At 44.3% G+C, this 72,089-nt stretch overlaps 2 protein-coding genes across 2 annotated transcripts in view; both read right to left on the bottom strand.

Moving 5' to 3' along the window:
* Nucleotides 1-16,132: 16,132 nt before the first annotated feature.
* CKAP2L (cytoskeleton associated protein 2 like) lies at nt 16,133-44,082 on the bottom strand. Its single transcript, XM_056127288.1, has 9 exons — nt 44,028-44,082; nt 40,496-40,562; nt 37,007-37,058; nt 33,271-34,484; nt 31,199-31,406; nt 22,338-22,493; nt 20,847-20,910; nt 18,469-18,658; nt 16,133-16,358 (listed from the first exon to the last, which is right to left on the bottom strand). The coding sequence occupies exons 1-9, from the start codon at nt 44,056-44,058 to the stop codon at nt 16,133-16,135; spliced, it is 2,208 nt and encodes a 735-aa protein (XP_055983263.1). The 5' UTR covers nt 44,059-44,082.
* A 19,139-nt stretch (nt 44,083-63,221) lies between these two features.
* Nucleotides 63,222-72,089, bottom strand: part of IL1A (interleukin 1 alpha) — a 13,291-nt gene continuing 4,423 nt past the window's right edge. Inside the window, exons 5-7 of the mRNA XM_056127300.1 lie at nt 68,108-68,269; nt 66,185-66,306; nt 63,222-63,432 (exon numbers count right to left, since the gene is read on the bottom strand). Coding sequence (XP_055983275.1) covers nt 63,241-63,432; nt 66,185-66,306; nt 68,108-68,269 — 476 coding nt within the window. The 3' untranslated portion in view covers nt 63,222-63,240. The remainder of the gene's footprint in view (nt 63,433-66,184; nt 66,307-68,107; nt 68,270-72,089) is intronic.

The following is a 72,089-nucleotide window of genomic DNA, read 5'->3' on the forward strand; positions in this document are numbered from 1 at the left end:
AAGTTTCCTTCTCCCATCCCCTCACAGAGCTGTTGACCTCTAACACCTTTGCTGTTGCCTCACTGTGCCCTTGGCTCACGGCTCCTCCAGACCTCCGCTTGGCTTGGGCTCCGAAACCTGTGTCCTCTAGAAACCTTGAAGAACCGGCCAGGATTTCTGTCTTTCTCTGGGTGAGTCGGCCTCCTCTCTCCTCTGACTGCAGTCCCTGTTTCCACAGCTGCTCACCCCATCCTTTGCATCCAGATGAGAAAAGCCAGACCTTGTGAGATTTATAAATGGACAGCTGAGAGCAGACATTGGGATGTGAGGAGGTCAGAAGAAGCATCTTGACAGCCACGACCACAGCAGGCAGCAGGCAGCCTGCAGCCTATGTTCAGAGCCCTGTCTGGACCACAATAAGCTTTTTTTTTTTTTTTTTTAAATTTTAGGTTACACCCAGCGATGCTCAGGGTTACTTCTGGCTCTGCACTAAGGAATTACTCCTGATGGTGCTCAGGGGTACCATATGGTATGTCAGGGATTGAGCCCCAGTCTTCCGCATGCAAGGCAAAAACCCTACCCGCTGTAGTATGGTTCCGGCCCCATCGTAAACTTGCCCCTGTGGATTCTCTTCCCCCCAACTCATGGAAATGCCGCCTGCTTTGCACTGCACCTTGCTAGAAAAGACTTATCTGCAGCTCAGGACGGAGCTGGCTCTGCACAGCCACCTCTGGTCACCTGGCTTGTTGCAGTGTGAATTTTTCTCTTTTGGGTTTTAGGCCACATCCAGCTGTGTTCTGGGCTTATCCCTGGCAGACCCCAGGTACCATATGGCAGGCATGGACCCCACTGAGCCCTCAGTCCTGGAGGTTGTGCGGCTGCACCCCAGGCAGTGGGGAGAGGGAGCACATTCCTCCCACAGCATCCCCACTTGTCCCACTGAGGGTAGAGAATCCTTCAGAAAGGCGTAGAAAATACCTGGGAATAAGAATCCATCACCACTGTGAATCCTGGGAAATGCTGGCCATCTCTTCTGGGACCAAGCTGAGCTCAGGCATATCTGGGGTGATCTCTGTGCACAGAGTTAGGAGTAAGCTCTGAGCTTTGCTAGAAGTGCTCTCACCTGCCCCTCCCCCAAATAATCAAGTAGTTGAGGGCTAGAGAGATAGGACAGTTGGAAAGGTGCTTGCCTTGTATGCGGCTTACTCTGGTTTGATCCCGAGCACCACACCTAATCCAATGAGCACCATGAAGGGCCACACCTGAGTACAGAATCAGAATAGCACCTGAGCACTGTTGAATGTGATCAGTCCCAGCTCTCCCACCCTCCCACCCCCCCCCCACCCCACCCCAACTACTCACCCCAGTAATCCAGCAGCCGAGTATATAAAATGCTAGAAGATATGTGTGCTTTAATACTGAGTGAAATAACAAGATACAGGAGAATAGTCCTATGACCATCCTAACTTGCAGAGTACGTTTGGGGACCACGGCGTTGGTAATTTTGCATCTTTTTAAAAAAAACTTTATATGACTAAGCATTTGCCTAACGCCCCTGCTCTGGTCTGGAGTCAAACGTATAAAAAAGGATGGTGAAGAAATAAGCCAACATTGTGATAAAAACAGGGTAGATTTTTCTTTTTTGTTCTTTCTGTGTTTTCCCCAAATCTTATTTTGGTGGGGGCCACACTCAGCAATACTTGGGTGACCCTGGAGTGCCAGGGATCAAACCTGGACCTTCCGCAGGCTGAGCCTGAGTGCCTACCCCTCTGCTCACTCTCTGGATCTTTTCCAAACATCCAAGGATGATGGTGATTTTATTTTGCAGTGGGGGGTGGAGGTGGGTGCTGTGATGCTGGGGGCACCCAGGGTAGCACCCAGTATTCTCTGGTGGTGGGGACTGAACCCAGGGCTCTGTGTGTGCAGGTTCACCTCAGCCCTTGCAGATGTCTGACTGGTCTGAATATTAGCACTTGTATAATCAGAGGTAAGGAACTGCTATTTAAAAACTCGGAATGATGCCGGTCACCTCTAGGCTGTGCTTGTGTTCTGCGGCAGCCCAGAGGCCCTAATTGGGAGTCTAAGAATAAGCTTGTGTGTTTAATTAGGACACTTGGCGAGCCGACCTAGAATCTCTGCATGGAGCTGGGCTTGTGCCGCCCAGAATCCAGAAGAGACGCAGCCTGAGCCCCTCACACAGGAGGCTCCCTGGCATCTAGCGTAAGTCTGGACTGGAAACACTTGAGCCTTCACCCGAGAGGGCTGTGCCTTCCTTCCTGCCCTCTCTAGCATATTCTTGACGATTAATGTCGACAGGACTGCTTGCTTGAAGGGAACATGAAGACTCACAAAGTAAATGTTCTAGCTCTGTGAGCTTGATCATAAGTTGAAGTGATCTGAGTGGCTCTGGCAGTTCTGAACAAGAAACCCTTGTATCTCCTGGGGGCCTGGGTCTCACAGAGCCTGGGGAGCCCGGGGGGCAGGGGCAGGGAGGGCAGACACTCATTTGCAGAATCTCCTAGGAGGGAACTCATAGGTGGCACCCGCAAGGTCATGCCATGCCTGCAGTTTGCTAACACGTTCCCCAGATCTGCCCAGGGGAAGGTTGGTGGTGGGTGGGCATGAGTGGTAGGGGGTGGATTGGTCTGGCTGTCCCCTGCCTGTCCCCTTTGCAGAACTCTCTTCTCCATGCCTGTGTGACTGTTGCCCGGCTCTGCCATCGGCTCTCCCAGTCTCTCTCTCTCTCTCTCTCTCTCTCTCTCTCTCTGTGGGGTCCGAAGCTCCTGACTCATCACGTGCACTGCCTCAGTAACAGAACTGAATCTCAGTCTCAGAACTGAAAGCATTTCCCGTTCTGCTTGGTGGCATGCCTTGATCAGGCATCTCCCAAGCAGTTATTTATGGTTCTCTGGGGCCCACATCATGGGAATGAATATTCATGAGTTGGCTGCAGGAATGTCAGCCTGCCTGTTCCCCCAGGCCCTACCAAGGCTGTGCATGGGTCACCGCCTAAACGCAGAAAATAACGAACCATGTCTAGTCCCCCCGAGGACTTTAGGTTGGGGACTGTTGATCGGGAACTGTCCAGATCATGCCTTCCCAGCAGCCCTTTTTCTTTCTTGAATCTTGGGAGCTCGGGGTTGATGGTCCCTTACCGGTGGACTCTCCTAGGACAGACCCCAGGGTCCGATAATCACAGTGACCTGGCCTGCTCCCCCCTCCACTGCCCATTATTCCAGCTGCTCTGAGCGCCCGGTTGGTATGTTGCAGTAACACCCCCTCCCCAAACTTGCTACCTGCTCCAGTCCTCTGTACCTATACACCCATCTTAGGCACAGGGGGGTCACATCTCCCTGCTGGCCTGTGACCTCCAGGGGCACAGTTGACTCTCCAGTGGGATGCAGGAGCCTTTCCCCATGAGCACCTGCTTCCCTCCCTTTGGGACCCCGTCCCCCTCCCCCCCCCCCCCCCCCCCCCCGCCACACACACACCGCCAGCTGTGGGGTTATGACCTCCTTCTCCCCTTGCCAGCTGCAGTTGTTCTCCAGGCTGCTGCCCCGGTCACCTCCTGTTTACTTTTTGAGAGAGGCTGGTGGGTGGCGCCTTCTCCTGGAGTTGCTCTTGCCCCAGTGTGAGGAGTTCCCCTCTTTGGCCCTCCTGGACACGACCTGTTGTCCAGGCCTGGTTGCTTCTCACTCCCCGAAGGTTGCTGAGCCCAGGGGATGCAGCTATGTGGAGCGAGACGGGGCACAAGGGGGCCAGGCCAGGGATGGCTTGCTGTGAATTCATTTTTCCAACGCTGTCCCTGACCACAGGAGTCGGCAGCTCCCCAGGCCCTCCCCTCCTTGCTCACGAGTATCTGACCCCTGCAGCCCTGGTGGCCTCTGCCTGCTCTTTCTTGCCTGTACCTCCAAAGTTCCCCTTCCTTCTTCTTTTTTTTTTTTTTTTTGGTTCACACCTGGTGATGCACAGGGGTTACTCCTGGCTCATGCACTCAAGAATTACGCCTGGCGGTGCTCAGGGGACCATATGGGATGCTGGGAATCGAACTCAGGTCGGACGAGTGCAAGGCAAACGCCCTACCTGCTGTGCTATCGCTCTAGCCCCAGTTCCCCTTCCTTCTGCCTCCACCCCACCCCCACCCCAAGACTATTGGGCTCCCCCACATCCTCTCCTCACCTGTCTCGTGTGGCTGTGCTATTTATCCTAGACAGATTTGCAGCCTCTCCCTGCCTAGCAGCTGTCCCTGCATGGCCTCCCTGCTGAATATGCACCCCCCCCAGCACCTCATCCCACGGGCCTTTCTATCCTTTACCCCAGCCTGGGAGACCACATGGTGGTCACAGGACCAGATGGCTCCCCACTTCGGCACTGGGCCAAGTCCCTCCTGTGGCCGTGGGTGCATGTCCCTTCAGCCAGGTTGTCTGTGTAGGATGGAGAGCGTCAGCTGAGCCTCGTTCCGGACTGAGTTACACAGACCCTAGTTAGTGCATGAGGCTGGGAGTCCTGATGCAGCAATGGCCCGAGGATGGGATGACTGGGCTGGGGACCACGGTGGCCAGCTCAGAGGGGGGTGGGGCTGTCAGGTGCAGCCTGTGATGCTTGGGAGATCAGGGGGGTCCTGGGCATATTAGATCAGTGCTAATAAATAGAGAGCTGTGCTATCTGCTGTTCTCCCAGACTCACCCAGTAAGACTTCCTTCCGCAGGAGACCTTCCTTATCTGCCCCGGGTTTCTGGGTTTCTTTTTCACTATTTCCTACTGATATATTTGTTCTCTCTCCTTTGTGGGACTGTGAGCAACCTAAAGGCAGGTTCCAGCACTTTCTCTGGAGTTTTGGGTCCAGCCTCTGCCCAGGCTTGGTATGAACAGAGTCTTAATGAATCTGGTGCCTGACCCACCCACTGGCATCCAGGGTCACTGAGCTGCCCATGGTTGCCCCGGCCGTGGCTCTCAGGCAGCCCTGGCCAGACTGCACAGGATGCTGACAGGGCTGCTGGCCTCAGATGCCTTGTCCCCTGCCCCAGACCTTGCCCGGGGCCTCCTGCAGTCATGGGCTTTCTGCCAGCTGGGGCACCTGACCCGTCCTCAAGGACTGGGCTGTGCTCAGGTCTTGCTCCTGGCTTATCCAAGGCTCAGGGCTCCCCTGGGTCCTCCAGCTCTCACCTCCTGCCTAGTGGAAGCTGCAGTCTGGGCGAGACTCTGGGCCCAGAGGAACTGAGTTGTGCAGTGGAGTCCCTATTGGTGCTCCTGTGCCTGCTGTGGCTCTGCCCTGGTCCTGCCATGGCCTTGCCCTGGTCCTGCCATGGTCCTGCCGTGGGGCACTAGAACCCAGCTACATGTGGAGGGTGAGAGGGGAGGTGACAGGTGCAGACCTCTCTGGGGTATGGTTAGGCAGCAGAACTTTGATTTACTGGCCTTTTCAAAGGAGATGCTTTTCTTTTGGGAAGGGAGTGGGGGCGCATCCCAAATGGTGTTCCAGGTCCCTGGGGAAATCATCCCAGAGGTTCTCAGCCAGCATGTACAGTGGAGGAGGCCAGGCAGCTCAGGGCACATGTAAAGTTGGGTTTTAACCCCTGCCCTCTCTCTAACCCTAAGGCACCCCTAATTTTTATTTATTTATTTATTTATTTATTTGGGGCTGGAGCGATAGCACAGTGGGTAGGGCGTTTTCCTTGCACACAGCCAACCTGGTCAAGCCAGGTTCGATTCCTCCGCCCCTCTCGGAGACCCTGGCTAGCTACCGAGAGTATCTCGTCCGCACGGCAAAGCATGGTAAGCCACCCGTGATGTATTCAATATGCCAAATACAGTAACAAGTCTCAAAATGAAGACGTTACTGGGCCTGCTCGAGCAAATCAATGAACAAGGGGAGGACAGTGACAGTGACAGTGATTTATTTATTTATTTATTTATGTGTTTGGCCCACCCACCCCTGTGGTGGTCAGGGGTTAATCTGGGTTCTGGGGGTCCTACATGAGGCGGGAGATCAACTCTGGGTTGGCTGCATTTAAGGCCAAAGCACTCCTTCCTGGCTGTCCATACCTGAGACACACCTCCAAGTGTGAGACTCTGGGGCTGGGGTGATGGGGACGGGTTGGCCAGGCTGTGAGCCCACCAAAGGAGGAGCACAGAGTGCCAGGGCCACATGGGACCTTCCGGCACAGACTGTCTAGGAAACTTCTACAATTTGTCTACAATTTGAAAATAATGTTGAGTTTATGAAAAGATATAAGTAAAAGATGATTTGCTTATTAAGCCCATGTTTGTTCTCTCTCTCTCTCTCTCTCTCTCTCTCTCTCTCTCTCTATTTAAGGGGGGCACACCCAACAGTATTTGGGGCTTACTATTGGCTCCTTGCCCAGGTATCACTCCTGGGGATCACATGGGTTGTGAAAGGCAAGCGCCCTATCCGATGTACTATCTTTCTGGCCTCCGTGTTCTCTCTTGAACATTTTCTCTCTGTCTTTCCCCTCAGAAATTCTACGTTTTATTCAATAAAAATGATCTTGCTTCACTAAAGACATTTATAAGAAACACTCTATAAAATATGACCTATGATCAGGGCTGGACCGATAGCACAGCGGGGAGGGCGTTTGCCTTGCACGCGACCAACCCGGGTTCAATTCCCAGATCCCCTGTGGTCCCCCTGAGCACCGCCAGGAGTAATTCTGAGATTCTGAGTGCAGAACCAGGAATAATCCTTGAGCATTGCTAGGTGTGACCCAAAAAAGCAAAAAAAAAAAAAAAAAAAAAAAAAAAAAAGACCTATGATCTCTCCCGATCTCCCAAGCCCTGCCAGGAGTGATCCTAGAGCAGAGTAAGCCCTGAGCACAGTTGAGTGTGGCCTTAAAGGCCTAATCTACCCCAGCTTTTTACGGGAAAAAAAAATCCTTCCACTCTATCAAGATTCACATGAACATTTTACTCCGCCTGCTTTATTGTTTGTCCATCCCTTCCATCCCTGCCGTGTCCACGAGTGCAGACACACACACATGTTCTTTGTGGTCACAGGAAGTGTCTGACTGCTGTAGCTCATATTTGTGATGCTTTGGGAGCACCAGGCCGGGCTTCTCCAAAGACCATAGAGAAGCCCTGTTGCATCCCTGGAGGCTTCAGAGAGAGTTGCTGGGACCACACTTGGCGAATGTGGGCAGCACGAGGACCACCTTTTCTGTCCCTCGGAATCCTTCTGTGCTCCTTGACTCTTGTCCTTCTGCTCCCAGGACTCAGGCAGGCTCTGTGTGGGCACTTATGTGGGACCGCACCAAAGTTGCACTGTCCCCGCGGGGAGGAAGACCCTCCCCTGCCACCACCCGTGAACCCCCTGAGTCTACCCCCCGTGGCCTGACAGGCTCCTCTGACATGGTGTGTGAGCTGCTTGAGGTCTGGGGGAAGGACGTCCTGTACATTGGGGACCCCATCTTTGGAGACATCCTGAAATTCAAGAAGCAGCAGGGCTGGCTGGCTTGCCTGGTGGTCTCTGAGCTGTCCTGGGGTTGGACATCTGGGCCCAGGAGAAGGGTGGATCACTGGGGTGGGCAGGGGTGTGGGGGACTGGTCCCTGGGCATCTTTCGGGCTTTGCTGAGGGGTGGGGTGAAGGGGGTATTTTTTTTTTAGATGGTTAAAATTAAATTTTTTTTTTTAGAACTTACAAATTTTTGTGCTTGGGTTTCAGTTATACAATGATCAAATACCCATCCCTCCACCAGTGCCCATTCTCCACCACCACCAGTCCCAGTATCCCTCCCACCCCCCTTCCCCCCATCCCACCCTACCACTGTGGCAGGGTTTTCTGAAGGGGGTATTTAGCAGTGAATATGTGACCATCCAAAGCCTGTCTGCTCTGTGGTTTCTGAGCGTGGATCTATTTTATTTTTATTTTTATTCATTTATTTATGTATTTTTTTGCTTTTGGGGTCACACCTGGTGGTGCTCAGGGGTTATTCCTGGCTCAGCACTCAGGAGTTACTCCTGGCGGTGCTCAGGGGACCACATAGGATGCCGGGAATCGAACCCACGTCGGCCACGTGCAAGACAAATGCCCTACCCACTGTACTATCGCTCTAGCCCCTGTGGATCTATTTTATCTGGGAGCAAACAGACCCAGAGAGGTTAAGCAGCTTGGAACAGGTCACACAGCAGTGGGGGCACCGCTGAGCATCAGATCTCTGACTGCGGACTTCTACATTGTCCTGAGTTTCCTTTCACCCAGATCCCACCCTCCCAGTTGCTCTGAGGACTTGTAGAGAATGTGGGGCACCCCCCACACACACACACATATCTAGGGGTAACTCAGTGTTCCTCTAGGATCAGGGCTTGCCCAGAGCCTGAACCTAATCTTTGAGGACATTCTAAGGGCAGGGACTGAATCATTGACCTGTGCCTGGATGGGCATGGACTGAATCATTGACCTGTGCCTGGATGGGCACGGACTATCTCACCTGGCGTAGGGGGGTTCTGCACATTCCCTGCTTTGCTCTGGGCCAGACAAGGATGGGCAACCAACAAACCTGAGTGTGTGGGGTCCTGGTGGCCTCGTCCCCTCCATCACGGGTGAGAGGACGTGGACAGGGTCACCCTCACACACTGTCCCTGCGTCAGAGAGGATGGAGAGGCTGAAAGGCTGGACGTGCACCTGGCTGACCTGTACCAGTGAGAGACATGGCATCCCTGGCAGGGGGGTGACGGTGAGGGCTGGAGGTGGGAATCAAATTTCAGGCTGGACTCCCGAGACTCCTGGGATCCCCTGGGAACCACTGTCCCTCTGGGCCCTTCCTCCCAGCCCAGCCCTTCTGCTCCTGGAGCGCACCCCAGCCCATGGCCTATCTGAGGCTCATGCCACACTCCTGTGGGCTGCAGGGAGGCCTGGCTCCTCTCCTCCTGGCCCTGCGGTCAGTTCCTGTCTTTTCTTTTACCAGGCATATGGACGGGAGCAGCCATAGGCTGCAAGTCACTAGCTCCACCAAGAGGGAGATTCGGGTAAGAACGGTGCTGGGTGCCAAGTGGACAGGCCCAGTGGTCCCAGATGGGGACCCGCATATCTTCTGCATCCAGTCCCCCACCCCGAGTCTCTCCAGCATTCTCGGAGCTCCACCTGGCCAACCTGCGCCCTCTGCTGGCCTTCATCTTTGCGACAGTGGTGGGCACAGTTTGCCCTGTTGATTTAAAGAGCTCTGCTGGGGGCTGGAGAGATAGCACAGCAGGTAGGGTGTTTGCCTTGCACGCGGCCGACCCAGGTTCGATTCCCAGCATCCCATATGGTCCCCTGAGCACTGCCAGGAGTAACTCCTGAGTGCAGAGCGGAGGAACCCCTGTGCATTGCCAAGTGTGACCCAAAAAGAAAAAAATAGTTCTGCAGCATCTCAATCTCCACTTGTAACTTGAGAGGTCCCTCCTTAGCAGGCTAGGTCCTTCTGTCACCAACTATGACCAACTATGTCGCCAGCAATGACTCCTGTCGGGTAGGCAGGGGCTGGTGATCTCCAGGGGTCTGCGAAAGCAGAAAGAAGGGGAGAGACAGTGCGGTGGGTGACAGCAGGCTGGGGGGGGACCCCATATGCCACATCACGGGGATTCAGACCACTTGGCATTGCCAGCTGGGAGCAAATACCAAGAATATGTGCAGGGTCTAGAGGCCACATGGATGGCCAGATAGGTACACAGCCCTGCCTGGTTGGCGATGTAACTTCCTTCCTTCCTTCCTTCCTTCCTTCCTTCCTTCCTTCCTTCCTTCCTTTTCTTTCTTTCTTTTTATAAATTTTAAATTTTATTTTCATAAAGTTGTGCACAATAGTTGATTCCATTCAATATTTCAACACCAATCCCACAACCATTACACCTTCCCATCACCATTATTACTTTGCATTGCTTGTTATGAATGGTACGAGATGTCTGTGCGAGATGTAAGATAGACAAGGGTCTATCTTACAGTGATTCAGCAAAAAAGTAAAAAAAAATAGTATATTCCTGAAATTCTAAAATTTTATTTATTTATTTATTTATGCTTTTTTTTGGATCACACGCAGCAACGATCAGGGGTTACTCATGGCTCTGCACTCAGGAATTACTCCTGGCGGTGCTTGGGGGACCATATGGGATGCTGGGAATCCAACCCGGGTCAGACGCGTGCAAGGCAAATGCCCTACCCACTGTGCTATTGTTCCAGCTCCTGGAATTCTAAAATTTTAAATAACTGGGGTCTGGAGACATCTCTTCAGCAAGCTGCTCTGTTCTGAGATTCATTTGTGAGTCTCTGGGTCATTAATGCGCTTAAATGGTCACTGCTAAATTTTTACTGAAAGCCTGTGAAGTCGGCTTTATAATTTTTAAAAAATTTTTTTCTTTGCGGGGTGGGAGGGGGGCACACACAGCAGTGCTCAGGGTTTCCTTCTGGCTCTATGCTTGGGGATCACTCCTGCCCTATTTTGTTTTCCTGGTTAATTTACCCTGTCACAGTGGGGGTGCAGAGATGCTCATTTGCTGTCACATGGACAGGGGACCGCATCCGCTACTCAGCTGCAGAGGGCACACCCCATCTTCTGCAAGACCACAGGCTGGGGCGGGGATGAACCCAGCCCCCACTCTGGCTTCCAGAGAAGCAGCACTGGAAGGTTCCTAGGCAGCCAGGGCTGGGGGGCTGTGACAGTATTGCTAAGGCAGAGAGATGGGGCAGGGGTGCCCCTGACAGCAATGGAGATCCTGGATGGAGGAAACCTCACCTTTCCCCGAGGCGCCGTCCTGAGGTTTGGGAGGAAATGACATCCATCCTCCATCTCCAGAGGGGTGCCTTCTGTGGCAGGTACTGGGGAGGGCACAGCGGGGGTCTCTGCACCCTGCCTTTGTGTGTTCTCTCAGATGCTCCACGAGTTGGTTGTGGAGCAAGCATAGGCCAATGTGGACTCCCTCTCCTCTCCTGCAGCCCCATGGGGAGTCCCAGAGGATGTGGGCAGCTCTTCCCTTAGGGCCCAGAGAAGCCTGGCTCTGCCCCAGAGCTCAGGACCTGGAGGTGTCCCAGTGGTGTGTGTGTGTGTGTGTGTGTGTGTGTGTGTGTGTGTGTGCACACGTGTGTATGTTCATGCATATACTTGCACGTGTAATCTGTCCTGAAAGCCTGTTGGAGTTTGGTGGAAGCCTTTTTTGTCTTCAAGTAAAATCAATCCTGAATACATATATTGAAATACTGATCTTATATTATCATTTAAATTTTGGTTTTGGTTTTGGGGCCACACCTGGCAGAATTCAGGTCTTACTTCTGACTCTGAGCTCAGGGGTCACTCCGGTAGGGCTCAGGGAATCCTCTGGGGTGCCATGATGGAACTATTGCCTGCAGGGCAAGTGCCTTACCTGCTGCACTCTCTCCAGCCCCTTTTGATAATCTTATTCCACTCATGTTCTAGGTGGATATTGATTTTATACAATAACAAGAGAATATTTATATGAGTATGAATTTAAGTTCAGAACAGAAAAGGGTAAGTTAAAATTTTAACTACATTTCGTTGTTTGGGGGTGGGGTGGGGTTTAGATTATACCTGCTGGTGCTCAGGAACTACTTCTGGCTCAGTGCTCAGGACTTGCTGATGCAGTGCTTGATCTGGGTCTCCCTAAAGCATGAACTGTCTCCTCTCTTTATTTCCTTTCTTTCTTTTCCCCCTCCCTCCCTTTCCTTCCCTCCCTCCTTTTCTTTACTTCCTTTTCTTTTTTCTTCTTCCTTCCTTCCTTCCTTCCTTCCTTCCTTCCTTCCTTCCTTCCTTCCTTCCTTCCTTCCTTCCTTCCTTCTTCTCCAGAGGGGTGCCTTCTGTGGCAGGTACTGGGGAGGGCACAGCGGGGTGAGTCTAACTCATAACTTTCTTCCTTTCTTTCTTCTTCCTTCCTTCCTTTCTCTCTTTCCTTTCCTCTCTCCCTCCTTTCCTTTTGCTGTTAATTTTTGGTCACACCCAGTCATGCTCAGGGCTATTCCTGGCTCTGTGCTCAAGAGTGATCCTCGGTGGTCCTTAGGGCCAAACGGGGTATCAGGGATTCAAAATGGGATCAGCCACATGCAAGGAAAGTGCCATAAGCCCTGTGTTCTGGCCTTAAGAAAGTTAAAACATTTGTTTAAAAATGGGAAAGTGTCTATGAGTGGCCACGTTCCTGGGATCTCCTCTTCAGGGTCTTGCACTCCCTCTCCTTTTTTTTTTTTTTTTTTTTAGCTTTTTGGGTCACACCTGGCGATGTACAGGGGTTACTCCTGGATCATGCATTCAGGAATTACTTCTGGCGGTTCTCAGGGGACCATATGGCATGCTGGGAATCAAACTTGGGTCGGACGAGAGCAAGGCAAACGCCCTACCTGCTCTGCTATCATTCCGGCCCCTCCCCACCCCTTTTGGCTGATCCATCCAGGCTCTGGAAGAGGTTGAGAGCCTGCCAGGCCTCCCCTCCAAAGGAGCCTTTGTAAACCATGAGTAAGGGCTCCTGCTTTCACCTGTCACCTGTGACCCCCCCCTGTTGAGTGGAGACTTGAACTTCATGAGTGGTTCTGCATCCCTGGGTCCTGAAGAACATTTCTGTTTCTCCCCTGGTTAGACTCATAGGTAACCAGTAGCTGAGGCCTCAGCAACAGTGCCCCTTCTGTCAACTAGCCTTGGCCAAGGGCATCCAAAAGTAGGAACAGAATTATGAACTACTTGACTTGTCACAGAGAAGCTCAGAATTCAAGCATCATGTCCTCTTTGATGTGTGAGTTGTGACTGTGATTTCATCTCAGCCCAGTCAAGCTCCTCCACAATTCTGGGTTCTCTGGGAAGACCTTGTCACCTTCCCACCTCTACAGGTTGACACATCCTCTGCTACTGGGTGGGAGGTGCTCCATGCTTGGGAAGAAAGTGTCCATAACCAATATATTTTATGTATTTATTTTTTTGCCCTTGTAAGGTGGAGAGCAAAGAGAGAGATAAAGGCCAGGAGGATAGCTTTGAGGCTGACTGAATCATGGACCTGGGCTGAAATCAGTCATCTTTGCTGGGAAATGTTAGCCCAGCTGCCAGGAAACTTCTGGAAAAGGGGCGAAACAGCTGGACTCCCGATTTGGGAGTAAATTTGGGAATCCAGGACACTTTCTTCAGAGAGGAAGAGTTGCCCTATCCCTTGAAACCATAATGCCCTGTGAGGCCTCTGAAAAATGTGTATTGAGTGTAATGATTTCATCCATGCCCCCTGAATCATGTCGTGTTTCATATCCAATTTTCTTTACTTTTTAATATTTTTCTGATGGTGCTAGAGATTGAATCCAGGGCCCCACATATTCAAGGCACACCCCTGCTGCTGAGTCACTTGTCTCGCTCTGCTTGTCTTTCTTGCAAAAGAGTACTTTTTTTTTTTTTTTTTTTGCAAAATGGTACTTCTGTGTGCTCCTAATTCTGCCCTAGCACTCACAGAAATAACTAGTGGGCTCAGATCATTAAGGACAACTGTCCGAGAGACAGCCCAGATGTCTTCGGACATATAGACATGCACCAAAAGTCTGGGAAAGGTCGCAATCATCATCTAAAATCTTGTGGTAGGAGTGAAATTGTGGCATGGGTCCCTCACTGCTCTGTACCATGGACTTGCCAGGTGAGTGCCCATTTCGCTGCACTCTCTTCCCAGCTCTGAAACACTATTTCTCTTATTGTATTCAATATGCCAAAAACAGTAACAACAAGTCTCACAATTTGTTGTGAGATGTTACTGGTCCCTGCTTAAGCAAATCGATGAACAACAGGAGGACAGTGCAACAGCATGCTACAGTAAATTAATCTATTTGCATTAGAGATTGATAAACTTAGTCTTAACAATCCCTCACAAAAACACGCAGCTCTAGGTGAGCCTGTGGGCAGAGCAGGGCTAGTGCTTTTTTTTTTCGTTTGTTTGTTTTTGCTTTTTGGGTCACACTTGGCGATGCACGGGGGATACTTCTGGCTCTGCACTCAGGAGTTACTCCTGGCGGTGCTCAGGGGACCATATGGGATGCTGGGAATCGAACCTGGGTTGGTCGCCTGCAAGGCAAACGCCCTACCCGCTGTTCTATCTCTCCAGCCTCAGGGCTAGTGCTTTGGGACAATAAAGGTACTTGCTGAGGCTTCTTCCCTTGGCGTTTCCTTGGACAACCTACTAATCCTTTGGGCTAAGAGATCATCACTGAGTTTCTACAATAAATGAGACAAACAATAGGGGGAAAATGGACAAAATTGATTTATTTTTAGGTTTTAGATAACACTTATATATTAAGGAAGTTAAAATGTCAAAGATTTTGACCAGGTTCTCCTAAAATGTCAAAGATTTTGACCAGGTTCTCCTACAACACCTTCTATTGAGATGTTGATTCTGATCTTACCTTTTCAAGCACAGCTGCCAGGAGACAGGCCTGGTGATGGGTAAAGTGGTCTCTGGGGCTGGAAGCTCTGCCTTCTCAGGCGGGGTGTCCCTAGCACATTGCTGGTGTGAAATGTCAGTGATCCTTCCCCATCCCTCACCTCTGCTCCCTTCTCTTCTTCTTGAAGCGTTGACAGAAGGATGCACAGTGAGCTTTGCATATAAAAAATTAGGTGAGCACCTCCATTCAGATTTGACTCATTCAGGAGACTTGGCACAGAAAGCATGCGATCTTAAGCTTAAGGATCTTAGTCATGATGGAGTCAAAGGTCATCTCTAATAGTCATTTGGGAACTCTGAGGCTGGGTATACAAGCAAGTCTGAACAGGTAAAGTCAGGGATGTAACCAAATGATCATCCAGGACTATCTAGGCAGGAAGATGAGCTGCTGCTTCTTTTGTGGATTTTGGGCCACAGGGGCTACTCCTGGTGATGCTTGGGGGACCATATGGGATGTTGGTGACCAAATCTGGGTTGGCCATGGGCAAGGCAAATACCTTACCTGCTGGAAGGCTATTACTCTGGCCCTGGAAGACGAGTTTCTAAACTCAGCTCTTCCATGCCAGTGGCACTTGCCATGGCAGCTAAGGAGGTTGGAAGTGGATGAGGGGGGTGAAAGTCTCACTCTGCAGCAGAACCAATCCTTAGATTACACAGACTTCTGGGGCAGGGCTCTTGCTCTGTGGCAGTACTCACACGTCACAGGGCAGGAACTCCCTGGCACCAAAACAACCTTTTTATGTACCCCCCTTCCTCTTTCCCCAACCAACTATGTTTGGGATAAAGTAGATCAATAAAGTGCAAAATTTTATCATATATGTGTTTGGGGTCAATAAATATTCAATAGTTTGAAAATGGTGCCAAATTCACCCACGCTCATTACAGTACTGTGTACAATAGCCAGGATATAGAAACAATGCAATGTCCATGATAGATTAAAGGATAAAGCAGGTGTGCAAGTGTCAGAGAGACAGTACTAGGGGTAAGGCACTTGCCTGGCATGTGACCAACCCTCGTTCAATTCTCACAGAACACAGGGTCCCCAATATTGCCAGGATTAATTCTGGCTACTGCTGGGTGTGGTCACCAACCCTTCCCCCACCCTTAATCCCCATAAAAATTAGCTACTGCATATATACATAATGGAATACTATGCTGCTGAAAAAAGGGTGAAATCATGCAGTTCACTGCATTGTGGATGGAACTGGGGGCACTGTGTTAAGTGAAATAAGTCAGAGGGAAAAGAACAACAAATGCCAGATAGTCTCATTCCTCTGTGATACATGGACACACAAAACTAAGGAACACATATCAAACATGATGCAGTGTTGGCCTTGGAATACAAAACTGAGATTACCATGCAGTGCGGGGAGCTGGTACAGAGAATAAAGCATCGGGCTGGAGGTGACCTAAGGATTGCGGTGGAGGGCATTGGGCACCTTGGTGGTGGTGAAGTGTGGTAACTCTATATCAAAGCCATACATGTTGACACTATTACAGATATGTAATCTAAAGGACAATGACAATGAAACAAACAAACAAAAACTGCTGAATTACAGCCTTCAACACAATAGACTTTCTGATGAGGATATAAAATTTGAGAGGAAGTTCAGTGAGCTCCTTTCCAAATCTCTATTGCCCATTAGCTACATCCAAAAATGCTTCTTCATTATTTTGTTTCTTCCAGGTTTATTTGGGCAAGTGTCTCATGGAAAAGAGGTGTTTCAGATCTTTAAAAAAAAAAATAGTGTCAAAAAATTATGATTCAAGCATCTGAAACCCTAATGTTACAGGCAAGGCCTCGTTTCTACGGAATATGAAATACTCTGTGTCTTCCACTTCTAGGAGGTCATCGAGTGACGAAACCACCACATCGTGTTCCTTCAGCATATCTGGGTACTGGGACAGTACTCTCTCGATCCTTGCTGAGCGCCGCACAGGAGTGATGAGTTTTGTGTCCTGCACTTCTGGCATTCCATTTATTCTGGGGGAAAGCGAGAGTTGCACTCAAAACTTTACATTTTCTTTTGTAATAGCGACTTATTTTAGTCTTATACCTTCTTTTGGAATTTTACTTATTATTTTTTTCTTTCCTTTTGGTTTTTGGGCCACACCTAGCAATGCTCAGAGGTTACTCCTGGCTCTGCACTCCGAAATTACTCTTGACGGTACATGGTGGATTGTATGGGATGCCAGAGATGGAACTTGGATCAACTGCATGCAAGGCTTACTCATTGTACTAGCTCTCCGGCCCCTTATTTTTTCTTATCCCCTAATGAAACATGATGGATGGAACCAAGGAGGTTGACATAAAACACACATTTAGACGAGCTCTTGTTCTTGTGTAACTTCCCCCGACTGTCAGATGGTGCAAGAATAGGGATTGATTAAAATAAAGCTAAAGTGTGGTTTTTATTTGAAACCAATTACTTGGCAGTTGGTGTTTGTTTAGTCCATAAATTTCTTCAAGAGAACGGCCAGGTTTTGGGGAAACTGGGCCTAACCCCAAATAGGGATGGACCGAAGCAGTCTTAGCTACGATTCTTAGCTTCGAGTTAGTGCACCTTCTGGGTAGTATGGTTGGAGACAGAAGTCATGATTCTTTCTGGCTTTGACATGATTTATTTTAAAAACTATCTCGGGTTGGGGCTGGAGCGATAGCACAGTTGGTAAGGTGTTTGCCTTGCACGCGATCAACCTGGGTTCGATTCCCAGCATGGTCCCCCGAGCACCACCAGGAGTAATTCCTGAGTGCAGAGCCAGGAGCAACGCCTGTGCATTGCCGTGTATGATCCAAAAAGCAAAAAATAAATAAAATTCCTCTCCCCTCAATGCTTTAAAAAAAAAAAAACAAAACTATCTTGGGTTGAAAATCACTGGCTTGGAGGTTGGGGAGCTAGTAAGGCAGTCAGGACAGTTGCCTTGCACGTGGCTGGCCTGAGTTTGACCCCTAGCACCCTATGGTCCCCTGAGCCCACCAAGAATGATTCCTTGGATCAGGTCAAGCAGTAAGCCCCCAGCACCTTCAAGTGAGGCCCCAAACCCAAACAAACAAAAAAACCCCAACCTTCAAAACCAAAAATGAAAACCATTGGCTTCCCTCATTCAGAACAGGGGAAACTGTACATATCTTGGCCTTTTCATGTAACACTGAGCTATACATTAAAACACCAATGACCACATAAAGCATAAACAAAGTAAAACTGGAGGCCAGTTTGCTCAAAGTTCTTAGAATAAACTTCGGAGTCATCCAGAGATGGTTTTCAGATCCACAGCTTGCTTTCATCCATCCCTGGGCTGACTGAGGTGGGGGAATGACTAAGAGTTTGGGACTGGGAATTACTGATTTGTGCTAGGGACTCCATCACTAAATACTAAAATAAAGAATAATGGCCCTGGGATTTTTGTTGGCATTCTCTCTTTTTTGGATTGTGAACAAAATGCTGATATTACATTCATGTAGAAAACGCTACCAAGAGCCTGACACCATTGCTTAAAGGAGTCTGGATTCTTCCTTATCTTTCTTAAAAGTATACCTGTTAAAAACCAAGTACCAAAGTCCTTCCTTTGATATTATGAACAGTGTGTAGTTAGTCTCTGCCTCCCTGTTCCCACAGGCCTATGTCCTGCTCCTAACATGCCCACAACAGCTGTGGCAGTGGCTTCTGCCTGGCACTTTGCTGACCCCCCCTCCCCTCGACCCCCTTCCAAACTGTCCCAACCTGTGCCTGGGCTGGCTGGAAAGATGTGGAGTAGGCGAATGCAGGAATAATGAAGCACAGAAGCAGGACCAATTCCAGAAGGGAGGAGATGGATCCGTCCCAAGACCCCTCTGGGTTCTGGAAGCAGCTTAGGTTTTGGCTAGGGGAGTGGAGGGGATGAAAAAAGTGGGTCTTTCCCTGGGTCAGGCATCCTAACCTTCCACCCACCCTCCGCTCCTCTTCCAGGCCAAAGGTGGATTAGTTTGCCTGGTCCTCATACACAGTGGTAGGTACTATGGCCTATTGGTACCCTGAGTCTGGGCAGGAGATAGGGAGGACTGGACTAGAGACTGAGCGGCGATGGCCAAACCTGCCTTAAAGTCTGTTGCTCACCTGGGGACTGAAGCAACCTGTAATTTAATACCAGTGTGACCGTTGGGTTCTGCCTTCATTATCTGGGGTGTTGCTAAAACCTCTTCCCTCCTTTTGGGAGAAAGACAAGACCTTCCACACGCCACCTTCTCGGTCAGTTCTTCTATTGATGTTATATTTGTTTCTGCTACTGAATTATCATCGGTAAGTGCTGTGAATACAAAGGGAAGAAGGAAAGTAAGGTTTAGCAATTTAATACTGAAACTAAACACCAATAAACTGAAAAACTCACTCTTACTAGTACTATAGAGAGTGATTTCTTAGTGACTCTCATGCATACCATATTCTAAATGAACTGACAGATTTCAATGGGAAATCATAGCTTTTTCTGCTAAGTTAAAGCCATGTTTTCTCTGTATCAGGTCATCCTACTTACCAGCCCCCATGACCTCCTTTGGACCTACTTAACTGCTTGCAGACTAAGTCCTAGTTACATATTCAACATGTTTAACAAAGCTGCACTTTTTAAATTCACTCTCCAAAGAGCACCCTTAGAAGCTAATCATTGGCCTAACCCTTACACATTATCTTGGTTCAGTTTTCTTGCTGTATTAGCCACAAATGACCACATTGTGGAGAGCTGTGAAGAAATCACTTGTCAATACAATTTGCATGACATCCCGGTCAGCACAATGAGATGAGAGAAAGGAAATAGACTAAATCAGGCAGACACTAAAGTTGGAGGCAGACACCCCCTGCAAGAAAGCTCAATGAAGGCCCCCAAATGATAAAGACAAGACTTTTTGTTGTCGTTGGTGTTCTTGGGGTTTTGTTTTGTTTTGTCATAGCAGGCAATTTTCAGGGATTAGTCCTGGCTCTGAGCTCAGGAACTGCTCCTTGCTGGGCTTGGGAGACCTATGGGGTGACAGGGATTGAAGCCCAGTTGGTCACTTCCAAGGCAAGTGCCCTGCCTTCTGTACTATTGCCCAGGCCATAAAACATAGACTCTTATATCCTCTTTTCATCCCCCTAGGAACACTGCTATATATAATTAACAAACATCTGAACCATAGCATCTCTCCTAGTAAGGGTACTACTAGTTATGTCTACTGTGTGATCTTATTCATTCCCAAAGGAAAATGGCTTAGCTCAATACCACATGACTTGAGTATTCCTCAAAATTAAAACTAGTCTTTAGAGGGGCCAGAACAATAGTATAGTGGGTAGGGCATTTGCCTTGCATGTGGCCAACCTGGGTTCAATTCCCAGCATCCTATATGGTCCCCTAAGTACCACCAGGAGTTATTCCTGAGTGCAGAGTCAGGAGTAACCACTGAGCATTGCCAGGTATGGTTTAAAAACAAACAAAAAACCCAGAACAAAACAAAGACCCCCAACAATTCCCCCTCCTCCACCACCACCACCACCACCACCAAAAAAAATACTCTTATGAGGGAAAAAAAAAATCACTTTTTTTTTCTTTTTGGGTCACACCCAGCGATGCAGAGGGGTTACTCCTGGCTCTGCACTCAGGAATTACCCTTGGTGGTGCTCGGGGGACCATACGGGATGCTGGGAATCGAATCCAGGTTGACCACATGCAAGGCAAATGCCCTACCCACTGTGCTATTGCCCCAGCCCCTATCACTTTCTTAAGATCACAAAAATCACACATTTTACTCTCTGGAGGTAGCTTTTTTCCCCTTTCATTAATGTTATAAGCAATTACAATACACTACTCACTAAATTATTTTATTTTTTATTTTATTTGGCTTTTGGATCACATAGGGCAGTGTTCAGGGCTCATTCCTACAGGGTTGGGGAACCATATGGGATGCCGGGGATGGAACCCAGGTCAGCTGTGTGCAAGGCAAGTGCCGTATCCGCACTGTACTATTGCTCCGGTCCCTACTCACTGAATTTAAACCTAGTAGTTTTCACTGAAGAGCCTCTACAATTTCTTATCATTGACAGCAATGGTCAACACAGAGTGAAAAAATTTCTGAGATGGCTATTTTAAAACCATGGCACAAATGTGGATATAAGAGCGAGGTTGGGTTTACCATGATTAAATATATGAATAAACAGACATTTTCCTCTCTGCCTCAGTCTCTTCTGGGATTTCAGAGAACAAGACTAGGCTGCTCTAGGCTTCTGGGGTGAGAACCTGTGTTCCAAGTCATGCAGAACAGTAACTTATAACTAGTGAGAAAACTGACCATGATGATGACCGAGACAGCAGTGGAAGCCAAGAGAGGGGAGGCATTTTGGGGGGACTTGTCAGCTAAACCATTCTGGGGGGAGCTTGGCATTGCAGCTAAACCAACTTCCTCTCCATCTTACACTGGGTTTTACTTGTGTGGCTGCAGGGAGTGCATGTAAATATAAAATACTAGTACCTTTTGTGGGTTCGTTTGGGTTCTGTAAAATCTTCAAAACAAATTCTCGCAGCTCTTGTATTGGCTAGAAGGCAAGAAAACAGAAAGCATTAAAAAACGTTCAACGGGAAAAAGAATGCAATATAAGCATGCTCTCTGAATTACAGAAGTAAATACGAAAAATAATCATTTTGCTGCAGGAACAGGAAATAGGAGGGGAGGGAAGCAGAGATTTAGTAAATGAGCCTCATCAAACTATCTGACCTGGTTTTAAACTATGTGCATACACAAGTTTGATCTGAACGACCATGAACATAGGATGCCAAAGAAAGTGAATGTTTAAGGGAGAAGAATTATAAAATATTTTGAAGCAGACTTAGGTAAAAAATGTTATGTAGGGACCAGAGTGATAGTATAGAGGGAAGGGCATTTGCCTTGCACACAGCTGATCTGAGTTTGATCCCTGAGTGTAGAGGCAGGAGTAATTCCTGAGCACTGCCAGGTGCAGCTCAAGAATCAAAACACACACACACACACGCAAAAGTTATATAGACTATGTTTTTAGTAAAAATTAGAAGCCAGTTCAGACAACAGATCTGAGTTACTAATTTATGGATCTTGATGTGTTGAGTTCTATATGGTAAGGCATAATTTTATAAGTATTGGACAGATGTTATACATTTCCATGCTATTACACCCCATATGTGCATATTTCTATATTGAGCATTAATTGAACATATTTAATGAAGAGTGATTCTGTGGGTCTACTCTTATACTTTGTATGACAGAAGTTTTTTTTCTCTTCCAAGCAGTGATCAGTGGGTCTAGTACTGGTCCTTCTATTCTTGGCTAACCTAGCCAGATTAAACATTTAAGGGCCCTGTGGTGCCCGAGGACCACCTGGCTCACTCCAGCCGTGCTCAGGGGCCTCAAGGGTCACACCTGGCAGTGCCCAGGAGTCTCCAGGGTGATATCTGGCAATGATCAAGGGATCATATGGTTGTAGGGATTGAACCTGATTGGGCACCGCAAGGCATACACTTTAGCCCCGAAATTATCTATCTCCTTGGTACTGAAAAAAAAAATGTATCTTTTGGGAGGCCTCAGAAACAATGATTGGTCAAGAGTCACACCTAGTAATACTTGGCTAACTGAGCTAACAGTTCAGTGCTTAAGCTCAGTGACGAGACCACTGCTTGGGGCCACAAGAGCTAAACCCTGAAGTGTTCAGAGATCTCAAGAGTGATCCCTGGATGTACCTGGGGAGGGGGGGCATACAGAACCAGAGGTTGAACCTGGGGTACAAGGTATTGAGTTCCCACCCTGGTCTCTGTAAAAAGAATTCTAAAGAAAATGTTCATAAAGTACTTTATATACTTTATGAATGTCATTTTGATAAATGAATGGGAAGTCAAACTTTATATTAAAGACTGGCCACAACTGCAAAAAACCCCAGAGAACTCACATGAAAGAGAATTTTTAAGAAATTACTCACTCAAGAAAAATACTCACCATTGCCCCACTTTTAATGGCTTCTTCGTACAATCCAATAACATCAAATGTCCCCTTACTTGCCATCAACTTTGCCTTACAGATCCAGAATTTAGCAAATTTTTCAGCCTCAGGAATACTAGATAGTATGGTAAACAGTTCATTAGAAAGTATCCCCTGGGGGGAAAAAAATACCCAGAATTAATTACAACCATCTCAGTGTTACTCTCATATCTTCTGTTATTTGCAACAGTTTTTTTTTTAGATATCCATCTGATCTATATATTTTTTAAATGTTAAAAAAATCCCAATAAGCATGATGTTTATGGACAATAAGCATATTTCAATAAGTTTTGATACTGATAACTACATTTTAAGAATGGCATGACGGGCTGAAAAGATAATACAGGAGTTAAAGTGCTTGCCTTGCATGTGACCAACCCAGGTTATATCCTTAGAGCAGCATTAAGGCCCTCTCAGCATTCTCAGGAGTTATACTGAAGTATCAGGGAGCCAGGAGCAATCCCTGAGCACAGCCAAGCATGGCCCCCAAATCAAAATAAATAAATACATTATATAAACCCAAACAGTCAAATATGTTTATTATAGGTGAAGAAAAAACATAAGCTCCTTATGTTTTATGTGATATAAGGCCAACAAAAAAAACCGTGATCAAGATTCATCTATTTCATTCACTACTAGTGGAAGCACTGAATTAATGATTAGAATTTCCCGAGTCTAGCAGAGAAATAGGAAGGCTGGCACAGGGATGTATATGCGTGTGTTGCAGATCTGTGCAAATGTACAAAAAAAGGGTTAAATCTCACAAAAGGAGTTTTCAAAAAACTTAATAGGTTTAGTCCCCTCCAAGCTTGTGCCCAGAGCAGGGAAGTAACTTGGATCTCGAATAATATTAGAAAACACAGGTATTATGCCCAGGAAACCACAAACTGGAATACTCACTCAGCTAACTACCAATGGGGGAGGCATAATCAAAACACGCTGGGGTTTGGGAAAAACACTACATTAGGCATAGAACTTGGCAATCAGAAGAATGGACACTGGAATAAATAGTTGAAGAAACCAACGGTGACACATTTCACAAATAAAATGACAACATGACAGAGTGAAAAAAAGAATACTGTTTCTATGAAACCAGAGGGAGCTGTTCTGAAACAGGATGAACAGAAGAAGGGCAGAGCAGAGGCTTGAACACTGCCAAGGAATCAACAAGTGAGCTGAAAACTTGCTGTGGAATTCTCCAAGAACCAGAGTTTAAGGGAAGAAAGGAGGAGTATGGACCTGAGCTCCCTCAGTTCTATGATTCAAGAATCCCAATATTTACCCAAGAGAATTCTTAGAATGCAAAACAAAAAGAAACCAAGTTGAACATTCAGCCAAAGTGGCTGTAGAACATTTCCAAGAACAGAACAATGATGGTTAGATGGAAAAGTCCTCAGAGCCAAGCAGGATAAATGGGAAAGTAATCATACCCCAAACACCCAAGGATCAAATGAAAATTTAAAACACTTCCAGAGAGGGGAGAAGAGTATTAGTTACAGGAGAATGAGAACTAGATTGATAGGAGTCTTTACTAGATTGACAACTCCAGGGGTGAGGAATAAAATCAAAACATAACTTAAAAATTTCCAGGGGGAACAACTTGAATTTAGAAATTTTCCTCAGTCAAATGTGATTCCAGCATGAGGGTGGAACCAGGACATTTTATAAACACAAGCACTCAGGAATTCACCGTTCAAAAATATTAAGTTGCTAGTGAATGAATCAGCTTTAGAACACAAATGAAAGGAAGACTTGAAACAAAAGTAACTCTAAGAAAATCATACTTTGCAGACAGTTTGACCAAATACTTTCCAGATAATTTTGTGATCTTAATTTATAAGATGCTTTTAAATTTTTATTTGTTTTTGGGCCGCAACTGGTGGTACTCAGATTTACTCTTAGCTCTGTGCTCAGGGAGCTGGGGGTACCCATAATGGAGTGCCGGGGAGAAAACCCAAATTGGCCACATGCAAGGCAAGCATTGTAACCGCTTGTAATCTCTCTAGCCTCATAAGCTGCTTTTTTAAAAAGGAATTTCTTAAAAAAAGCAACTGATCAGGGTCTGGAGAGATAGTAAGGGACAAGGTGCTTGCTCTGCATGTGGTCAATTCTGGTTTGATCCCCACACCACATTATGACTCCCTGAGCACCACCATGAGTGATCCCTGAGCACAGGGTCAGGAGTAAGCCCTGAGCACTGCCAGGTGTGGCCCAAATGCAAACATAGAAAAGAAACTGGATCAAAGACAGAAATAAGGAAGAAAAAAAAAATAGTTCATGTGTGCCAAATTATAAAATGAAATGGTAGACACACGAGCAATTACAATAAATGTGTACAGGCTGCATGTGTACAGACAAAGTTATCAAGTCCAGGTCACGAATCTTGATGTATCTCAACATTGAAAAGTAGAAATTAAAAGTTGATACATGGAGTACTATGCAGCTGTTAGAAAAGATGAAGTCATGAAATTCATATACAAGTGGTACTACATGGGAAGTATCATGCTAAGCGAAATGAGTCAGAAAGAAAGGGACAGACATAGAAAGATTGTATTCATCTGGGGAACATAAAGTAACAAAATGGGAGACTAACACCCAAGAATAGCCAAGATAAGTACCAGGAGGATTAGATGCTTGATGAGAGTAGACTATAGACCAAACATGATTGCCACTCAATGTCTCTTTTGCAAACCACAGCACTCAAAAGGAGAGAGATAACAAAAGGGAATGCCCTGCCACAGAGGTAGGGTGCGATGAGGGGATGGGGGGTGGGAGGGATACTGGGACCCGTGGTGGTGGAGAATGGGCACTGGTGGAGGGATGGGTACTCAACTTGATCATTGTATAACTGAAACCCAAGCACAAAAATTTGTAAGTCTACAACTGTACCTCATGGTGTTTCGCTAAGAAAAATTTAAGGGAAAAAAATTAAAAAAAAAGTTGATAGAAGTACTAGAACTAGAAATTAAAAGTTGACAAAAGAGGGGCTGGAGAGATAGAACAGTGGGTAGGGCATTGGCCTTGCACGCGCAGACCCAAGTTTGAATCCCAGCATCCCATTTGATCCTGAGCACCGCCAGGAGTAATTCCTGAGTGCAAAGCCAGGAGTAACCCCTGTGCATTGCTGGGTATGACCCAAAAAGCACAAAATAAAATAAAATAAAAGTTGATAAAAGAGAAGTAATCAACCACTAATCCCAGAGCCAGCGAGTGACTGGCAAACCTGTAGAGCAAAGCACACAGAAGGCACATTCACCAACCACAACGCAATCTAGATAAAAATCAGTATATTTCCCACCCCCAATGTCCCCACTTTCCTTCCAGCCACCCTCCCCTCGCTCTCTGGAGATTTTCCTCTCTTTCTCACTCTCTCTTTCTCTCCCTCCTCCCTTTTGGGCATTAAATTAAAAAAAAATTAGCACAATGAGAGGAAAAACAGCAAGTGACACATGTGGAAGTTAAACGAGATTTTTCGAAGATGACTTTTGGCTTAAAAGAGAATTCAATCAGGAGACCCAGGGAACAGCTGGTTGGTAAGAGTATGTAGACAGGAGTCCGAGTTCAGTCCCTGGCACTGCCCCACACACATCCCATGCCATCCTGGAGGCACCAAGACCAACTAAGCGTGGCAGCCCCCAGAGTGCAAACCCCTGCCACACACACATATATATCCCGCAAAGTATTTAAAGCGTCTAAAATGGAAATGCCAAACAATTTAGAAAAGAACACAACTGAATATGTTAGTCCTTGTTTCTGTGGCCCCTGAGCTCCAAACACACCCACCCGTTCTCCTCTGCCCTGGGTCCTCTGGGATTCTGCAAATCCCTTCCTGCCAGTGTGCAGCAGCTTCCTGCTGGGCTCTGCCAAGATGGGGCGGTCGCTTGAGGGAGACTGTTGGGCTGGAGAAAATAGGGGACAGTTCCTCTTTATGATCTGCTTCCTCACCTCTGCTGCAAGAGGCCTTCGTGGGCAGTAGTAGTGGGTCCTTGTCTCTCACTTTTACTGGCCTTGACTGATCCCACCCTGTGGGTGCCTTCAGAGGCACGAGCACCAGTGCGAGGGTAGCAGCACGATCTCAGGCATGAGGCCCTAGCCCTGCAGGGTCCGTAGGATCTGGGGGGGAGCCCTTCTGAGACGGTGTTTCACTTCCACCAGAGTTGGTCTCTCTGGCGTCTGGGTTCTGCTAACCCCAACCCATTTCCCCAGACCTCTAGCAAGATCCTGGCCTCCATCTCACTGCTGTCAGCCCCGAGTATAGCACGTGGCACCTGCCTACCTTTCCCTGGAGGATCCAGATCCTTTTCCAATTTCTCGTGCTGCAATGTGTCTGAGAATCAGAAATGCCCGATCTTAAAGATTTATTTATTTTTGCGTCACACCCGGCAATGCACAGGGGTTACTCCTGACTCTACACTCAGGAATTACTCCTGGCGGTGCTCAGGGGACCATATGGGATGCTGGGAATCAAACCCGGGTTGGCCACATGCAAGGCAAACGCCCTACCCGTTGTGCTATCACTCCAGCCCCTTAAAGATTTATTTTTGGTTGAGTTCAGCGATCACCCCTGACAGACTCAATTGGACATATGGGGAATTGGACTTGGGTTGGCTGTGTGCAAGGCAAGTGCTCTACCTGCTGTACTATCGTCCAGCCCTGTGCCTGGGAGCTTTTGTGCCCTGCCTGGGGCCGTCATTCAACAGCAGGATACATGCGCCTCAAGGGATGCCCTGAAACCTATGCCCCACAGTCTCCAGAGGCCCCCGGGCAAAAGTTATCCTCCACAGACTTTGCTTGATATCACGTGCTGTTTGGCTGACCCATCCTGCCCCCATGACCTTCTCCTCTCCAGTTCTCCCTGGAAGCCTCTTCTGAATAAAGATCCTTTTTGAGCCCCTTATATTGTTCTGTATCTATGTTTTTCAGTTGAATGCTTAGATCATTGATACTATCTTGATTTTCTTCTCCTCCCCCCCTTACTTTGGGGGGGTATATGTGGGGTGAGGGTCACACCCAGTGGGACTTAGGGATTGCCCCTGACAGTTCTTAGGTGACCATTTGGGATGTAGGGGACAAAAAGGCCGGACAGCTTGTTTTCCTGACTTCCCTCTCTCACAAGTAAAGAGCATTACCCAATCACGCTGAAGTATACAATCAAACCTAAATAAGAGGTAAATTTACGACATTAACTATATCTTTAAGAAAGTAAAGGACTGGGGATGAAACAATAGCATAGTGGGTAGGAGGTTTGATTTGCATGTGGCCCACCCGGGTTCAATCACCAGCATCCCATATGGTTTCCTGAGCACCGCCAGGAGTAATTCCTGAGTGCAGAGCCAGGAATGACTCCAGAGCATTGCTGGGTGTGACCCCAAATGTCCAAAAAAATTAATTAAAAGAAAAAAGAAAGTAAACGATTTCCCATCATGTGGCATTGAGTTTGGCACTCACTAATGTTGTATATATATGCTTGTCCTCTAGATTAATAGAGGTTAAAAACATATAACAATTAATCATCACAAATTGACTTTCATTGATTTATTTTCTAATAATTCTATTTGCCATTTTTTGGGGGGAACCAAATAATATAAATTTGTTCTATGCCTACCAAGAAGTAAAAAATAAAAAAAAGCCTGTTTATGAAGGGAAGATACGATGATTACTGCAATAAGATTCAAGTGCAAAATAAAATTTAATACAATATGCTTTGGATGCCAGAGTTGGATACTTAGGTATACAAATGAGAATAGGTAGTATCCTATATTGTACTAAATGATTTGAATTTCCTTCTTTAGAGACTTATTATAATCATATATCAATTAATCACTACAAATTGACTTTTGTTGGTTATCTTCTGAAAATTTCACTTGCCATTTCTTTAAGTTTTGTTGGCACAAGAAATATGAAATAAATTTGTTAAATGTCTGCTAAGGGGGCAGGCTGGGGGATGGCAGGGACCCTGGGGACCCTGGTGGTAGGATTGTTGTTGCAACATTATATGCCTGAAAAAATTCTATTATGAACAACTGTGTAAGTCAGTGTCTAGATTAAAAATAAATAAATATTTTAAAACATATAGGGGAGGGAGAGAGGAGGGGACTGGAGAGATAGCACAGTGGGTAAGGCACTTGCCTTGCATGCAGCCTTCCTGGGTTCCATCCCCAGCATCCCATATGGTCCCCCAAGAGCTATCAGGAGTTATTCCTAAGCACCACCTGGTGTGACCCCCAACCACACCCCCCAAATAAACTAAAAAAAAAAAAAGAAAATAAAGACAGGCATCAATGATCTAAGCATTCAATTGACAAACATAGATACAGAACAATATAAAAATAGATCCAGATATTGATATAAGAAAAAAATACATAAAACTAAAAAAAAACAGTCTTTGAAGGAAGACAAAAATCTTTAGAAAGTCTGACTTACAACACACAAAAACTATTGCATTCCATATGCAAGTAATGAATTAGTAGAGAAAGAGACCAAAGAGTTTATTCCACTCAAAATAGTCTCCCAAAACATCAAGTACCTATGAATCAAGTTAATGAAAGATGTGAGAGACCTATACCATTAAAACTACAAGTCACTTATGAAAGAGATAAAAGAAGGTTTCAGGAAATGGAAAAACATTCCATGTTCATAGATCGGAAGAATCAGTACCGTCAAAATGACCAACCTATGAAAACATAGACCCTAGAGGCCTTGTTACTCATTATTCAGCTGTCCCTTTCCTCTCTGGGTGACACAGTGAACCTTGAGAAGCCAAACTCACATAGAAATCAGCATATTTCTTTGCCAATGAACGTGATTGTGTCACTGCTTAGCAAACCACCTGTGGATACTGACATAGAACAGAGAGCTGAAGTCACTGAGAGTCGAACTAATGAGTTTCATCACCTTTCCAGCCTGGCAGATAACATTATGAGAGATGCTGAGCTACTGTTTCTATTATTCTCACTGGTAACCATTATCAAACAACATTCACAGGTCCCTGACTACAGAGCCAGAAGTAAACTAGCTGAGCACAGCTGGGTGTAGCCCCCTCCAAAAGCAAAGACAAAACAAAACAAACAGCACTCTCAGGGAAGATGATCTGTAAGCTACAGATGCTATCACATGCAAATAAAATCAGTCCCTCAAAGAACCCATCTCACAGTCAATTATCCTCTTGCTGTCAAACAGTATTGTGATTTTTGTTTTTTCATTAAATCACCATTCATTTTCCTGCTATTGCTGATGGCTCGGAGGGCGCAGGAACAAATAAATGTTGTATGATTAAAAAAATAAAAAAGACCAACCTACCTAAATTATTATATGGATTCAGTGCCATTCCCATTCAAATTCTGATGGCATTCTTTGAGGACTTATATAGTCAATAATAAAGTTTGTATGGAATCATAAACACCCTAAAATGACTAAAGTCATACTGAGAAATAAGATAATGGGAGGTATCTCATCACCTAACTTGAAACTGTATTATAAAGCAATAGTGATCAAAACAGCATGGTCCTGGGATAGGAAAGCCTTCTGACCAATGGGTTAGAACTGTTACCACAGAGACAAATTCCCACATCTACAGTCAAGTAAATTTTGACAAAGGAGTTGAGTAAATGAAGTCGAGTAAAGATAGCCTCTTCAACAAATGCTGCTGGGAAAATCACTCATTAAAAAATGGAACTGGATCCATATCTCACACCTTACACAAAAGCAATTAACAGCAGATCGACAAACTTGAGATGAGATCAGAACCCACACACAGTGCTGGAGACTGGAACCAGGAACATTTCTCTGAACTGATTATCCAAATAATTTTACGTATTAACATATTTAACTATCAAGGACTTGCCTAATGATTAAAACGTTACCTCTCTCCTATCTTTATCTGGAGAACCAATACATATTTTAAGTGCCATTTATAGCTACTGAGTGTTTAGGATAATCCATCTTTACATATGACCTTGACTTTTTCTTTTAAAGAATTTAAAAAAATTTTTTTTTATTAGTGAAATACCATGGGGTACAGTTGTAGACTAACAAATTTTTGTGCTTGGGTTTCAGTTATACAATAATTGACTACCCATCCCTCCACCAGTGCCCATTTTCCACCACCACTAATCCCAGTATCCCTCCCACACCCCATCCCCCCATCCCACCTTGCCTTTGTGACAAGGCATTCCCTGTTGTTTTCTCTGTCCTTTTGGGTGCTGTGGCTTGCAAAAGAGGCATTGAGTGGCAATCATATTTGGTCTAGAGTCTACTTTCGGCATGTATCTCCCATCCTGGGAGGATCCTCCCAACACCCTTTATTTGATCCTCCCTTCTCTATCTGAGCTGCCTTTCCCCCTAGCGTGTGCGGCTGGCCTCCAAGCCATGGAGTAAACCTCCTGATACTTATCTTGGCTATTCTTGGGTGTCAGTCTCCTATTTTGTTACTTTATGTTCCCCATGACCTTGACTTTTGAACTCAGTTTCATATCCAAATGTCAAGTGTTTAATTCTTTGGACCTTGATCCATGAAGAAGGCAAAGTTCCTTTTGGATCACTCTGGAGCTAGACTAGTTTCTTAACCTTTCTGTGCCCCAGTTTCATGTACTAAGTGGACCTAGTAATAGCTGTTATGATGTTAATAATATGGTATCATATGAAAAAAGTGCTTAGCAGAATGCCTGGCAAGTAAGAATTATTTTTAAAGTGTGTTATTATTTTTCCTGTTATTCTTTCACATAGGGACCAAATTTCTACTTAAAGATGATCTCTTCTATAATGTATTGGAGAAAATGCTCAACAACGTACACAACTTTAAGTGCTTATCCCCAACTTACTCTTTCAATGAGCTGCAAACATTCTGTCAGGGTGTTGTTGATTTTATTGGATAGTTCAAGCTGTTCTTTCTTTTCTTCCTCTTCCTTTTCCATGCTCTTCCAGAATGAAATATTCATTTTCTCAATAACTTTTCTTTTTGTTTTAATTTCCATGGGAGGTCGTTTGTAGGTTTTCCCCTTAGATTTCTGCCATTCTTCGAGCTGTTTCCTGTTATGCAATGAAAAGGGAAAAAGAAATATGTGTGTATACAAATATATATACATATACATGTATATATGTATATATATACATGTATATGTATATATATATATATATATATATATATATACACACACAGAGGAGAGCCCGGCAAGCTACTGAGAGTATCCCGGCCGCACAGCAGAGCCTGGCAAGCTCCCTGTGGCATATTCGGTATGCCAAAAACAGTAACAAGAAGTCTCACAATGGAGACATTACTATGCCCGCTCAAGCAGATCAATGAACAACTGGAGGACAGTGCTACAATCTACAGTGCTATATATAAATAAGTATAGTAAAGTCAAGTTTCTAAAACATACAATATGCATTGATTATCAATAAACACCTTCAACTATGCAGTCAGGAGAATGAAATGAAGAACAGTTGACAAGCAGTAGCTGCCTGCTCCTTCAGAATCAGATGCCAGGGGGGGTTACTGGGCTCATAATGGGCAGCTCCCAGGGCACTCGCTCCTTTACATCACAAGGGGTCTTCATCATCTTTCTTTGAAAACGTTCATTTCCCCTGTAAGCTACCTGACATGACACAGGCCTTCCGAAGAGATTCCCCCACCACTGATCCGGAAGTGAAAAACTTTTCACTGGAAGTTTTTCAGTTAGATTTTGGTTAGTTTTCAGTTAGATTTGGCCCACAAAACTACATTCTTCCCTGAGGAGGGGGTTCTTTCTCCAATTTCTGAGGCTGCGCCTGGTCACACATGATCAAACAAGATCAATAATTTCAGGGGGAATCTTATTTTAAGGGACAGGTCTCTAGTGGTGCTAAGTCCTAATCTTTGCTTCACATCCTCTACTCCTAATTCTAAGAAGCTGACAGTTGCTTTTTGTGTGTGTATGTGGGGGGGGGGGCGGGGAGGAGGGGGAAAGATTTGATCTTACTTGGTGGTACTCAAAAGCTATTTCTGGCTCTGTGCTCAGGAGTGACCCCTGGTACCGGTGCTAGGAGGCTCATATGTGGTACCAGGAAATCAAAATGGGGTCAGTAGGATAGAAGGCAAGCACATTAATCCCTGTACCATCTCTCCTGCCCCTTAGTTTACTTCCCCAAACGGGACCAGTTTAGAGTCATGATGCTTCCTGTGTTTTCTTCTCCGTTAACTTTTCTAGATTAGCCATTGCTCTGCTTGAGAAGGGACTATTATCTCCCTGATTCGTAATCATGTAAACTTTTGAGCTATGTAGGACACTCCAGGTTCTGCTACCAATGCTGGGTCTTTGACTGCTATTTGATTCCTGTAGGACACTTCTTAAATAAGTAATTTACATGCTGACTTATTTCTTCCTTGATACTTATACCTCAATTTTCTTTTTTAAATTTTTAAAAATTTTTTAAAATTTTTATTAGTGAAACACCATGAGGTACAGTTGTTCAATTTTCTTAAAAAATTTTTTTTCAAGCATACAGGAAATTATGGCAGTTTAAACATGTGTACATAACCACCCAGCATATACACCATCTTACTATGGTATTATAAGCTTTGAATTTTCCTTTCTTTTAAAATAAAAGAGTCTAAGCTCAAAAATGACATAGGAGCCATTATTTATGGCTTATTTACTGACCTATATCCTTGACCTTTTGTGATAGTAAATTTATCTCTTTTTTTTTCTCTTTTTGGGTCACACCCAGTGATGCACAGGGGTTACTCCTGGCTTTCCACTCAGGAATCACTCCTGGAGGTACTTGGGGGGACCATATGGGATGCTGGGGATTGAACCCAGATCGGCCACGTGCAAGGTAAAAGCCCTGCCCACTGTGCTATCACTCCAGCCCCTATTTCATTATTTTAAATTGCAAAATTTTGGAAATGAAGTACCTGCGCATCTCTGCTGCAGTGTTCTTATTATCTGCATTCGTTCTGGTCCCTTCTGGAACTCTCCTGGCCTTTAAGGCTGTGCCTTCTACTTGAGTTTTGGGAACTGTCCTGCTCAGAAAACGGTTCTGGGGAAGAGCCCTTTGCAACCTGGAATCCACAGTCCGCACTTTTGGTTGACAGCTGGTATGGCATTTATTCCCATTAATTCCACTCATGCGAAGGCTTGGTGTGCTTGGAACAACTGGATTAAAGTTGACAACCGCCAAATTAGGCCTCTGGCTGAAAGCTTTTGACTTTTGCAGTGCACATGATGTCTGAGGTCTAGAACAGGGTTGAGTGGACTTGTGGTCTTGCTTAATATTTGCATATCTGTTGCAATATTCTCCCTGAAGCACATTGGGGCATGTCCTGGGCTTGGAATTTTTTGCTTTCTCTTTAGTAATAGTGTGTAGCTGAAACTTAGTTTCATTTGCTTTTTTATATTTATCCCTACTAGCCTTTATATCTGTGACCGCTGATTTCCTTGTTGCTTGACTCCTGCTTGAAGCCTGGGCAAAGGCAGAGGAAGCTGTCTTTAGGGCTTTTCCTCCTGGCCTTGCAAGTTCTGCTTCTCTAGAGAGTTGCTGTGACTTTCCCGGTAGATTCCTTTTGTGAAACTGTTTATTAGCTTGGTCCTTCAGAGGAGCACTCTTCACTGAGCGTTTGCCCAAGTTTTGTTTAGGAGCTACACTGCTCTTGGTTGGATTATGCGAGTGAATCTTTGGTTTACTTATGGTCAATAATTCACCGTGGAGCTTCCTCTCAGAATCTGATAAAGCACAGGGCAAGTTCTCTTTGTTTGTCTCTTTCAGAAAGTTGTCCCAGGATTCATTTTCCACGTGCGTATTGTCTCTAGAGACTATACATTTAGCATCCCCTTGATCTGTTTTCTGCTGCCTTGTAGTTTTTAGTCCCTCTGTATTAAGTGACAGTTCTGCGCCTGTGGATGATCCAGCTTCATGTTGCTGTTGACAGCTGTCTGAAGGCTCACAGTTTGAGTTAGAAGAAACACAAGCTGAAGTCAGCCTTTTGTCTGGAAGTTTTGGTGGCTCTGATTTTGGCTTCTGGGGTCCTGGGATATTGGCAGGTCTGGACTGAAGTTTAGCGCTGATAGGCCTTTGGACTTTGACAGGCAAAGCAAGATGGCTCGTAAGATCCTTTTTGGGTCTAAGAGTCTAGAAAGACAAAGAAAAATGTATAAACAAAAACACACAACAATATCTTATTTTGGGGTTTTGTTTTGTTTTTGGTCACACACAGGGATGGTGAGGTTTGGGACCAAACCCAAGTTTTCCTGCACAAAGCATAAACTCGGTCTGTAGAATTACCTTGCTGGCCCCCCTCACCATTCTTAAAATAATAAAAATAACTGTTTTAAAATAAGTTAGAAAAAACTTGAATTTTCATTGAAGAAAGCTGTATGTTCACAAACAGAACAAATAATGTTGGGAATCCAACCAACATTTTTTGGCTGGGTGGAGGGAGGCAGGGTGGTGGTGGTGTGTGTGGGGGGATTCCAGGATCAAATCCAGGGCCTCAAAAATGTAAGGCGAGTGCCCAGCTACTCAACTATATCCCTGAACCCAAACTGATTATTCCTACAACTTCAATACTTCAATTCTGGTATGAAATTTTCCAAATTTGTGTTATGTTTCGTTCCTTTTTTTTCTTTAAATGCAAGAAAACGCCAAACCTGGGATTAAAATTTGCACTTCAGAAAATTTCCATAGAAATTAAAAGCATAAAATTTAGTGGGTTTGAGTATATTCAACAAGAGTGGTACCTGGTAACCAATGCCTCTACCTGGTTTTATGAATATTTTTATTACCCCAGAAGGAATTATGCACTTGTTATGCAATTACCCCTCATTTCCTTCTCTCCACATATCCTAAGCATGTAAGTACTAATCTTATTACTACTAATCTACACCAATCTACTTTCTTCACCTAAAGACTAGTCTATTCTGGTCAGTACATATACATGGAATTATGCCATATATGGTCTTTGAATCTGGCTTCTCTCAGCACAGTTTTCAAGGCCTATCCACAATGTATCTATCAGAACTTCATTATTTTAATTAGTAAACTTTATTTCTAAGAGCATTTTTAGGCTTATAGCAAAATTGAATGGGGAGTTCAGCAAGTTCCATATACTCTGTTCCTACACTCACATTTCATTACTTTTTAACCACATTTAGTTACCTATTCATTAACTTAAGGACACCTGAGCTGTTTTCACTTGTTACTTGTTTTTTCCTAAATACTTTTTATTTTGCTGTTTCCCCCATTTTGGGGTCATAATTCACTTCCCAACTTCACTTTTTTTTTTTTTTTGGTAAGTTTTTGGGCCACATTTGGTGGTGCTTCAGAATTAATTTACTCCTGGCTCTACACTAAAGGACCACTTCTCACAGAGGCTCGGGGACCATATGGGATGCCGGGGATCATACCAGGCTGGATGTGTGTAATGCAAGCCCCCTAAAATAGCCATTGTACTAAAGCTCTGCATCCCCCGTCCCAGCTTCATTCCTATCTTCATTATTGTGTTAGCAGATAAAGCATCCCCTCATTTCTAGGATGGCATACGGAAATAAGTGTTGTCAACTTCTAAAGGTTCTATGAACTCTAAAAGCTGAACTTCTAGTGGATTCTCTCTTTAACTCTTGCATAAAGTCTGGTTTAACCTGCATGAAGCAGAAGTCTAAGCCAATGATTCTCAACTCTGCATCATCAGGCACTGATTGTGCCTTATGTATTTTCTATCCTCTAGTGTCTAATGAGGCCACGTGTAGGCATATAACATATAGTTTATATATGACATATACATGCCTATGTATAGGTCTGTGTTCAGTGACTAGTCATTAACATTTTTTTATAATTGACACAGATAGCTCACCATGGGAAATGTTATTTCAGCTATTGGTTAGAACTTAGTTAAAACTATGGCTTTAAAAATTGAAGGTGGAATTTTCACTGACTTGTAAAACTGCAAATGAGAAACTTGCACTGCTTTCAGAAGGGCTAATTTCTCCCACTCAGCCTTCAGTGTGTTAGACTCCTTTACAATTTTTTCACAATTTGTTAAACAAACAATTAGGAAGCATATTCTTATTAAATAACTTGCAAGACTCAACATGGGTATTCTTTTTTAATGAGCTAATTGAGTTATTTAACAGCAGCAAACCAAAGTGGATGAAACTACAAATTCTTTGTTTTGTCACTTAACAGCTATGTGACCTTAGGAAGTTACTTAACTTTTCCAACTCAGTTCCCTCTTCTGTAAAATGGGTTACTAGTAAGTATCTATGAAACTACAAATTCTTTGTTTTGTCACTTAAAAGCTATGTGACCTTAGGAAGTTACTTAACTTTTCCAACTCAGTTCCCTCTTCTGTAAAATGGGTTACTAGTAAGTATCTACCTCATAAAGTTAGAAGAAAACAATGTGTTAATTAATGCCTAGCACATAGTAAGTATTCAACTAAAAAGGACCAAAGAACACCTAAGGATTACTTTTTAAAATTCAAAATCTAAACTGCAGTATTATGTACTTTCAAAAAAAAATTCCCTTTTAGACTAAACTGTCCTTATATTTATAAGAAATATCATTGCTCTACATGTTCTTTAGGCTATTATTGTGATTAATTTCATTACAAATAATTTGAATGGGTATTTCTACAAGGAGTAACTGCTACTTACGGATTTAGAATGCGGAGGATTTGGGCAATTATTCTTTGCTTTTAGATAAGGCCTATAAAAGACAAAATAAGATTAATTCCTAGTACAGAAAGAGAAACAAGACAAGTGACTAAATTTATTAAGCTTAGAATTTTATTTATTGGGGCTGGAGCTATAGCACAGTAGGTAGGGCGTTTGCCTTGCATGCAGCCAACATGGCCGACCCAGGTTCGATTCCCAGCATCCCACATGGTCTCCCGAGCACCGCCAGGAGTAATTCCTGAGTACATGAGCCAGGAGTAACCCTTGAGCATCGCCGGGTGTGACCCAAAAAGAAAAAAAAAAAAAGAAGAATTTTATTTATTGATTTAGGCTTTTTCTAGTCACACCTGATGATGCTCAAGGGTTACTCCTGGTTCTGAACTCAGAAATTACTCCTAGAGATGTTCAGGGGACCGTATGGAATGCCAGGGATTGAACCCGGTCTGCTGTGTGTAAAGCAAATGCCCTACCTGCAGTACCATCACTTCAGCCCCAAGCTTAGAATTTTAAATTGTTAGAATTATTGAATAATAGCACTGTAGTCCTGTTGTTCATCGATTTGCTCAAGTGGGCACCAGTAACGTCTCCACTGTGAGACTTGCTGTTACTATTTTTGGCAAATCGAACACAGCATGGGGAGCTTGCCAGGCTTTGCTGTGCCAGCGGGATACTCTCGGTAGCTTGCTGGGCTCTCTGAGAGGAATGGAGGAATTGAACCTGGGTCGGCTGCGTGCAAGGCAAAGGCCCTACCCCCTGTGCTATCGCTCCATCCCATTGAATAAAATAATTTAAATTATATCTGAAAAAAGTTTCTTATATTACCTAATTCCATTATTTTACTCCTTCGAGATTGAACCAAGAGTTTCCACATACTAAGTATATGAAAACACCTTACCCACTGTACTACCTCGACAGACCCTTAAAATGCTTCTTTAAAAAATTTTCTCCAAACCAGAGAGATAGTAGGTTACCTACCTTGCATATGGACAACCCAGTTTAAATCCCTGTACACCAGGAGTTCCACCTTGAGTGATCCCTGAGTATCAGAAGTTATCCCTAAATGCAGAGCCGGGAGTAAAGCCTGAGCAAGAGAGGTATGGCCCAAAAAAAAGCACTGTAGCACTGTCCTCCCGTTGTTCATCAATTTGCTCCAGCGGACACCAGTAACATCTCATTTTGTGAGACTTGTTACTATGTTTGGCATATTGAATACCTCACGGGTAGCTTGCCAGGCTCTGCTGTGGGGGCGGGAAACTCTCGGTAGTTCTCTGGGCTCTCGAGAGGGGTGGAGGAATCGAACCCAGGTCGGCCGCATGCAAGGCAAAAGCCCTACCCGCTATGCTGCAAAACCAAAAAACTTTTTTGCTTTAAGTCTCTTCTAATAAGCAATTTTATAGGAGGGGAAGGTGATCAAACCAACATTAGGAGTACAAATGAAACCTAATAAATCTGACAGAAAACGTGAAAAAGAATAGGAAAGTGGGACTGGAGAGATATACAGTGGGTAGGGCGCTTGCCTTCCAAGTGGCGACCTGAGTTTTATCTCCAGTATCTGTCCGATATGGGCACCTGGGCACCGCCAGAGTAGTTCCTAAGTGCAGAGCCAGGAGTAATCCCCAAGCATTGCTGGGTAAGGTCTCAAAACAAACAAACAAAATTCCTGGTACTTATCTCGGCCACTCCTGGGTGGATTAGTGGATTAGGAATTTTGCTCCAGGATTTGGAGGCCAGCCACACGTGCTAGGGGAAAAGGAAGCTCAGATAGAGAAGGGAGCACCAAATAAAGGGTGTTGGGAGGACCCTCCAGGATGGGAGAAGCATGCTGAAAGTAGACTATAGACCAAACATGATTGCCACTCAATGCCTCTCTTGCAAACCACAGGATCCAAAAGGAGAGAGAGAGAACAAAAGGGAATGCCCTGCCACAGAGGCAGGGTGGGATGGGGGGATGGGGGGTGGTGGGAGGGATACTGGGACCTGTGGTGGTGGAGGATGGGCGCTGGTGGAGGGATGAGTACTTGATCATTGTATAACTGAAACCCAAGCACAAAAATTTGTAAGTCTATAACTGTACCTCATGGTGTTTCACTAATAAAAAAACAAAAACAAAAAACAAACAAAAAACAAAAACAGAAAAAAACAAGAAAAGAGGAGAAATACAGGGTTCAATTCCAAGGATCGTTAAGGATTGTTACCTTATCCAGCAATTAACACAGCAGCAGAAGGGAAGGAAGAGAATAAAATAAATCAAAAAAAATTTTAAAAGTTAAAAAAAATGATTATGAGATTATTTATTTATTTTTAAAAATTTTAAAAATTTTTAATTTTTTTTTTTATCAGTGAGACACCATAAGGTACAGTTGTAGACTTACAAATTTTGTACTTGGGTTTCAAACATACAATGATCAAATACCTGTCTCTCCACCAGTGCCCATTTCCCACCACCACGGATCCCAGGATCCTTCCCACCCTCCCATCCTCCTCCTGCCTCTGTGACAGGGCATTCCCCTCTGTTCTCTGATTATGAGATTATTAAGAGATGTTAATAATAATGCAAGCCTTGGAGGGGAAAGAATCTCTGTCTTGAGTAACTGATATATTACTGATTAAATCCATATCTGATCAATACAGAAAATTAAGTCTATTTAATCAAGAAAGTTAGAATCAAAACCAACATTAAAAGAAACTAAAAGGGAAAAAAGCTAATTTTGTAAAAAAGTAGTTTTCAAATAAAAGTTTAACAACCCAGGTAGGGAGAAAAAAATGTAATGCTAAATGAATGGAACAAATAACAGTAAGAAGGTGGTGAGATACTGACAGAAGATGTTGGTGAAGATACTTTTTTTTTTTCTTTTTGGGTCACACCCGGCAATGCTCAGGGGTCACTCCTGGCTCTGCATTCAGGAGTTACCCCTGGTGGTGCTCAGGGGACCATATGGGATGCTGGGAATCGAACCCAGGTCAGCCATGTGCAAGGCAAATGCCCTACTCGATGAGCTATTGCTCCAGCCCATCCAGTGAAGATATTCTGTCCCCAAATGAGGAGGGAAATAACCAATAAGCACGGAGCGACTGGAGGAGGACTAAACCAAAACTGGCTTCCTGCTTCCCAAAGAAGCACTACCAACAAAACTACAGAGCAAAATAGAAAGAATAACTACAATCAGGGTGACACAGCTCCTCTGGCAAATGGTGCCTTCATGGGAATTACTTTCTTAGAAGAACAGGAAACAGATAAAAACTCTAGCATGGCAGAGAATACTGCAGCTCCTCCCCTTTCCTCCCTTGGAGACTGACAATAATAACGCAACTGTCTCTGTCTTGTATGAAGGCCCTTCTCCAACCACAATAGACTCACAGTGCAATCGGAGCAGATGATAAGCAAATGAGCAATGCGCTGAAGAGGCTTGGAAAGCTCTTAGGAACCAGGGCAACAAAACGAGGCCTAAGTGTGGGAGACAAACTCACTTGTCATTGTGGCATTTCAGTTTCCCCTTGGCTGCTAGATACTCCTGGAGTTTTCTTTGCCGTTCTTCTGCAAAAGAGGAAAGCAAGCAACAATGGAATTTCAGCTCGAGACTAGAGACTTTAACCAATTCAGTTACTATTCTAAATGACATTCTAAATGACAACCCATTTCTGTAATCATTTTATAAGCCACCTCAGCAACATCATATTTTTCTCCCCTATATTAAGCTCTTTGTACTCCTACTTTCTTTAACCCTGACAACCACCCCAGGACGTATTTCAGTCTGAAATTTAAGCAGAAGGAATATGCCCCCAGTCAGCTCAGAATCTAAAACCAGGTTCATCTAGCCCCTGAGTCCTACCTGTTAAGTCCTGCTTCTTAGGTACAGCCTATTATGCTCCACATGAAGAAGTTTGTTTGGTTTTGGTTTTTGGGACACACTCAGCTGTGCTCAGGGCTTACTCCTGGTTCTGAGCTCAGGGATAACTCCTGGTGGGGCTGGGGGGAGGGGGGTGATCATATGGGATGCCAAGGATTGTACCCAGGCCAGCCACATGCAAGGCAATTGCCCTACCCGGTGCTAAACACCACCATTGAGGCCCCTGAATGGAGAAATGATTGCTGGTCCACTTGACCAGGTGAGCCAGACCTATGGTATTCTTGTAGGAATGATTTTTTTTTCTTTTTGGGTCACATCCAGCGATGCTCAGGGGTTACTCCTAGCTCATGCACACCTAGTGGTGTGGCAGTGCTTGGGGTACCGATAGGATGCTGGGAATTGAACCCGGGTCAGCCACGTGCAAGGCAAACGCCCTACCCACTGTGCTATTGCCCCAGCCCTTAGAAATGATGGTTTTTATCCACAAAAATCACGTATGATTTCTTCGGGACTGAGGACAAATGAGACCAGGTTAGGGGTTCAAGGCAAACATATATTTATGTATATAGTGTTTGCCACTATATACACGATGTTTCCAAGGCATTTGTCAGGGGATGAAAAGTTGGTATTCCATTGAAACACTGGAGATAAAATACAAAACAACAACAGCAACAAGAACAGCAACACAAACAAAACAAAAGAAGTGGCAAAATCTAGATGCTATAGAGAGGAACAAAGAAAAAAATTATTGAAATTCACAGGAAGAATCTGTGGAGGAACAGCTGGTTGAAAAAGGCCAAAATCCACCAACCAAAAAAAAACAAAACAAAAAAAACAAAACAAAAAACAAAATCCACCAGCCAGAGTCACATGTCCTTCTCTTCCAGAATGGAGCATAACATGACACTCGCCATACCCACGCCGCCGGACTCCACACCAGGTTGTTTCATTTGGGGCGCCCTGGAGCAGGGTAGGTGAGACCCCCTTCCTGCCCCAAGGGACCCAGCCCTGGCAGCCGAAAACCTCCAGAACTCAACCACCACCATGCTCATGGCCGCTCTCCACACTCTCTGGCGAGCCTCACCCACAAGTGAACCTATTCCTGGACCACACAGCTGAATCTGTGGCTGCACAACACCTCAACCACACACCACTATACTCCAAGAGTACCGCACCACATTTGATGGGGTTCAAAGTAGGGGCCAATCATACTTAGAGGAAATATTTTTTTCTACAGCTAAGTACACAATGCTCAACCTTTAACAACATGTTAGTTATCTCTTGTAGAAGTGCTTAATGACCCCTGGTTGACATACCACAACAATCTTCACAGTCTTTCCTATAAGAAAACTTTTTTGTAACTGCATTTTAAGCAGTTTCTCAAAACAAAAACAATACAAAATATATTATTTTAATTCTACTTTTGGGCAGGGGTTGGGGTTCGGGATGGAAACATCTGAAATATGGTGATGGGAAGGTGGAATAGTGGTGGGATTGGTGTTTGAATATCAAATGTAATAAAATATTGTGAACTACCTCCGCCCCTCTCCGAGTGCCCCGCAAGCTACTGAGATTATCTCGCCTGCTCGGTAAAGCCTGGAAAGCTCCCCGTGGTGTATTCGATATGCCAAACACAGTAACAATTGTCACAATGGAGACGTTACTGGGCCCTTTCGAGCAAATCGATGAACAACGGGAGGACAGTGACAGTGACTTTATTTAAAAAAAAAATTAAAAAAGAAAAAGGCTAAAATCAAAGGTTAAAAAACTATAGGGGTGCAAACATTATCTTTTTTTTTCTTTTAATTTTTGTGCCACACCCAGCGGTATTCAGGACTTACCCCCTGGCTCTGCACTCAGAAATCACTCCTGCTGGTGTTCTGGGAACATATATATGGGTGCCGGAGATTGAACCTAGGCTGGTCGCATGCAAGGTAAGCGCCCTACCTGCTTACTATCACTCCTGCCCATCAAATACTTTTTTTCCCTTTTCCTTACTTTTGGGGACACGTTGTCAACTCTCAGGGCTTACTCCTGGCTCTGCACTCAGAAATTACTCCTGGCATATGGGGTCCCAGGGGTCGAACCCGGCTTGGCTGGGTTCAAAGTGAATGCCCTCCCGCTGTCCTACCTCTTGGGCCCTTCTGGAACACTATTCTTAACCTTATTTTCTTCTTACTTTTTTGGTCATCCCCCATGACGCTCAAAGCTTGCTCCTGGCTCTGAATTTCAGGATCAATTCTGGTGGGATTGGGGAGGGGGGAGTGGGTGGGATATGGGATGCCGGAGATGGAACCTGGGTTGTCACGTCCAAGGCAAACGCCCTACAGGCTGTACTGTCGCAGAAGCTCATCTTATGCAAAATAGTGTCCGACTAGTGTCCTAGGGTCCGACTCCAATGCACCCCTAGGAGCCGGCATACTGAAGTACGTTTTATGAACGTGCCAGCGGTGCAGACCCAAGAGATGCTGGTGACTGAGATGGTTGGAACCTAAGCTCCGAGCCTTCCAGCAAGTGAGCAAACCTTGAGATTGGCGTGTCTGAAGGGTCCGGCCGCCCTGCCCATCCTTAAAGACTGTCCCGTGAAGGGCCTAGGATGACGTCAAAGACTTTGCAGACCAGAGGCAGGAATTACGAAACGACAATGCACGGTGCTGTCAGAGGTACCCGAGCAGAAATGCTTTGAAAGGCGGGCCAAGGGCACATCTAAAGAAGTCAGGGACCCCAGGACCCTGGGCCCTCCGGGCCGACTTAACCCGCAAACTCCCGGGGAAAAGCACGGGTCTTTGGCGACCCCCGCATCCGACAGCTGTCCCGGCGCGGGCAGGACGCGCCGGGACTCGGCCTTGGAGCCACGTCGAGGCTGGATCCCCGAAAAGCGCGATCGAGCTGCATCATCCCGCAAAAAAAAAAAAATAAAAAGTGCTGCGAGTCTCCCAGAAAAGACCACCCCCGAGGTGTCAGGCCCCGCAGACAGCCGCGCCCTGGGCACCCCCGCCCGGACTTGGGCCCCAGATCGCGGGCGTGGCTCGCCGAACTCGGGGCTCCCGGGATTGGAAACCGTCCGGCCTGGGGGGCATGGAAGTCTTCCCGATTCCCAAATCGTGCCCCCGCCGACTGCACGAGACGGGGCCCACCCAGCGCCAACTCACCCGCAGCGGCGGAGGCCCTCGGCCGCACCATGGCGCCTCAACGACAGTTTTTTTTTTTTTTGATTTTCAAAGGCCGCGCCCGGAGCTGCTGCGACCCGAGCGCCGCGCGTCCGCCCGCTCTCATTGGCTCCCGCGGGTTTGAAACGCGGCACTCGGGAGCGGCGGGGGCGGGACTTAGGGCGGGAGCGCCTTCCCATTGGCTTTGAGGCTCGAGCTCCGAGCCCTCTGGTTGGAGCCGGCGACAGCGCTATCTGCAAAAGTTTAGGCCGGCGAGTCCCAGCGGCCGCAGCCGGCGGTGCACGGGCTTGTCCGCTCCCGGGGGCGCCGGACCAGGGAAGTGTGTGGCCCTTGTCCGCGGCGGTGAGGCTCCAGCGGCTCTGCCGGTGCACCCCAAGGGAAGACGGCGTTAAGGGGTGGTGCCGAGACCCAGCCCAGCCCAGTTGGTAAACTGTAAACTTTCGTTCAGGGGAAGCATGGAAAAATAAAATCGAAATTGGATAAATTTGGCGACGCTTCGTTTGTTTTGTTTTTTCTTTCTTCCTTTTTTTTTTTTGATCGCTGGTCGTTAAGAATATGATCTCTCTGCTCTTTGTCCCTGTCTCTGTCTCTGTCTGTCTGTCTGTCTCTGTATGAGCACTCTGAATGCTCTTCGACCTGGAAGGGGACTCCTGTTTTAATTTTCATTAGGCAAGATGTGTAACAAAATAGATCATACAAGCCACTTTATTATTTTTTAAGTTTATTGGCATTTGGTAAGGTGAATCACTGTGAGATACAGTTATAAAGCTTTCACGATTGAGTTTTAGTCACAAAATGATCAAACACCCATCCCTCCAACAGTGTACATTTCACACCAGGGAAGTCCCTAGTATCCCTCCACCCTACTCCATGCACCCCACCCACTGCCTTTATGGCAGGCACTTTCCTTTTCACTCTCTCTTCATTATGATTTGCAATGCAGATAACTGAGAGGCCAACATGTTCGGTCCTTTGTCTATTGTCAGTACACATCTCCCTCCCCGTGGATCCCTCCAACCATCATTGATTTAGGGGTCCCTTCTCTTTCCCAACTGCTTTCTTCACCAGCGCATGAGGTAGGCTTCCAACTGTGGAGCAATCCAGGTCCTTGTCTCTATTGTCCTTGGTGTTAGTCTCTTCATACAAGCCATTTTAAATGTACATTATATCTACATTTTAGTGGTGTTCACTACCTTCTCAGTGCTATGAAGCCATCACTATCATCCTCTTTCCCAACGTTTTTGTTCTCCCTAATAGCGACTCTCTACCCATCACAGACTCCCTGGATTCCAACTCCTGGTACCCATGTTCTCTCAGACTTTATCCATTCTATCAAGTTGTGCTATCAGATTTTTATTTTTGATACAATTATAAGTGGTTGCAGGCAACATTTTCCTTTGACAAGTCCCAATCATGCTGTTGCAAACTATGGAGTTTCCTTGATCCTCGTAGTCATAATAATATAGCAATAAACATGTATTTTTATTCATTTATCAAGATAATTGGGTTATGTTTGTAGTGACTTTACTGATATCACACCCACAGAAGCTTCTTGTTACTGCCCTTCCATCCTGCTATCCTAACCAACTCGTCATCTCTTCCCTCATGGTAGAAGCCATCCTGGTAGATATGAGGAACTGCTTCACTGAAATTATTTTACATTTCCCTGATGATAGCAATGTTTTGTATCTTTTTTTATACCTGTTGATTGTCTCTATTTTGACTCAGATGTTCAGTCCAGGCACCACATAAGGTCCACTGGGTCCAGTGAGCCTCACTGGGAGTGATCCCTAAGCAAAGAGCCAGGAGTAAGCTCTGAGTGCCAAGTGTGGCCTAGCTCCCCTTCTCAAAAATTTTTTTTTTAAATTTTATTAATTATTTTTTTTATTAGTGAAACATCATGAGGTACAGTTGCAGACTTACACACTTTCGTGCTTGGGTTTCAGTTATACAATGATCAAGTACACATCCCTCCACCAGTGCCAATTCTCCATCACCAATGATCCTAGTAGCCCTTCTACCCCCACAATCCATCCCCCCACCCACCCCACCCTGCCTCTGTGGAAGGACATTCCCTTTTGCTCACTCTTTCCTTCAGGGTCTTGTAGTTTGTAATAGAGGTATTGAGTGGCGATTGTGTTCAATCTATCTATAGTCTACTTGCAGCACTCATCTCACATCCCAAGCGAGTCCCCCAAACATCCTTTACTTGGTGTTCCCTGCTCTATCTGAGCTGCCTTTTCCCCCAGCATTTGCTGCTGGCTTCCAAGCCCTGGAGCAGACCGTCTGGTACTTATCTCAACTAATCTTGGGTGTTCTACTCTCATTCTGTTACTTCATATTCCCCAGATAAGTACAGCATTTCCATGTCTGTCTCTCTCTTTCTGGCTCATTTCACTTAGCATGATACGTTTTATGTAGAACCACTTGTATGTAAATTTCATGACTTCATCTTTTCTAACAGCTGCATAGTATTCCATTGTGTAGATGTATCAAAGTTTCTTTAACCAGTCATCTGTTCTCGGGTACTTGGGTTTTTTTTTCCCCCCAAATTTTGGCTATTGCGAACTGTGCAGCAACGAACATAGAAGTGCAGATGTCATTTCTACTGTACTTTTTCTTTTTGCCTCTCTGGGATATATTCCTAGGAGTGGTATTGCTGGGTCAAATGGGAGCTCAATTTCTAATTTTTGGAGAATCATCCATAATGTTTTCCAAAAGTGCTGAACCAGTTGGCATTCCCACCAGCAGTGAAGGAGGTCTCTTTCTCGCCACATCCGCGCCAACACCAGTTGCTTTTGTTCTTTGGATGTGGGCCAGTCTCTGTGGTGTGAGATGATATCTCATTGTTGTTTTGATCTGCATCTCCCTGATGATTAATGATGTAAAGCATTTTCTCATGTGCCTTTTAACCATTCAGATTTCTTCTTTGAGAAAGTTTCTGTTCATTTCATCACCCCATTTTTTGATGGGGTTGGAAGTTTTCTTTTTGTGGAGTTCAACAAGTACTTTGTATATCCTTGATATCAACCCCTTGTCGGATGGGTATTGGGCGAATATCCTTTCCCATTCTGTAGACTGTCTTTGTATTTTGGTCACTGTTTCTTTTGAGGTGTAGAAGCTTCTTAGTTTAAGATAGTCCCATTTGACCTGTACAAAGAAAACTACAAAATGTTACTTCAGGAAATAAAAGAGGACATGAGAAAATGGAAAGATATCCCCTGCTCGTGGGTCGAGAGAGTTAACATTGTCAAAATGGCAATACTTCCCAAAGCATTGTACAATCCCTATAAGGATACCCATGACATTCTTCAAAGAAATGGAGCTAACACTCCTGAAATTCATATGGAAAAATAAGCCCCCACGAATAGCTAAAGCAATTCTTGGGAAAAAGAAAATGGGAGGAATCAACCTCCCTAACTTCAAACTCTACTACAAAGCAGTAATAATTAAAATAGCATAGTACTGGAACAAAGGCAGAGTTGCAGACCAGTGGAACAGGGTTGCATACACTGACATCTCCCCTCAATCATATTATCATCTAATCTTTGATAAAGGTGCAAGAAATGTGAAGTGGAGCAAGGAAAGCCTCTTTAACAAATTGTGCTGGCAAAACTGGACAGCTACATGCAAAAAAATGGGCTCAAAACTCTGCCTAACACCATGTACAAAAGTAAGATAAAAATGGATTAAAGACCTCAACATCAGACCGGAAACCATAAGGTACATTGAAGACAAAGTTGGCAAAACCCTCCATGACATTGAAGCTAATGGTATCTTCAAAGATGTCACGCCACTGGCCAATCTTAAATGGGACTATCTTATACTAAGAAGCTTCTTCACCTCAAAAGAAACAGTGACCAAAATACAAAGACAGTCTACAGAATGGAAAAGGATATTTGCCGAATACACATTTGACAAGGGGTTGATATCAAGGATATATAAAGTACTGGTTGAACACCACAAGAAGAAAACATCCAACCCCATAAAAAAATGGGGTAATGAAATGAACAGAAACTTTCTCAAAGAAGAAATCCGAATGGCAAAAAAAAAAAATGAGAAAATGTTCTACATCATTAATCATCAGGGAGATGCAGATCAAAACCACAATGAGATACCATCTCACACCTCAGAGACTGGCCCACATCCAGAAGAACAAAAGCAACTGATGCTGGCACGGATGTGGCAAAAAAGGGACTCTCCTTCACTGTTGGTGGGAATGCCGACTGGTTCAGCCCTTTTGGAAAACACTATGGACAATTCTCAAAAAATTAGCAATTGAGCTCCTATTTGACCCAGCAATACCACTCCTGGGAATATATCCCAGAGAGGCAAAAATGTATAGTCAAAGTGACATCTGCACTTGTTTGTTCATTGCAGCACTCTTTACAATAGCCAGAATCTGGAAAAAACCTCAGTGCCCAAGAACAGATGACTGGTTAAAGAAACTTTGGTACATCTATACAATGGAGTACTATGTAGCTGTTAGAAAAGATGAAGTCATGAAATTTATATAAATGTGGTACTACGTGGAAAGTATCATGCTAAGCGAAATGAGTCAGAAAGAGAGGGATAGACATAAAAAGATCGCCTTCATCTGGGGGACCTAAAGTAACAAAAATAGGAGATTAATACCCAAGAAGCTATCAGTATCAGGAGGATTACTCCATGGCTTAGAGCCCAGCCAGGCACTCTAGGGGAAAGGGCAGCTCAGATAGAGAAGGGAGCACCAAATAAAGGGTGTTTGGAGGATCCTCCCAGGAGGGGAGATACATGTTGAAAGTAGACTATGGACCAAACATGATTGCCACTCAATGCCTCTTTTGCAGACCACAACACCCAAAAGGAGAGAGAGAACAAAAGGGAATGCCCTGCCACAGAGGCAGGGTGGGATGGGGGGATGGGTGTGGGAGGGATACTGGGATCCATGGTGGTAGAAAATGGGCACTGGTGGACGGATGGGTATTTGATCATTGTATAATTGAAACCCAAGCACAAAAATTTGTAAGTCTACAACTGTACCTCATGATGTTTCACTAATAAAAATATAAAAAAAAAAGATCATCTTATTTGTCTATCTCTGTTTTCACTTGCTTGGCCAGTGGCATGTCATCATTGAAGATACCGTTTGCTTCAATGTCGTGGAGGGTTTTGCCAGCCTTGTCTTCTATGTACCTTATGGATTCCGGTCTGATGTTGAGATCTTTAATCCATTTTTTTTCTTTTTGGGTCACACCCAGCGATGCTCAGGGGTTACTCCTGGCTCTGCACTCAGGAATTACTCCCAACGGTGCTTGGGAGACCATATGGGATGCTGGGAACAGAAACCTGGTCAGCTGCATGCAAGGCAGACACCTTATCCCCTCTTTAATTCATTTTGATCTTACTTTTGTACATGGTGTTAGGTAGAGATATGAGCTCATTTTTTGCATATAACTGTCCAGTTTTGCCAGCACAATTTGTTAAAGAGGCTTTCCTTGTTCCACTTCACATTTCTTGCTCCCTTATCAAAGGTTAGATGATCATATATTTGGGGCAAGATGTCAGTATTCAACCCTGTTCCATGGGTCTGCAGCTCTGCCTTTGTTCTGGTACCAGGCTGTTTTAATTATTACTGCTTTGTAGTCGAGTTTGAGGTTGGGGAGGTTGATTCCTCCCATTTTCTTTTTCCCAATAATTGCTTTAGCTATTCGTGGGTGCTTATTGTTCCATGTGAATTTCAGGAGTGTTAGCTCCATTTCTTTGAAGAATGTCATGGGTATCCTTACAGGGATCGCATTGAATTTGTACAATGCTTTGGGGAGTATTGCCATTTTTACAATGTTAATTCTCCTGATCCATGAGCAGGGGCTATCTTTCCACTTCCTCGTGTCCTCTTTTATTTCCTGAAGTAGCGTTTTGAGTTTTTTTTTTTTTGTGCGTCCTTAGTTAAGCTGATTCCTAGGTACTTGATTTTCTGGGGTACAATTGTGAATGGGATTGTTTTTTTCACGTCACTTTCTTCTCTCTCATTTGCGTATAGGAAAGCCATGGACTTTTGGGTATTGATTTTGTAGCCTGAAACTTCACTATACAAGTCTATTGTTTCTAGGACTTTCTTGGTAGAGGTTTTAGGGTTCTCTAAGTATAGTATCATATCATCTGCAAATAGTGAGAGCTTGATTTCTTCCTTTACTACCTGAATGCCCTTAATATATTTTTCTTGCCTAACCTCTATTGCAGGGCTGGAGCCATAGCACAGCGGGTAAGGCGTTTGCCTTGCATGCAGCCAACATGGCCGACCCGAGTTCGATTCCTCCGCCCCTCTCAGAAAGCCTGCCAAACTACCGAGAGTTTCTCGCCCGCACGGCAAAGCCTGGCAAGCTACCCAAGATGTATTCGATATGCCAAACACAGTAACAATTAAGTCTCACAATGGAGACGTTACTTGGCCCGCTCGAGCAAATTGATGAACAATGGGAGGACTGTGACCGTGACCGCTATTGCAAGTACTTCCACTACTATACTGAACAACAGTGGATAGAACGGGCATCCTTGTCTCATCCCTGATCTTAGAGGGAAGGCTCTTAGTTTTTCCCCATTGACGATGATGCTTGTCACAGGCTTGTGGTAGATGGCTTTAACTATATTGATGGAAGTTCCTTCTATAAACGGGTGCTGATCTTCTCAAATGCTTTCTCTGCATCTATTGATATGATCATATTTTTTATCTTTTCTTTTGTTGATATGATGGATTATGATGATTGATTTCACAATGTTAAACCATCCTTGCATCCCTGGGATGAATCCCATTTGGTCATGGTGTATCATCTTTTTGATGAGTTGTTGAATTCTATTTGCTAGTATTTTGTTGAGAATCTTTGCATCCGTATTCATCAGGGATATCAGCCTGTAGTTTTCTGTTCTTGTGGTGTCTTTGTTTCCTCTTGGTATTAGAGAGATATGCGCCTCATAGAAACTGTTTGGGAGAGCTTCTGTTTCTTCAATTTCCTGGAATAGCTTGAGAACAACTGGCAATAGGTCCTTTTTAAATGTTTGGAAAAATTTGCTAGTGAATCCATCCGGACCTGGGCTTTTGTTTTTGGGAAGACTTTTGATTTACAGTTTCAATTTTCTTGATATTAATAGGACTATTCAGGTCTTCTAGATATTCTTGATTCAGAATTGGGAGATTATAGGAATACAGGAATTTATTCATTTCTTCTAGGTTCTCTTGTTTCGTGGCATACAGACTTTCAAAGTAGTCTCTGATGATCTTTTGAATTTCTTTGATTTCTGTTGTGATATCCCCCTTCTCTGATTCAATTTATTAGGGTTTTCTCTCTCTTTTTATTTTGAAGTAAAACAGATTTTATTTTGAAGGTTTTAAGGTGTGGAGGGAGAGAGGGTGAAAGAGAGAGTAATGCACTTAAGATAGACCGCGGGCTTCTCTAAGGGCAAAGAGAGCCCCTACACACATCATAGCATTAGACAGGAAAGCATGAAAGTATATATCTCAAGAGGGGAGATGCGGGTGACACATGTGCTCAGGTGCCACATGTACTCAGCCACATGGGCACAAGAAACACATGGGCTCGGGCAGCATATGCACCTCTCTCTCTTTATGAGTCTTGCTAGTGGTTTATCTATCTTGTTTATTTTCTCGAAGAACTAGCTCTTGTTTTCCTTGATCTTTCGAATTGTGTTTTGGGTTTCCATGTCCTTGATTTCTGCTCTAAGTTTTATGATCTTTTTCCTTCTGCCTGGTTTGGGCTCCTTTTGTTGGTCCTTTTGTAGGATCTTGGGCTGTGAAGTCAAGTTGTGTATGTGGGCCCTTTCTTCCTTCCTGAGAAATGCTTGCAGAGCTATAAATTTTCCCCTTAGCATGGCGTTAGCTGCGTCCCATAGGTTCTGGTAGCTCGTGTCTTCATTCTCATTTGTTTCCAGGTATCTTTTGATTTCTTCCTTGATTTCTTTCCTGACCCACTCATTGTTCAACATTGAGTTGTTTAATTTCCAGGTGCTTGATTTGGTTTTCTGCATCTGTACATGATTAACTTTTATCTTCAGCACATTGTGGTCTGAGAAGATAGTTGATACAATGTCTATCTTCCTGATTCTGTTGAGGTATGCTTTGTGGTCCATTGCATGGTCTATTCTGGAAAATGTTCCATGTGTACTGGAAAAGAGTGTATATTCTTTTTGTGGGGTGTATAAAGTTCTGTATAGATCTATTAGCCTTCTGTCTTCTATTTCTTCCTTCAGAGCCATTATTTCCTTTCTGAGTTTTAATTTCTTGATCTATCTAGGGGTGATAAGGTGGTGTCGAAGTCTCCAACTATTATTGTGTTGTTTGTAATGTCCTTCTTAAGGTCTGCTAGCAGTTGTAGGTATTTGTCTGGTCCCTCATTGGGTGCATATATGTTTAGGAGTGTGATTTCTTCCTGCTGTAAATATCCCTTGATTAATAAAAAATGGCCTTCACTGTCCCTTCTAATCTTTTTCAACCTAAAATATCACACTTGACTTCCCATTAATTGTCGATTTGCTCGAGCGGAGCCAGTAACGTCTCCATTTGTCCCTGTCGCGTGCTAGTGTAGCCCAATGGCGTCTGTTCATTTTAGGAACACGAAGAGCCTCAAACCGATCATTCATGATCTTGATGAAGAAGTCTGACCATCTGGTAGGTGGGCGGCCATGCGGTCTTTTGACATCCTGTGGAATCCAGTCGGTAACGGTTCTAGACCAGCGGTCGTCTCTAAATCTCATTACGTGACCAGCCCATCTGATTTTTGATGCCTTGGCAAATGAGACAGTGTCCCTGATTCTTGATCATTGATGGAGGTAGAAACTCCGGATTCTTTCTCTTGTTTGAGTGAAATGTGATATTCCAAGCATAGCTCTTTCAATTCCTCTTTGGGAGACCTGGATAGCGTTCTCATCCTGTTTGCGTAGGGCCCAGATCTCTGAAGTGTATGTTAATGCAGGAAGAACAGTGGAATCAAAGAGATCTGCCTGGAGCTGGAGGTTCTTGGTCCTCTTAGCTATTTCTTCAACGCTCTTGAAGGCGTGCCAAGCCGCTCTTTTCCTCCTGTGCAGCTCGGGTGCCAGGTCATTTGTCATGTTGACTTCTCGACCTAGGTACACATAACTGTTGCATTCGGAGATGGTCATTCGGTTGAGAGGGAATGGAGCATCAGGAACGAGGCTGTTTCTCATAAACATTGTTTTCGTAAGATTCAGCTGTAGTCCGGCCTTTCCACACTCACGGTCGAAGTCGGCCAGCATTTGTGCCGCTTGGCTAATGTTTGGTGTTATTAAAACAATGTCAGCAAAGCGGAGGTGGTGTAGTTGCGGACCATCTATCTTCACTCCCATTTCTTCCCATTCCAGTCATGGCATGATGTTCTCGAGAGTGGCACTGAAGAGTTTCGGTGAAATAGTATCACCCTGCTGAATCCCCCTCTTGACATCAATGATTACTTCTTTGTAGAATGGTGAGATTCTAGTAGTGAATCCGTAATACAGCGCATGGATGATCCTGATGTATTGAGTTTGAATGCCCTTATTGGCTAGGGCTTCAATGACCGCTTCCATCTCAGCAGAATCAAAGGCCTTCTTTAAATCAATGAACATTAGACAGAGTGACATCTTGAACTCCAGAGAAACCTCGATGAGCTTGGTTATTGTGTGAATATGGTCAGTGGTGCTGAATCCTTTGTAGAACCCAACTTGCTTGCATGGTTGTCCTTCATCTAGTGTTCTGCTAATCCTGTTCAGGATGACTCGAATGAACAACTTGTAGATGACAGACAATAGGCAGATCGGGCGATAGTTGCCAATGTTGTGGATGTCTCCCTTCTTGAACAGTAGTACGGTCCTGCTGGTTTTCCATTGGGACGAAAACTTGCATTCAGTCAGGTAGCATGTGAAGAGCCGAGCCAGCGTATTGATGACTACAGATGGCAGGTTCTTCAGATGTTCAGGTCTGACATCGTCTGGGCTGAGTGCTGTTCGTTTCTTTACTGACAAAATGGCATGTCGGATTTCGGAAGGGAGAACATTGGGAACGACATATCCATCCTATGGAATTTGGTATGTCAGCAGGTGGACATGGCTATCGAAGAGATTTGAGTCGAAGTCATGGATAATCTTCTCCATTGCCCTTCTGGACGATGTGATAGATCTATCAGGACATCAGAGGGCAGTCATCTTGGTCTTGTAGTTGGTGAAGGACAGGTGGGCGTTACGAATACTTTTCCCGGTTTCTGCTGTATCTACCAGCACTTCTGCTCTTCTCTCTTTGAGGTCTTCCTTGATTGCATTTCTGCGCTGCTCTGCGAGCTCAGACGTTCACTTGTGGTTGCCTGAGGCATGCGCCAAACCACATTGGCGAATAAGCTCAAGAGTTTTCGAAGACAGGCGTTTTTTTTGTGACTATCTCTCTCTTGGCATTCCTCACACAATCATGGAGGTTCTGAACCAGTTGATCGTATTCCTCGTCAATGTTGTCAACAATGGCATCTTCCCATGTTGCCGCAATAGTGCCAAAGAGCTCCCAGTTGGTGGTCGTTCTGGGAGTTCTCTTCTTAAATGTGCAGCCCTTTCTCCCCGCTCTGTGAAGTAGAATTTTGCATGAAGGAGATGGTGGTCCGATCCCTTTTAGAATTGTGGGACAACAGCGACATCCGTCAGGCAAAACCGTCGATTGAATATGATGTGGTCTATTTTGTTGTGGAATTGTCCACCGGGAGACTCCCATGTCCAACATTTAGATTAGGCCTTCTGGAATCTTGAATTACCATGGATGGTCTTGGTTGACATGATGAACTCAGACAGTCTCTCACCCCGTTCGTTCCATTCTAGGCCACGGGTCCTGATGTGAAGTTCTTCAGCTGATCTTCTCGGTCCTATCTTGGCATTAAAATCACCCACAATGATCTTGTAGAAGGTGTGGTCTTCTTTATAGAATTTCTCCAGCTCCATGTAGAACTTCTCAATTTCTCCTTCATCATAATTTGATATTGGTGCATAGACAATGAAGATAGAAACTGCCAGCAGTGAGCCACATCTATTCAAATGTAAACGTCCAATTCAGGTTGTTAGGCATTCGAATGAATCAATGCTCATGGCCAAGTTCATGTTGACAAGGACACCGATGCCTCGACACCTCTTTTATCATATATTCCGAGGAACAATTCTCCTCCAGTGTCAAAAACGGTGTGATGAGATTGGTGCCTTCTTGTCTCGGTCAGACCAATGATGACGTACTTGATCTTTCGTGCTTGTACCATCAGTTCCTCGATTGATGCATCTGATGCTAGCGTACGTGCATTGAAAGTACAGATGATCATTTTTGTCTTCCTTCGTTGTGGCAGCCTAGTTTGGCCTTGAGATTTTATCAGCCTCTCCTTTCTCATCCTTCTCAATGCTGCCATATTGGTGACGCCTTCAGGGTCAGGGGAATGAGACCCATTGTAGTTACTGGTTTTGGCATATTGAATACACAATGGATAGCTTGTGAGGCTCTGCCGTGCAGTCAGAATACTCTCAGTAGCTTGCCAGGCTCTCTTAGAGGGATAGAGGCTTATGGGGCGGCCTCTAATCGCCCTTGTAGGTGTTACCATAGTTCAAACCGTATTTGAACCCTATCAAATATGGTACGGCAATTCTGGAAGATGGGTATTTAGTATCTTATAATGTGTCTTATAATGGGTCTGGAAAGGGTCCTGGAGCTTGGCGGTGGTTGGGTAGTGGAGGTAGTGGAGGTAGTGGAGGTCTGCCAGTGAGGTATTTATTTGGTACCGGTAGGGGTAGGGTGGGTCTTCTGTGAGCAATCCAATCCCTGGGGCTCTGGTGGTTGGTAAAAGCAGACAGGGCAGGGTAGGGTGGGGCTCCTGATTTTAATGTAAAATATATGTTGTCCAATACTAGTAAGGCCACTCCAGCTTTTTTGAGGGGGTTGTTTGCTTGCAGGGTTGTTTTCCATCCTTTGACTTTGAGTCTGTGTTTGTTCTGATTGTTCAGATAAGTTTCTTGTAGGAAGCAGAATGTTGGGTTCTGTCTCTGAATCCATTTTGCTATTCTATGTCTCTTAATTGGTGAATTTAGACCACTGACATTGAGAGAGATTATTGTCATGGGGTTTTGTATCATCTTTCTGCAAGGGTTTGTTGTGCTTGTAGAGGTTTCTCTTGTTTTACATTAGCCCCTTTTTGCCCTTTTAGGTTTGGTTTTGAGTTTATGAAGTTTTTGAGCTGTTATTTATTCAGAAAATAGTGCACTGTTCCTTTGAGTTTGAGTGAGAGTTTAGCCAGATAGAGTATTCTTGGTGAAGCATTCATTTCAGTGAATTTTTTCACTATATCCCACCATTGCCTTTGGTCTTGGATGGTTTCCTCTGATAGGTCTGCTGTGAATCTAAGAGGTGCTCTTTTGTATGTGATTTCCTTCTTTGACCTTGCTGCTTGCAGTATTGTGTCTCTATTCGTGGCATCTATCATTCTAACTATGATATGTCTTGGAGTGTTTTTGTTAGGGTCTCTTTTAGCTGCACCCTTCAGGCTCCTTGAATCTGTTTGCCTGCATGTTCAGCTCTGGGAACTTTTCAGCAATGATTTGTTTGACCGTGACTTTTTCATTGGGATTGTTTCCCTGACCTTCACTATATCCCACCATTGCCTTTGGTCTTGGATGGTACTCCAATGAATCTAATGCTGTTCCTCTTGGAATCATCCTCTAGAACTCTGATTCGCTCTAGAGCTATTTTGCGGTCTCTTGCTCATCTTCCAGCTCACTGATTCTGTCTTCAGCTGTAGCCATTCTAATGTTGTGGGCACACACTGAGTTTTTTATTTCATCTACGGAATCTTTTATTTGTGACATTTCTGTGAGTAGCTTTCCAATTTCTGCTCTCATTTCTTCTTCCTGTATTTTCTTGATTGTTTCTTTCATGTCCTCCTTTAATTTACTGGATATCTGTCTCACTGTTTCTTTGAGTTCATTGAACATTTCATTACTTCATATCTGATTTCTTTCTCAGAGAGCTCCCTTAAGTGAGTGACACCTAATGAGGCTTCTGGGCTCTTTTCATCATCTTCTCGTCATGGTGGGGATTTGCATTGTTTCTTCATATTGGTGTGGTGGTTTGGAGACTGAGATATTATGCGAGGTTGCTGGGTGTGAGTAATTTATCTCTGGCCGTGTGAGCCACCCCCCCACCCCCCCGCCCCCGGCCCAAAAGGCCACGCCCACTTTTGCAGAGGCCACTTCCCCAACGAGTACCTTGTGTGTGTGTGTGTGTGGGGGGGGATACAACCTGGGAGGAGAAGACGGGGCATTACATTCGGGACGAACAGGAAGAGGCTCCTAAATTTTTTTTTTAAATGTAGGAGTACTGCTATTTATTCAGTCATTGATTAATCTGATTGAATTGGCATGAACTCCACATTACTTTTTTAAATGTAGAATGTTAATTTTATTTTAGTATTTTATTATTATTTCCCTCTACCCCTTTTTTTTTTGATTCACCGTGACATACAGTTACAAAGCTTTCATGTTTTAGTTTCGGTCATACAATCATCAAACACCCATCCCTTTACCAGTGTACACTTTCCACCATCAAAATCCCCAATATTCACCCCCCCCACCCTCCAACTCTTCCCCTGCATGTGTGGCAGACAATTTCCCCCATGTTCTCTCTCTACTTTGGTTACATTCAATATTTCAACACCAATCCCACCACCACTCAAACCTGCTGAAAAGGTGTCTCCAGCTTACCTTTATGGATAGAGTATAATGTCCAGGAAAATCTGTGTCATTTTCTTCCGGGAGCTTTAGTTTATAGCCTCTGGGTCTTGGCCATTGATGAGATTGCATGGCATCAGGGACAGTTTGTGGATGTGACTGTCAAGTTACTGGAAAACTGGGGACGTGGGGGTAGGAGGCCCAGTCCCCATCCAAGTGGGCTTGAAAATCTCAGTCATGGGTTCACAAATATCTGGGTTTTCCTGCCAGTCCGTTCTTGGGTGAGGTTCATTCCATCTTGTGTGGGTACAGGACATTCTACGTTGCTCTCTTCTGGGAGCTTTAGTTTATAGTCTTTAGGTCTTGGCCATTGATGAGGTTACATGGCACCGGGCGCAGTTTGTAGGTGTGACTGACAAGCTACTGGAAAACTGGGTAACCTGGGGTGAGTAGGCCCAGTCCCCATCCAAGCAGGCTTGAAGATTTCAGTCATGGGTTCCTGCTTACCTTTATGGCACAGGCCCTAACTGTGTCTTTTGATTTCTTTTGAGATTTATGGGTCTCTGAAATAAGGCCAATAAATGAGCTTATATAGCTGAGCGGAGGTGGTTTGTGGGTGTGGCTCCCACATACCTAACTTTTGGCTGTTTAATTTCTTGGTAAACTTGGCCCCAAGTTGTTGGGGTTTGACCAAAAGCACAGCAGCAATTTTGGGTTATCTGGAAGTCTGGAGGCACAATCAGTCTGCTGATGCACTTGTCCCACAGGTACAGGTTGACTTGCTGGTGGCACCATACCCTCTTCCCCCCCTTTTTTATAAGTAAAAAGAATGGAGTGAAACAAACAAGACTATTTCCCTCCATTTCTCTCTATTCCTTCTGGGATTCTCTACATGTTAGGCTGTGCTTGATTGTAAGCAAAAGGAAATCAAGGCAAGGCAAATTAAAATGGCTTTAAACCACAGTACTGTTTTTTGTTTTCTTAAAATCTGACTGTAGATTTTTAGTGCAAATACAGGGTCAGACTTGCTGATTCTTTTTCTTCTCTCATTTTGTATTCCTTGGTGTGTGGTTATGTCTTCCAATGTGGGAAGTTGTTTTCAAAAGTTCCAAGCTCACACCCTAATAGGGCATTTTGTATATGTGCAACAAAGAAGAAAAATAATTTTTTCCCCTCTGGCTTTTTCTTTTACGTAAAGGGTATGAAATCTTAGCTAGACATTGTCTCCAGCAGAAGCTAGATAGGAATAATTCAACATGACTCAGTCATGTGAAAACAGAATGATCATGATTAACTTAGGCCAGTTGTATTAACTTTTGGGTTTGGGAGGGGCAGGTCACATATCCTTCTGAATGAAATCAGGGTTCTATTAGCAAGAAAGAAGGGGGGATGGTGATTTTATGGGCAACCAATACGTTCATCATATGTTATGCTTGTCTTCTCTCAAGCTGATGTTACTTTTTGGGTTCTATCTACCATAAACCTGCTGTTTCCAAATCTGTATCTAGGTAAAGCTTCTCCTTCATTCTAGTCACATAGTCATCTATCTATTATTATTGAGTATCCTGCCAATTGCTCAAAACACATATCTAAAATGGTACTTCTCATACTTCTTCCGGGAACTGAGATAAATTTCTAAAACATTCTATAAAACAGACTGACACACAACCATTTACTTGCTTTCCAAGTATGAAACTGAGTCATCTCAGATTACTCCTCCCCCATTATATTCCACATCTAGTTATAAGTTCCTTGGATTTAAAATTTTTCCAATACAATATATCTTATTTTAGCACCGTAGCACTGTCATCCCATTGTTCATCGATTTACTAGAGTGGCACCAGTAACATCTCCATTGTGAAACATGTTGTTACTGTTTTTGGCATATTGAATACATCACGGGGAGCTTGCCAGGCTCTTTCATGCAGGCGGGATACTTTTGGTAGCTTGCCGGGCTCTCTGTGAGGGACGGAGGAATCGAACCCAGGTGGGCCGTGTGCAAGACAAATTCCCTACCTGCTGTGCTATTGCTCCAGCCGATCTTATTTTAATGGCTTAAATTTCATTTAAATTCTTAATGTAGCTTTGTATGTGTGACTTTGTAAGGACTTATAAATATAATACCGTGCATCTATAATGTGAGCTTTAAATGAATCTGGGAATATTATTCTGAATGCTACATACTAATAATGGCAAGCTAACATAGGGAAGAGAAAAATCACAAAATCTTGATCTGACTGTAGAACCAATCATTTTTGATTTTACAGAAACAACAAATGTAGTTATTTATGTGAACTTTAATCATTTGCCCTTAATTAAAATGATCATCAACAATTATGTATCAGAATTACCTTCTAAGACAATGAATTATGATCACTGCATCCAAGAGAAGTGTCCTATCAGCTGTACTATTGCTCCAGTCCCCAAAAAAGAAAATCACAATTGTTCCTTAGTTTCTAAAGTAAAGTTTATCCCATGTTAATTAGTAGGAGCTGATAGTAGATGAAATTGAGTGACTCAAGAGTGCCAAAGGAAGTTTAAAGGCAGAGGAGTGAAAGAATAGCCAATGATTAACTCAAACAAAATGGTCAATATTTATTATTAGATTTACAGGGATTTCAGGTACTAGAATACAGAGCTTCATGGTAATGGTAAAACATAACTTATATCAGAGTGATTTGGTGTAACTAAATAAACTATCCCAGCCTAGAAATATTGTTGAGGATGTTCTGTCACACTCAGTAATGGCAAGAAAGTAAAATAAATATATAATGTTATAATTATATTTAAAATACAGTCATATATATAAATAATAATTTAGAACAATATTTTATTCTTTGCTTCTGGAGGCTCAACTTCAAGAAACATCTTACTGAAATTGCTTCATTGATTGAAATAAAATATTGTTGAGTCAGGAAGGATAAAGGTATCATTTTCTCCCTATTGAATACAATAGGAAGGAGGGTCCAGAAACCTAAAGCACTAGATTAAGGGTACATCAGCAACTTAAAAACAGAAGTTAAGGGGGACTGGAGCGATAGCACAGTGGGTAGGATATTTGCCTTGCACACGGCCAACCCGGGTTCAGTTCCCAGCATTGTATATGGTCTCCCTGAGCACCACCAGGAGTAATTCCTGAGTGTAATCCAGGAGTAACCCCTGTGCATCGCCGGGTGTGACCGGATGTGACCCCCCCAAAAAAAAAGACAGAAGTTAAGCAATTGAAATGAATTCTTGGGCCTATGGCACATTCTAATTGCCATGCCATGGTGGGTATTTCTTAGTTTTCTTATATCATAGTAAATTCACCCTTAATATAGGTAGTGTCTTTTATTTTATTTTATTTTATTTATTGAATCACTGTGGGAAAGGTTACAAAACTTTCAGGTTTAGGTCTCAGTCATGCAAATATAAAACACATTTCCCTTTACCAATACTTATTTTTTACCATGAAGAACCCCAATAAAACCCCACCCCCTACCCCTCCCCGTCCCTGTGAGGCAGATGAATTCTAGTTAACACTCTATCTGCTTTGATTAGATTCATTGTTTCAATAAAAGATTCACCACTATTATTTAGAGTTTACCCCCCCCCTCCAAATCAGACATGCTGAAAAAGCATTGTGAAGTGATTTGCTTTCTACAGTTGGGTTCAAGAATTAAATGTTGGTTTTGGATTTCTGTTATTTTACCTATTGACCCTGGAAGTATTTCTACTGAAAGTCAGATAGTTAAGAAATTGGTTTCTGTGTTCTGGAGTCGTGGCCGTGCTGGAGAGCCGCTCGTGGGGGGCAACTGGTGGCCTCGGTAGGGTGTGAAGGGCGGACCGAAACGCCCCCCTTCCCATGAGGTTTTAGTCGCACCCACACTCCCGGCTCATACCTGCTGTCCACAAGGCTCCCATGTGGCCGCCATCTTTCTTTCCAGAGAGGAGAGGGCAAATGGGGCAACACCCTTTCCCCTCCGGCAGACTTGATGGCCTGGATTAACGCATAGTCCGTTCACTTTTCTGCTCCAAGCTGCCGGGTTTTGCATTAAGTCCTTGTGCTTCTGGGGCCGTGGCTGTGCTGGAGAGCCGCTCGTGGGGGGCAACTGTTGACCTCGGTAGGGCGTGAAGGACGGACCGGAACGCCCCCCGACCCATGAGGTTTTAGTCGTCCCCACGCCCCCGGCTCATACCTGCTGTCCACAAGGCTCCCATGTGGCCGCCATCTTTCTTTCCAGAGGGAGGAGGGCGGAAGGGAGCAACACCCTTTCCCCTCCGGACAGACATGATGGCCTGGATTAACGCATAGTCGGTTCACTTTTCTGCTCCAAGCTTCCGGGTTCTGCATTAAGTCCTTGTGCTTCTGGGGCTGTGGCCGTGCTGGGGAGCTGCTCGTGGGGGGCAACTGTTGACCTCGGTAGGGCGTGAAGGACGGACCGGAATGACCCCCTTCCCATGAGGTTTTAGTCGCCCCCACACCCCCGGCTCATACCTGCTGTCCACAAGGCTCCCATGCAGTCGCCATCCTTCTTTCCAGAGAAGAGAGGGCGAATGGGGCAACACCCTTTCCCCTCTGGGCAGAAATGATGGCCTGGATTAACGCATAGTCCGTTCACTTTTCTGCTCCAAGCTGCTGGGTTCTGCATTAAGTCCTTGTGTTTCTGGGGCTGTGGCCGTGCTCCAAACTTAACTCTGATTTTCAGGGAGAAAGATTGGGTGGTTTACTTCCCATTGATCACTTTGTATATAGAGAGATGTCGCGCGGCCGCTTATGCGGCTGCGCGGTTTTGAGAAAAAGTCCTAGTTCCCGCATACTCGAGCTGTGTTTGTAGAGGCTTCTGGTCACCGGGGTTCCATCTGGGGGAGGCGGGATGCGGCACCTACCCCATCTGGGACTTGCCGGTGATCTCGGCTCTTTTTGGAACCTGTTTTTTTTTTTTTTCCCTCCAGGATCTGTGGTTCCCGCACCCTCCATGTGGTCCTTCTCTTAGGCTGAATGGTAGTGTCTTTTTGGTAGACATATATGGTAGTTTTGGTTATCCCAATATTACTATTATCATTATTATTAGCTTTTTTTTTGGTCATGCCCGGTGATGCTCAGGGGTTACTCCTGGATCTATATCAGGAATTATTCCTGGTGGTACTCAGTGGACCACATGGGATGTTTGGATATAACCCAGGTTGGCTGCGTGAAAAGCAAATACCCTCCCTGCTGGGCCTATCACTCTGGCCCTTTCCAAATATTACTAATAATTTAAATAATAGGTACTTTGCAAAGTTTAAAGTGTTCTTTAAATAATAAGCAATATTATATGTTATCTTTGGTTGTACTAGACCATGCTCCCTCTCTTACAAAGAGAGCAAACATTCATTTAGAATTACTAGAGCTCAGCAAATTACCAAGAATAAAAAAATTGACTGTTTCATGTACATGGTACATACAGACTGTCAACACTTCACAAGTAAGTAAACTTCAGTGTTAAGATTAGCTCTCCAACACAAAAAAGTCAACAAGAGATGGATGTCCTTTTGCCATGTGCACGAAGTGATCTTCTTTTGTGGCAATATACAAGTCTGGATAGGCAACTGATTTGAAGCAACTTGTACTACCATAATTTTCCATGATGAAGAGGATGTTGGTTTCTTCTCTGATCGTTTTGGGTGTCTCACGAAACTCCTATGAAAAAAACAGAGATCAATTAGAGATAAGAAGGTGCTAGAAAAAAATATCTCATCTCAATCCATTGACATTTGGCCCTCATGAAGCCATAGCACCTCAGGACTATAGCCATGTAATATGATGATAGAAATTCTTCATTCACTTGTTCATGCAGTGAGCATTTATTAATTGGTTAACTTGTCAAGCAATTTTTATATGCTTATGGCTTAATCTTTTTGAGTAGGTTGATTCCCTTAGTTATTTGGAGAGAAATTCAACTTATTCACAAAAGCTGCCAATGACACTGATATCTTTCTGTATCCTGGCAAATACAGGATTGTCTTTTTTCTACCTTCAGCATAGACCTTAAGCATTTTCACACCATACATGAACACAAATGATTCTAGGTCTTTTATCTCTTAATCTTATTTGAAAAAGCAATTTGTCATTTCACATTTATATCACCTTCGTTGGGTTGGAGAGATAGTATACAGGTAAGGTACTTGACCTTATACAAGCCAATCAAGGTTCCACATCCAGTACCACATACAGTCCTTCAAGCACAACCAGGAGTGATCCTGAGCAGAGGCAGGACAAAGCTCTGAGTACAGTTTGGTATAACCCCAAAACAACAGAAAAAGTGTGTCTCCATATTTAATAAGCAATTGAAAATTAAAGCAAAACAAAACACCACACACACACATACACACACACACACAATTTTCTAGCTGTATAAGCGAGATGCTGCCTCAACTGACACATTGCCTGAATCCTTTTTTAGATTTTTGACAACCATCATCCCTTTTGACGGAGCTCTTCTTTTGAGTATGAACAGAATCTGTATCTTCATGGAAAAATAAAATTCCACTTCTAACTTAAGATGCAAAGAAAATAAAGTAACTAAATGTTCCATTGAGGTTTCTTTGGGGTTTTCAGTTCAAGGATTTTTTACCCCCTAAATTTATTTCTCGCCTATTTGTCCATCTAAGTAAATCGATTTTCTTTTCTTCCTCCTAATTTTCCTTTGTGTCTATGGTGCCAGAAATGGAACCCAGGGCTTCATACATGCAAGACATGAGCTCTACTGCCCAGCACTTCCCCTGGCTCCCCACGTTGGGTCTTATCTCCAAAGTATAACAGATTCTGTGTGCTTCTCACCCTCCCTACCCCATGACCATTGTTAAAATGACTTAATTGGGATTTCCACTTTCTTTTTGTCCTTTCTTCTGAAAAGTAAGTGAAGCCAGGACACTCCCCTGTTTGAAATGCTGTAATTGTTTTTCAAGCGAGAAGATAATTTCATGATCTCAAATAAAATTTAAGTGCAAAGCTCTGCAGACACTATCCTTTGCTTATCATTCTTCCCCACAGTGTCCCAATTTCTGGAGTGTTCCTTCTGATCTTTGAAGCTAACACTGTATCTCTTAAAGTTCCTCAGAGTTCTGGGTGTCCTTAGAGCTCCCTGTTTAGAGATTTTTACCCCTTTCCCTCTCCTGGTATGCTCCCTACTGTCAGCAGTTCCAGGATTACAGGGAGCTCTGTCATTGGCACTCTAATACCTTTCATCTCTTCTCTCTCTCTCTCTCTCTCTCTCTCTCTCTCTCTCTCTCTCTCTCTGTACCCTTTTCATTTTCTTGGTAACTTCTCTGCCTTCTCCTTCCTTCTTCATGTTTTATTTGTCTATTACCCATCAGAAGGGCTGGAGCGATAGCACAGCAGGTAGCATTTGCCTTGCATGTGGCCGACCCGAGTGTGATTCCTCCACTCCTCTCGGAGAGCGTGGCAAGCTACCAAGAGTATCTCGCCCGCATGGCAAAGCCTGGCAAGCTACCCATGACATATTTGATATGCCAAAAACAGTAACAACAAGTCTCACAATTTGTTGTGAGATATTACTGGTGCCTGCTTGAGCAAATCAATGAACAATGGGAGGACAGGCTATAGTGCCTCCCATCAGAAAACTAAATTCTACAGGCTTGTAATTTTTGCTCACCACTCTCTACATAGCTGTTCTCATTATGCTTAAAAAAAAAAAAAAGAAGGTGTTTAACAGGTGACACCTGCAAAATAAACTAATTAACCGAAGCTATTGTCTGTTAGACATCACTTTTATCTCACTTGATCCAGATAGACAAATACATATGCCCACATAAACCATGATTGGGGGTGGGGGCAACATACATTTTTCAGTGCGAGTCACCTAATCAGAAGAGAAAGCATCTAGGGTTGTAGTGGGCAATATGGGTGCTTGATTCTTTGAGTGTCATAGTGGTAAACTGAATTGAAGGAAACTGAAACTGAATTGAAGGAAAATGCTGGTGAGAAAGAGGCATTTGAATTAGATGGCCAGGAGTAGACTCTTGGCTATCAGCTTTTAGTTTTGTGCTCATAGGCAGCCAGTTGATTTCTCTGATCTTACATTATTTAAGTTCCTTAGAGGCAAATTCCACTGTACTACTGTAAAGTGGGCTGATAGGAGACATCATAAAGATCAAAGAGTGACAGAATAAAGGGGTACCATAGAATGAGAAAGGAATAGAATCAGGCAGGGAAAGGAAAAATAAGGAAGAAAGCAATTTACCTCTGATCCACTCTTCCATCTCCTCTACACTCTTTCAGATGCAGCCTCCAATTGCTACTGTAAATAGGTGAGAGAAAGACTGGGGATAGGTGGGGATTGCAGGAAGAGAAGAGTTCTGTGCTACCTTTTTACAAATGTATGATATAAATGAAGGAAAATTGGAGAAGCTGGAGACTGAGGATAACTGACCTTTAGCAACACAGGTTCATCTTCATTTTGGGCACTTACAAATAACTGAGTTTTGGAGATTCTTAATGTCACAGGTATTTCAGAATCATCGTCTGCTATATATGTGCCCAAGTCAAATTTCACTGGCAAAAAGAGAAAGCAAGACAAAAGTAAATTAATTGTATTTGTATAAAATCAAGAGTTTGTGTGTGACCATATGTGTATGAGGGCACACCTGTGTGTGTGCGTGTGTGTGTGTGTGTGTGTGTGTGTGTGTGTGTGAAGTCTCCAACTATGGTGTCAGTACCAGAAATGAATTTTATTCATCTTGGTATTTCTACAATGTCAGCTATATCACTAGGTAGGTTAAATATTTTAGAACTTTCTACATTGAATAAGTGATTGGGAGTTGAGTATTTTGTTCAATCTCTTGTAATTAATGGTACAAGACCCTGCAATTTGTGAGGTCATGCGTTCATAGTGAATCTATAGTGGAGGAGTTTGGGGAAGATGATATACTCGTGTGTTACTAGTGATAGTGAAAAGTAGCTGCTTTCCCTGAGAATAATGCTCAAAAGAGCTATGAAATTATGCCTAGGAACCCATAACTTTCACTTGTGGGATATGTTCCCCCCTAATAATCTCATATACACAAAGATAACTTTAAGCAAGATATCAACACAGGAAACAGCATAACAGCATGATTAAGTAGTCAAGTGCCATAAAAAATGTAAATACGTATATAATGTAATGTAGGAAAATTGAGATAATATTAAGCAGGAAAATAGAACATGGACTAATTTTTAATTGTCAGAAAATGTTAGCTATGTCCAAGGAAGAACCATTTATTACAAAGTTTCTATTTTGGATCTCTGAAAACCATTTGGATCTCTGAAAACCATTTTGTGAACTGGTGACATGTCTTGAAGCTAAAATATGTAACCAAATATTTTGGTGGGGCATAAGAATTTTGAGGGGGCATCGCATTTTGTCTTTTGGAACATATTTGCACTGAATGTTTTGCTTCACAATCCCAAGATAAATAAATTCTATCATGTTGAATGTCTTAATGGCTCCTGCCAAAATAGAACAATCTTCACACTGTTTCCTATATGAACACTTTTTTGTAAGCATGTTCAGCAGTTCTTCATAATAGACAATACGAAATATTTTATTTTGGTTGTGTTTTGGGACAAGGTTTGGGGCTTCGGTGGATACATCCCGAATTTGGTGGTGGGAAGGTGTAATGGTGGTAGGGTTGGTGTTTGAATATTAAATGTAATAAAATACTGTGAGCTAACTTATAAAATAAAACAATTAAAAATAAATAAATAAATTCTATCATGTTATTATATTAAAGATAATGATCAGCAGGTCTTCTAATAGAGTGATTGTTCCTCATGGCTTCTGGATAAATTTGGGTAAGTCATTTAATATTTCTGACTCCATTTCCTCATATTTAAAATTGAGGATTAAGACTATCTGTAGAGCCAAATGAGATAGTGGGTCAGAAAGCTTTTTTTAAAAAAAATTATTTATTTATTTATTTTTTGCTTTTTGGGTCACACTCGGCGATGCGCAGGGGTTACTCCTGGCTCTGTGCTCAGGAATTATCCCTGGTGGCACTCAGGGGACCATATGGGATGCTGGGAATTGAACCCGGGTCGGCCGCGTGCAAGGTAAATGCCCTACCCGCTGTGCTATTGCTCCAGCCCCGAGAAAGCTTTATATTGTAGTTATGTTCCCCCAAATAGGAAACTTTTTCTTGTGGAACTTCCAACTTTGGTGAAGCTCCTGGCTTTACCATTTGTTGAGGTCATGTGCTTCATCTTATTATAGAAGCACTGTATAAATCTAGGAACCTAGAGAAGTTTATTTCTTGGTAGCAGAAATCTTGGAAAGACTCAAGATGTAAAAGGAAATATGACAGAGTTGTCCAAATACCTTCAGCATTCACATCCTGTATCGCAGTAGCATGGAGGTATTTGTTTTCTTGAACGATACTTTGTTTGAGGATATCCTTTAGGGTGAATTGGCCTTTGTTTGTTATAAAGTTGTATTTCACATTGCTCCTCAAGTTGTAAGGGACAGACCTGGGCTTGATTTCTAAAATAAAATAGTCACAAGTTCAGGTTAGTGTCTAGGTACAAACATAGGTGATAGATCTGCTCTAACACAAACACAGAAAGTAGACATAAGGAGATATTGAGAAATTCAAACGTAAAATTTTTGTAACTGAATCTCAACGTGATTCAATAAAAAAAAAAGAGACATTGCAAGCATTCCAATCTTTGGGAATGAGAGAAATTGGTAGACAAGAGATATTACCCAGTCAGTGGTAGAACTGGTTTTAGGATTATTACTGGTGTCACTTATTTATTTTTAAAGTACATTCTGTAAGTAGCTTTTAAATGAGGCTATTTGAAAAAATTTATTATTTTAGGTTGTTTGGAGGTTTCCAAGTCACTCAAAAGACACCTAATATTCCTCATCTATAACTCAAATGTGTTCTTAGAAAAAGATGAATATAATTAAGAACTATATATGGGTCCTTAATGATAGTACAGTGTATAAGACACTTGTTTTGAATGGAACTGACCCAGGTTTTATCCCTAGTACCACATATAGTCCCCCTTCTATGTATTACATTAAGGGGGGAAAACTGACACCCTAAAATGTTCTTAAAAAATTACTAAGAGAAAAAATCTGAATAAAGACATCGTATATTCTGTGATCCTAATAATGTTAAACATATCAGTTCATATGTGTGAATGTAGAAAGATTTTAGGGAAGGTACCATAGTGCTGGTGGTGGTAAAGAGATTTTTTTCTTTTCTTTAGTATATTTAGTTGTATTTTCAAATTTTTTAGGTGAATTAATATTGAGCCATCCTCTTAAACATGTTTGGTTTACAAATTCCTGATAACAGATGAATGGATTAAAAAATTGTAATCTTAAAAAAAATTGTAATCTGGGCTGGAGCAATGGTAAGGCTGGTAGGGCTGGTTTATCACCAGCTGTGACCCCAAAAGCAAAATTAACTAACTAACTAACTAAATAAATAAATAAAATTGTAATCTGTATATGCAACAGACTACCACTCAGCTATGAGAAAAGATGAGGTCTTGTATTTCCCTATAACTTGGATGGAATCAGAGGATGTCCTATTAAGCAAGTCAGAAGAAAGACAAATACTGGGTGATCTCAGTAAATAAAGAAAACAAAGGAATAGGGGCTAGAGCAATAGCACAGCGGGTAGGGCATTTGTCTTGCATGCGGCGGACCTGTGTGTGATTCCCAGCATCCCACATGGTCCCCCAAGCACCGCCATGAGTGATTTGTGAGTGCAAAGCCAGGAGTAACCCCTGAGCATTGGCTGGGTGTGACTCAAAAAGAAAAAAAAAAGAAAACAAAGGAATAAACAATAGTTAATAAAAAAAAATACCAAGATTATGCCAACAAAACTGAATTTACCAACTGGGCAGGAAGTGGGAAAGAGAAAGGATCCTTAGATTGTTGGTGGAGGGATATTGACACTCTATGGTGGGTATGACACAGTAACATGCCTAAACCAGTAATATAATTATTATGAACCACGTTATTCAATGAAAACACCACTTTGACATTAAAAAAAAAACTGCATTGAGGGCCTAGGAATGTGATTTCATAAAGGAGCATCAGTCTTCTATGTGTGAGGTCACAGGCCTGATCCCTAGCGCAGACCCACCTTTCCGACTGTGATCTGCAGGACCTCAACATTTATGGAACCCTTTCACCCCACCCAGCTTGTACAAACCCTGCAACTGAGTGTGCACCCCTGTGTGTTACAACAGCACCGAAGTGTGTACCCCTATACAATGCAATAACAGCAATACTACCATCAAAGGGGAGAGATAAAGGAATGTGGAACAGTAATAAAAAAACAACAATGACAACTTTTGGTTTTTTGATTTTGGGGCCCCACCTAGTGGTGTGGTGCTCAGAAGCTACCCAGCAAGTTTTTCAGGGGACTAACTAGATATGATACCTGTATGGAACCTGGGCTTCCATATGAAAAGTATATACACTAACCATTTGAGCTTTCTCCAGTCCAATGTTAGCCTTCTTAAAAAATATACATGTATTATATATAAATATATATTAATTTCTTCAGGTTAATATTATGTAGGGTTCTTACAATAGAGAAAATATACCTCAAATAAACTAGTGGTAATGGTAGTTGACAGTATTAAAAGGGAAGGAGACAGAGAGAGAGAGAGAGAGAAAGAGAGAGAGAGAGAGAGAGAGTTCAATAGGCTGTAGGCATGTTTTGTCTGCAAAAGGCTCCCAGTTTGATCCCTATAACTGAGCACTGCAGGGACTGATCCTAAGAACAGAGCCCGGAGTACCACTCCCCAATTCTAGTCACAATTGGGTATGGCTCTAAAACAGACAGATAAACAAACAAAAAGAACAAAGAGCAAAAGCAAAACCAAAAAGATAACAGCAACAACAACATAATGCGTCAATCATTATTCTAGCCAAATGTTTGTGAAAGGGTGTTGCCCCATTCGCCCTCTCCTCTCTGGAAAGAAAGATGGCGGCCACATGGGAGCCTTGTGGACAGCAGGTATGAGCCGGGAGTGTGGGGGCGACTAAAACCTCATGGGAAGGGGGGCGTTCCGGTCCGTCCTTCACGCCCTACCGAGGTCACAAGTCGCCCCCCGCGAGCGGCTCTCCAGCACGGCCATGGCCCCAGAAACACAAGGACTTAATGCAGAACCCAGCAGCTTGGAGCAGAAAAGTGAAAGGACTATGCGTTAATCCAGGCAATCATTTCTGCCCAGAGGGGAAAGGGTGTTGCTCCCTTCCGCCCTCCTCCCTCTGGAAAGAAAGATGGCGGCCACATGGGTGCCTTGTGGACAGCAGGTATGAGCCGGGGGGTGTGGGGGCGACTAAAACCTCATGGGAAGGGGGGCGTTCCGGTCCGTCCTTCACGCCCTACCGAGGTCACCAGTCACCCCCCACGAGCGGCTCTCCAGCACAGCCACGGCCCCAGAAGCACAAGGACTTAATGCAGAACCCAGCAGCTTGGAGCAGAAAAGTGAACGGACTATGCGTTGACCCAGGCCATCAAGTCTGCCCAGAGGGGAAAGGGTGTTGCCCCATTCGCCCTCTCCTCTCTGGAAAGAAAGATGGCGGCCATATGGGAGCCTTGTGGACAGCAGGTATGAGCCGGGAGTGTGGGGGCGACTAAAACCTCATGGGAAGGGGGGCGTTCCGGTCCGTCCTTCACGCCCTACCGAGGTCACCAGTTGCCCCCCACGAGCGGCTCTCCAGCACAGCCACGGCCCCAGAAGCACAAGGACTTAATGCAGAACCCAGCAGCTTGGAGCAGAAAAGTGAACGGACTATGCGTTGACCCAGGCCATCAAGTCTGCCGGAGGGGAAAGGGTGTTGCCCCATTCGCCCTCTCCTCTCTGGAAAGAAAGATGGCGGCCACATGGGAGCCTTGTGGACAGCAGGTATGAGCCGGGGGAGTGGGGGTGACTAAAACCTCATGGGTCGGGGGGCGTTCCGGTCCGTCCTTCACGCCCTACCGAGGTCACAAGTCGCCCCCCGCGAGCGGCTCTCCAGCACGGCCATGGCCCCAGAAACACAAGGACTTAATGCAGAACCCAGCAGCTTGGAGCAGAAAAGTGAACGGACTATGCGTTGATCCAGCCCATCAAGTCTGCCGGAGGGGAAAGGGTGTTGCCCCATTCGCCCTCTCCTCTCTGGAAAGAAAGATGGCGGCCACATGGGAGCCTGTGGACAGCAGGTATGAGCCGGGAGTGTGGGAGCGACTAAAACCTCATGGGAAGGGGGGCGTTTCGGTCTGCCCTTCACGCCCTACCGAGGCCACCGGTTGCCCCCTGCGAGCGGCTCTCCAGCACGGCCACGACTC

Source organism: Sorex fumeus, unplaced genomic scaffold (genome assembly GCF_029834395.1).
Source record: "Sorex fumeus unplaced genomic scaffold, SorFum_2.1 ptg000006l, whole genome shotgun sequence".
NCBI classification, from domain to species: domain Eukaryota; kingdom Metazoa; phylum Chordata; class Mammalia; order Eulipotyphla; family Soricidae; genus Sorex; species Sorex fumeus.

Bases quoted from the DNA above. Each gene is read 5' to 3' on its own strand.
- CKAP2L (XM_056127288.1), bottom strand. From the start codon at position 44,058: ATGGTGCGGCCGAGGGCCTCCGCCGCTGCGG. The intron at 40,563-44,027 runs GTGAGTTGGCGC...CCTCTTTTGCAG, and splicing joins GAGGGCCTCCGCCGCTGCGG to AAGAACGGCAAAGAAAACTC. The intron at 37,059-40,495 runs GTGAGTTTGTCT...TGTCTTTTATAG, and splicing joins CTGAAATGCCACAATGACAA to GCCTTATCTAAAAGCAAAGA.